The sequence below is a fragment of the Amphiura filiformis genome, chromosome 13 (assembly GCF_039555335.1).
Source record: "Amphiura filiformis chromosome 13, Afil_fr2py, whole genome shotgun sequence".
NCBI classification, from domain to species: domain Eukaryota; kingdom Metazoa; phylum Echinodermata; class Ophiuroidea; order Amphilepidida; family Amphiuridae; genus Amphiura; species Amphiura filiformis.
Genome location: NC_092640.1, coordinates 36,376,247 through 36,448,335, shown reverse-complemented (window position 1 = coordinate 36,448,335; position 72,089 = coordinate 36,376,247). Strand labels below are relative to the sequence as shown.

General features: G+C 36.4%; 4 protein-coding genes across 5 annotated transcripts; 2 read left to right on the top strand and 2 right to left on the bottom strand.

The window, feature by feature from the left end:
• Positions 1 to 3,441: 3,441 nt before the first annotated feature.
• On the bottom strand, positions 3,442 to 9,631 carry LOC140167270 (thialysine N-epsilon-acetyltransferase-like). The gene is made up of 4 exons (XM_072190605.1): positions 9,567 to 9,631; positions 8,554 to 8,739; positions 6,318 to 6,358; positions 3,442 to 4,523 (listed from the first exon to the last, which is right to left on the bottom strand). Exons 1-4 carry the CDS (start codon positions 9,616 to 9,618, stop codon positions 4,281 to 4,283), a joined length of 522 nt encoding a protein of 173 aa, XP_072046706.1. The 5' UTR covers positions 9,619 to 9,631; the 3' UTR covers positions 3,442 to 4,280.
• A 2,724-nt stretch (positions 9,632 to 12,355) lies between these two features.
• LOC140168281 (D-beta-hydroxybutyrate dehydrogenase-like) lies at positions 12,356 to 32,650 on the top strand. Its single transcript, XM_072191636.1, has 9 exons — positions 12,356 to 12,465; positions 16,710 to 16,910; positions 24,099 to 24,223; positions 25,134 to 25,256; positions 26,076 to 26,179; positions 28,481 to 28,553; positions 28,947 to 29,008; positions 29,496 to 29,543; positions 30,355 to 32,650. Exons 2-9 carry the CDS (start codon positions 16,738 to 16,740, stop codon positions 30,442 to 30,444), a joined length of 798 nt encoding a protein of 265 aa, XP_072047737.1. The 5' UTR covers positions 12,356 to 12,465; positions 16,710 to 16,737; the 3' UTR covers positions 30,445 to 32,650.
• Positions 32,651 to 37,709: 5,059 nt separating this feature from the next.
• Positions 37,710 to 43,725, bottom strand: LOC140168280 (Rieske domain-containing protein-like). Its single transcript, XM_072191635.1, is given in 4 exon segments — positions 37,710 to 37,993; positions 38,603 to 38,714; positions 38,716 to 38,783; positions 43,547 to 43,725. Coding segments are annotated over 4 exon segments (468 nt in total). The 5' UTR covers positions 43,605 to 43,725; the 3' UTR covers positions 37,710 to 37,763.
• Position 43,726: 1 nt separating this feature from the next.
• LOC140168279 (kelch-like protein 38) lies at positions 43,727 to 53,354 on the top strand. 2 transcript variants are annotated; one of them, XM_072191633.1, is made up of 4 exons: positions 43,727 to 43,832; positions 50,064 to 50,775; positions 51,307 to 51,567; positions 52,375 to 53,354. In XM_072191633.1, exons 2-4 carry the CDS (start codon positions 50,149 to 50,151, stop codon positions 53,338 to 53,340), a joined length of 1,854 nt encoding a protein of 617 aa, XP_072047734.1. In that variant the 5' UTR covers positions 43,727 to 43,832; positions 50,064 to 50,148; the 3' UTR covers positions 53,341 to 53,354. The 2 variants fall into 2 exon arrangements, with proteins under 2 accessions (XP_072047734.1, XP_072047735.1); XM_072191634.1 differs by lacking the exon at positions 43,727 to 43,832 and adding an exon at positions 43,876 to 43,959.
• Positions 53,355 to 72,089: the final 18,735 nt, after the last annotated feature.

The following is a 72,089-nucleotide window of genomic DNA, read 5'->3' as shown; positions in this document are numbered from 1 at the left end:
AAGTGCATACATGTCTGTTTCGAATCACTAAATGTGACATGTTAATGGGGTATTTCACAATCCTAGCATACACTTTTTATGAGATTTGTCAGTAGATTTATATCCACAAGCAAAAACTTAAATCTCACAACTTCAGTTGATCAGATTCCCGTGATCAGATTGTTTGTTTGCAAATAAATAAATAAATAAATAAGCATGTATGCTAGCTATTGGTAGCATTTTGATACAGGCTATGTATATTTATATATGGCCCATATACTTGCTGTGTTATTTTGGGAACAAATTTGACCATAGGCTTGTTAAACGAATTAATCGGCAAGAATTATTTTATACAGAAACTATTTTGCCAGAGGTTTCCAGTGGTATAAAATTCTGAATAGGCTGAAGTGCAAATTCGCAGCAGGATCCGCCCAATACAACAACATTCTTAATTATATTGAATTCTAAAACTACCTGTTTCAATATATTTGAGCTTACTAAGTATCTTCTCCATTATATTGCACACATGCAATACCTGAATAGGTATAGTTCCATAGACCTTCAACTTACTACATGTATCCCTCTCTTGTTGAAATTAACCCCACTGCCAAGGTCCCATTTCCCTTCCCATTTATGCAAAATTTGCCAAATCTGTCAATACTTGTGTTTTTAACTAATTGGTAATACACTTTAACCTGGGAATTATACACAGAACAAGCCGACTAACCAGAACCAAATTTATTGTCTTGTGTGTCAGAGAGAAAAGCCCCAAGACAATTTTGGCTATTTAGCTCAATTACTGATCCATAAAATTATAAGCATCACACACTGGAGACCTTCACTTTTTATAGCGGAACAGTGGCCACTAATGAACTTCCCAGCACTCACTATACCCCAATGGCCTCATCCCAAAGGCATACTTCAATAATCTCAGTTAAACAATATAGTGTCCAATTCAACCTCCAATTGCCAAGTATGAGTTTGGTATCCAAATTTTCAAAGGTCATCCAATGAACGTACAAACATATTGGGGTTGAAGAACAGTGCCCTAATAAATGAGCATGTTGTGGATCGTAATAATTAACCATGGACTGTAGAACAGGCCCAGTTCTATACCTTCAACTTTTTACTCACCCACAACTCAGCCCAAATATATATTTTTATCATCTAACAAGAATGACAGCTGCCTCAAGACTCCTTTCCTCAAAGTTCCTTTACCTAAAAATTAATTGACACTGCCTTTCAACATGAAAGGGAGGGTAACAGTTGAAGGTATGCGAAACTATACCTATGCATGATATTATTAATAATATCATATTGTTTCAGTATTCAAAGGAGCTTAGTGCGGAGGCATGCATCACATTAGTAACGCTATTTAAACAAAAATCATATTCTCATTCAAACATGTGAGCACATGAACAACTACAATAAAACACTGCATATGTTCACATCAAAATGCAGTATCACTAGAAAAAAATGATCAGTCATCAAATATATTTAATTTCAAACTTTTTCTTGAACAGTTCACCAGTAAAATAATGTCATGAATAGACTTATAGTACACGCTTATAACAGAATAAAATTGCCTTGAATATTACTCTGTCTCCTGCATTCGCATTTAATATTAGTTTCACTTTAAAGAATATTTACCCTGTCCATTCTTCTAGGTAGGTAATTCATACATATTAATATAACTGTATTCTACTTCACTATTGCCTCATATGATACATTGCCTCTTGCTTTACTCTAAAAGACTATGTTATTGTTACCTTATATAATTAAACATTTTACTGCGTCAATATACATAATATCGCCCTAGTAGATAAAAAAAAAAACAATGTCTCCAACTGTTCATTCAATCTATACCCATTCCAGCTCAAATAAATGCGATGCCTGCACATCCATCATAACAGCCACAAGGGTGCATAAATTCCACACTGACCAACTGCCTCCTACCTACAAACGTGAATTACAACCGACCTACATTCAACAACCATGTTTTCCAATCGTGCCTGAGCGCTCCCTTTTAAAGGGTTTTTTTATTTCAGTGACAGTGTTTATAGTGAGCGTATGTTTAGTTTCAGCTTTTTATTAATAGATTTGAATATACAATAGTTTAATACGTACTTTCCAAAGTCACCGTTTGCATGTATTGTGGATGATTTTGAAGCTCAGTCATCTGCTGTAGCAACTTATGTATTGCTGGAAAATCACTTCGGTCTGCAAAGCGTAAAACATACTGCAAAGCCATAAGCACGCCAATAACTATTTTATTGTGTATAAAAGTGATTTGATTTATTGACTATATATATATACCGTGCCGTGTCCCGGGTGCCGTGTTCATTTGCTGTATTAAAAGTGCGTGCGGTTATATCTTGATGCAGGTGTCGGCGTCGCCTGACAGCTTGCGCTTCAGTTTAAAAGTTGTTCATACACCGGTAAATTATGAACTGTTTAGACTTGCTACAAGCAAGTCACTTGATCATTTTAAAAAGTGTCTCCGTTGGCTAAACGTAGCTGACGTGGGACATTTGGCTCGGACTGGGAGGTCAATTGTTGATTCGCCACGCCGTTGTACTTCTTTCACTGCTTGTAAGGTATCGGCAACACTGACTGAGCGAGATGGGTTCAAATGAGGTTTTCTTGTGGGGTCAAATAGATGTGTATCATAGCAATTCGCTGTCGAAGATTATGTAATAATCGGATTAGCTACCATAGCAATAAACCTAATAAATCAACCTGGGTAATGCATGTTAAAAATATTCTTTTAATGCATGGCTATTTGGCCATGTTTGGTATCAAGGTGTTGAAAATGAATGTCTTTTTATGTACATATTATTCAAACAAAGACTTGAAGATAAAAAAGGCAAACTGGTATTCTGATGTAACATCACTTGATAAGTTACGAACTTATTGCACTTTCAAGTGTCACTTGACTCCAGAAAAATATCTTTTTGATGTAAAGCATGCCTGATATAGGCGTTTTTTTAGTTAAATTAAGGTGTTACAGTCATATTCTCAAGATTGAACCAGGTACACTCTAAATTACAGGGATTTAAATTCAAATCCACAAAACTTACTTTAAAAACTTTCAGAGATTGTAGTTAGGGACCAATCAATATAGGATTAAAATAAGTCTTTACAAAGTTTTATAAATTTCAGTCCCGCAGGGATTTACAAAATAAAACTTTCAGATTTAAAGTTTAAATCTACAAAGAGCAAATGTTAATACTTCAAAGACTTATTTTCAAATCCAAAAGATTTAATTTTTAAATCCAAGGCGGGCTGTAATTAGTGACAAAACATTTGGATTAAAAAATATGACTATCCTTAGACTTGTCCTTTAAGATTTACTTTTAAGCATATCTGGGATTTATTTCAAAATAATATAAATCTCTATGGGGATTTAAATATCGATATTAAATACAAGTCTGTGTGACTTATTATCAAGCAATACGTCTATTCACGGCAGTAATACCAAGTCAGGACTACTTATTTCATAAAGTTCAAGCAATAGTCTGCAGTGATCCTTCATGGAAATAAGCTTACACATTTATAAATTATATTATGTGTATAGGTAAGCTTTATAAGCACTACTACCTCGGCGATTGAAGATAATGTTCACATTGGCCCTTCGTGCACAACAATGTAAGCTTTTTCATGGAAGTCATAGTCACTGACATTGGCAATTACAGCATCTGGGATGCCATTCTGCAAAACAAATTCGTCCATATCACTTCATTTATTCGCTCGCCACCACACGAAATTGCAAAAGAAAGATGGCGGCTGAGCAGTCCAGGAAAACGTTTCGATTTGATCATGTGCACGCACTCGCGTTGTGATTGGTTTAATACTTATTGTTAACCAGCGTTCTTGAAAATGAGAAGCATAATGGTTTGCAGACTTAACACGGTTTGGAAATAATTTCTTCATATTTTTTGGTGTTATCTGTCGTTTACATATTCTTCCTAAAACACAAAAGTGCGAATATTTCCAAACACCTAAATTAGCTCAAAATTTAGGACATGTTACAAAACTATATTTTCTAGAATTTCAGAGAATACTTTAAATATTGGCCGGTTATTTTTCACACAGTGATGTTAACTAGGCAACTGCCTATACTTCTAACATACACTACTTGTATAGGTAACGCGTCAACTGTGAGAGCTCTGTGTATTGTGTATAGGAAAACGGACAGTAACTGCAGTATAAACTGAAACATGATTATAAACTGTCTATTTTTACCGGAATTTTGTTTCATTTTCGGATCAGTGACCATGATTGATGAATGATATAAATACTTATTGTAATTTAAAGTTTAGTCCCGCGACTTCAATATGCTTGTAAGTTTTAAGTTCATCTTCAGCTTTCTTCAAAGTATCTTGGAAGCTCCCGTCCATAAGTTCCAAAAAGTTAAGTCGATTGGAGTCCGGAACCTCAGTTGTCTGATCAACGTAGCCAAACGAAGCTTGAAACTGTCGTGCACGTAAATGTTTATGGAATACCAGGGTCTGTGCGATCGTGCAACCTTGTTCCTTAGCATGCTTGAAAGTAAAAGAAAATTCCGTGTACAATTAATGAATTAACAAGTTACACGATATACGCAGAACATGTGTGCAGAATGTGCCTCATTCGGGTTAAAGTATTTTATATTCAACTGCTTATACCTCTCTATTTAAAGTGGCAAAGGACGAGTCTAACCTGAATGTTTGAATACATGTTTTATCTTTCCCCATGTAGAGTCGATCGGCCTACAATGTTGAAAACAAAAGTGAAAAGTACACTCCGCCGGATTCGAACCGACGACCTCAAAAGCAGTACCATAATGTCATTCTGCCGTTGGCAGTTTGAGTTACGAGGAAAAATGCAAATGACCCTATCGCTCTAATCACTTGTATGAAGACCCACTGCGTCAGTAGAGAGTATTTGCCGGAACGGGTTAGGGTTAGGGCTTGGGTTAGGGCTTCCGGCAAGTATTCATTCTCGCGTATATCATATATACAAATACGGATTTGAACCTTGTGACCCCGGGCTTGTGGTAACTTAAAAAATGACACCTTTGCTCATTTTGATAATTTCCAGGACCTTGTGCCTAGAGTATGCCCGGTGTTTTCAGTGTTATAGCTACCAAAATCTGCATTTGCCAAAATTGCGGAAATGGCATTGTGGCACCAAACCGTGAATATTAATAATCTCTTGGAAGTTGAGAGCGGCCGTAGCCAGGAGTATAGTTCTGTATAATATTAGTACATGTTTAAGAGAGGTGCAGATTCTTGAAAAAAAAAAGGATCTCATAAGTTGGAGTTTTCAAAATGAAGCACTAATTGAAGCCATTTGGTACCAAAGTGACCGCCGTCTTTACCACTATACATCTAAATAAGCATATTCGCGCAAATGTTTGAGGGATCGAATTTGGGATGGGGCGAAATCCCCCACCCTATCTCCTCCTTCTGGATACGGGTCTGGTTGAGGAGTCGGCCTATCATGCATTCACCCATCATTGCAAATTAGAGCAGTATTAAAGCTTATTAAGATGCTTATCCAACATTGTATTTGAATGAATATTCATTTTGCAATAGCATTATTGAAATGAAACAGGCTGCAGATTAGCCACTTCATAAAGACGAACATATAGGCCTACCACAATACAATTATTTTCACTTCATAGCCCATAAAAACATATTTAGATTTTAATCTATAATCTAAGAAGGGAATCGACCCCCGGGGGCACTTAGCACAAGTATGTTCCCCGGAAAGACCCCCTTTTTGAATTTCGCAGCTCCGAAAGACCCCCCCCCCATATATTTGACCAAAATAGAGCTCCGAATGACCCTTGATTTTGATAATTTCAGCTCTAAAAGGTTTTTTTCATGCAATTTTCATCCAGAAATTTAAGCCAAGAAATACCCGTGATTTTGACTGTTCGCAGCTCCAAAAGTCTCCATTTTACTTGTTCGCAGCTCAAAAAGACCCCGTTTTTCCGGTACGCTGTCACGTCCTTAAGACCGGGTGGGGGAGTCTTCGAAAAAAAAATTACGGGGATGTGCCACGCAGACTTTTGGATGCTGACTTTCTCTATACCTACTTTTCGCCCCAAAAGCACCCAAATTTGCCATAATTGGGAGCATTTGTCTCCACTGAAAACCCACCATCGATGTACCAAAATTGCTGAAAAGATACCCCAAAACCGTGGCACATCCCAGTATATACCTTCAACCAGGGAGAACCCCCTCCGGGCTTAAGACCCACCACCTCAAAATTCCGGGGGAACATATACCCACCAATTTTTTTAATGTGCCCCCACCCCCCACCGGGGGGAATCAACCTGCAATACGTACCAGAAATTTTGCGTGCATTAGCGCTTTTCCAAGTTTATGACCTGCATGCAAAATAAAAAATTAAATCATTTGGTCTAATATTATTGTGGCACAAGCACAACTTTGTTCATCTAGAGAGTTAGGATTAGGTAAGGCAGACTACGGTGTACCATGAGGGACATGCAAACTTAAAATAATTTTTTACAAACTCAAATAATTTTCTACAAACTCAAATAATTTTTTACATAATTTTCTACAAACTCAAATAATTTTTTACAAACTCAAATAATTTTTGCAAACTCTAATAATTTTTGCAAACTCTAATAAGTTTTTACAAACTCAAATTATTTTGTACAAACTCAAATAATTTTTGCAAACTTAAATTAATTTCTTCAAACTGTAATAATTTTTTACACACTTAAATAATTTTTTACAAACTCAAATAATTTTTGCAAACTCTAATAATTTTTGCAAACTCTAATAATTTTTTGCAAACTCAAATAATTTTTTACAAACTTAAATAATTTTTACAAACTCAAATAATTTTGCAAACTCTAATAATTTTTGCAAACCCAAATAATTTAGTGAGAAAAGCACTAAAAATGTCCCGTCTGTCACGTCACGTCCCGTCTGTCACGTCCAGTCTGTCACGTCCCGTCTGTCACGTCCTGTGTCACAATTTTGAATAGCACGCATTTGTGTATTATAATACATATGCACTGGGGATATTCATTAATAGTCTAATATCAGCTTTGACACCTCTACTGCAATCCAGGATACAAATAAAACCCAGAAGAAATATTATGAATGTATGCTTTCATTTTCCACTATGGGTGTTAAAATTGTCCGTCTGTCACGGAAAAACATTGTTTATTTTCTATATTGTAACATATTGTTTGTTCAAAACTTCATTCCGATCTCCTATCAAGTTGGCTTCATATAAAAAAAAAGTAAAATTGTTCCCCAATATTTAGCGAAGAAATTATACCACCCACAAATCTGTCCCGTCTGTCACGATTGCCCCGTCAGTCACGTTTATGTCCCGTCTGTCACGTTCATATCTAGGCGGTCATTATCACTTTTGTTCAAATTGGAGGCAAATATTGTATATTATTGTACAATGATATTTATTTTACATATTTTTACACATTTAATATGTGAGATGTGCAATATATGAACAGACGGGACATAAACGTGACTGACGGGACATAAACGTGACTGACAGACGGGACGTGACAGACGGGACATTTTTAGTGCTTTTCTTACTAAATTATTTGGGTTTGCAAAAAATTATTCGAGTTTGCAAAAATTATTTGAGTTTGTAAAAAATTATTTAAGTTTGTAAAAAATTATTTGAGTTTGCAAAAATTATTTGAGTTTGTAAAAAATTATTTAAGTTTGAAAAAAATTATTTGAGTTTGCAAAAAATTATTAGAGTTTGCAAAAATTATTAGAGTTTGCAAAAATTATTTGAGTTTGCAGAAATTAATTTAAGTTTGCAAAAATTATTTGAGTTTGTAAAAAATTATTAGAGTTTGCAAAAATTATTAGAGTTTGCAAAAATTATTTGAGTTTGTAAAAAATTATTTGAGTTTGTAGAAAATTATTTGAGTTTGTAAAAAATTATTTTAAGTTTGCATGTCCCTCATGGTACACCGTAGCAGACCCAGCACGCACAAAAATCATGTTTTAAAGAAGTTACATCGTGTCATAAAAACATTTTTAAAACCTTTGATATGAAACATACTACAATAGCATTTGAAAAATGTGGTCCAAATGTAATTGCAAAATATCTTTTGGCAAACATTTTTTTTTCCAAAATATTCTGTCAACACTTCAAAAAAATTATGTTTTGCATCATCCCTTTGAGTAGTTTGTAAATCGTTTTGTGTTTTCTGGGGTCTGATTTAATTTTTCCCTTTCCTTCTTTTTTGAACATGGGCGGTCTTAGAGGTGCATAGCACCTGTTCGCTCCAGCTATTTTTTGATGTAACTTATGTGCAATATTATATTATTGTAATTCTGTGCCAGTGATAAAGTGCAATAAATAAATAATCATTTCATGTTCATATCCTTAAAACTTTTGAATCCATACTTTCTTCAAATGTTTTCAGCTTTGACAGCCAGTTGCCATGGCAATTACCAGGAGCATGAAAGTTATAAAATAAAATAAATAAATAAAGTAATATCATTTCTTAGCATTTGATGAGATTGGTATATTATAAAGCAATATTGTTTTTGACAATTGGGGTTTTACCTCTGTGTTCTGGCTTCACGAATAATTCAAGACCAAACACTGATCTTCCTCCATAAACGTCATAGGAAAAAGAATACATAATTAATCCTATAATTTCCATTTCTTGCTGCGAGTCTTGACGGTTTATACACTCAGCTACGATGCAGTGATACCATGGTCGAGGCCCAAAACCATCATTGATTAGCTCTAAAAACAGAATAATTATATGAAAAAATGCATTCTTAAACATTAATGCAAATCTTTGCAGTTTTGTTTTCAATATAAACAGTAAATAATAAGGCATATAGGTTAATAATTAACAGCTTAAGGCATTAATTGTCAAATCTAAACATTTTGCCTATGGAATTGGAACCACAGTCTGCAGCCAGTGGTGGCGGCGCCAAGGTGGGACGTGGGGGATGTCCCTGTCAGAGCTCCTACCCATAAAACTCGAAATTACGAAAATTTTCACGTTTTGTGCCTCACCTTTGTTTCATAACCACTAAGGTAGGCCTATATAGGACATTTTTTTGTTTTAGCTATAACCCCCTCTCCAGAAGTATTTAATGATATTTGTACTTGCTCAAGTAGCATTTTGTGCAAATTTTATTACACAATTTGTTGCCGTTCTTTTTGTAATGAGCATTTAAGTGCCTAAAATGGCCTAAAATGAGGCTATAGCGCCCTTTCTAGCCTTCTCTAATATTAATCTCCATAGACTTTACATGTAAAATAAAAAAAGAACGGCAACAAATTGTGTAATGAAATTTGCACAAAATGCTAATTGAGCATTAATCACTAATTTTTTGTTCTTTTCAGCCACATTTCAAACCGGATTGGCGCTATGCGCTGTAATGGACTGACATCCCGTAGGCCTACATTTTGCGCGAATACACCCACGGAAAAACCTTCCCGATGAGTAGGCCTGTAGCCCGCCTGTAGTATGTTTCCAACATGTTGTGTGTATACTGAGTGTATTATAGGCCTATAGTTTCAGCGGGAGTTTCAGCTTTATAGATTCATTAATTACATACTTTCAACAGTCACCGTTCGATACTGGTCTGGATACTTTTGAAGCTCAGACATTTCCAGTAGCAACTTGTGTATTGCTGGACAATCACTTCTTACTGCAAAGCGTAAAACATATGTGCGCAAAGCCATCATTTAAATCACATAGACCGAAGCTTGTGCCGCTCTGCATGAGTTCCTTCTATGCTAGGTTCGTGCGTGTTTGCTATGTGAATTTCCACAAGTCCGGTAAAAAAAACTTAGTTGAAGGTGCCATATATACCGGGTGTCCCAAAAAGAGGCTACATGTAGATTTTCGAAAATATTTCAAGTTAATGTTAACAAATTAATATTAGGCCTAATGTTCTTTTCATGACATGTCCTTTGTACATGACATATGCACCCTCTACCACAGGCCTATAATAGGCGTCAATTTAGTACCTTCCTTTATTAATTTTTGTAACCGCTTTAGCCTAGGGCCTAGAATCAATTACGAACTTACGACTTGTAGGCCTATATTCCCAGATGTGCAATATTTAATTTGTCAATATGTTTCTTTTGTGTAAGTTCAGTCATGAAAAATAAATGAGAGAAAAAGAAAAACTACTAAAGAAAAACTACAAAAACAAAGGTGTTCAAATTGCGTGATGTCGCTCTTGACACCTCTGTCATCTTGTAAGATATGGAGTTTAACAGACAATTGAACAAGAAGGGGGAATATATAGCCTAATAATATCTGAAAAAATTGCATTATTTTGTTGTATCATCGGTAAATGGCGTTCATTTTCTACATGTAGGTCTAACCACTTTATGGGACGCCTTGTATGTACCCAATTCAAGGTAAGTAGTTACTTTTTGGAATTATACAATTGTTAAATCATATCTTGTGACCCGTGCAGTAGGCCTATAGGACAAGGCCAATGTGAAATAATGGTTGAATGGTTTTACTTTTTGTAAGATCAGGTTCGTTTTTACCGGGGCACTTTTATACGCGACCAATTTTTCGAAAACCCCCCCGGAAATGGAACCTATAGGCCTAGGCCTATATATAAAAAATAAAAAATAAAAATAAATAAATAAATAAATAAATAAATAAAACATAGAGATAAAAATAATTATTAAAAAAAAAGGATGATGAAAAGCTGACATGGACCGCACTTGAACCACTAATTATGAAGTTCGAAGTGAAGGGCGCATTACACCAAATCACTGCGAGAAAGGTGCAATGGCGATGAGTCAGTTCCGGCTACTTGAGACAATGTGGTGTCCTTGGGACCATGTTCTTCGTGAGGTGGTTGGCATGTTCTGATTTAAATGAAAGATGCTAACCTATTAATGACTAAAATAGATATGAAATTATACAAATCGATTTCACAAGAAAAGTAGGCCCTGTCCAAATTACTGCTAACGGAACAAATTTTAATTCTAGTTTGGCGTTGAAATAGCGGCGTCGCTTTTCAACATTTTTTGATAAAAAACTTAGGCCTAATCTATAAAGTTCACCAAAATGGAAGCTTAACTGAAATTTCAGTCCTTAATTAAAACAGGGATGACGTAAAAAAGTGAACAATATTGTCACGCCACGTAGAAAACGCCACTTTAAAAAGTTGATTTTTACGTGCTTTTCAATGGAGAAGTTATTTGGTGGTCTACGCCCAGAACCCGAGCTTTGAACCTGACAGGTCACCATCACCAGTACAGTGTGAGTGCAGTACTAGGTCAGGCTGCTATCTTATCTTAAGGGCGCATTATACCAAATCACAAGTACCCAAAAGGTGCAAATGAGTTCCGATTCATAGAAGTATAGGCCTACATGACTAGGATATCTACTGGTGACAATGTGGTGTTCTTCATGAGGTTAGCATGTTCTGATTAAAATGAAAGATAGGCCTACTAGCTGAGTGATCACTAACCCAGATAACACACGGACGTCGGTCCGACGTCGGATATAAGGAGCTAGCAAAGTCGACCGGACGTCGGGATTCGTGTCGGGTGCTCATCGGGGTGCATCCTGCCGTCGACACGTAAAGACGTTGTTCCAACGCTGGGCCGTCGTTTTGCCTACTGTCATGCCGATTTCATGCCGATGTGTAGAAAGGGTTGTCCCGACGTGGGGCCATTTGTTTCACATAGATATTTAGCGACGGAATATCTTCTGCCGATTTCATGTCGACTTGAAAAGGACGTCGTTCCGACTTAGGGCCAATGTTTTGCCGGCTACGGACATGCTTACTTATGCCGACGAGAAAAGTACGTTGGATTGTTTTAGGGCCAACTCTTTGCCTACGCTATACTGCCGATGGTATACCAACATAAAAAGTACGTTGGTTTGACTGACACTTTTGCCAACGGTCCTGCTGATCTGATGGTATACCAACATGATGGTCCGACTTACAGGGCCATGTATTTTCCTTCGGATAGGGCCTATAGATACGAAATTTTGACCTATACAAATCGATTTCACCAAAAAAATAGACACTCTGAGAATTAATGCTAAATGGGACGTAGGGCCTACCCGGTTTAATTCTAGTTTTGGTGTTGAAATTCACTTTTCACCATTTTTTAATAAAAATTGAATTGGGCGCATTGGTATCCACTGAAAACCCACCCATCGATATACCAAAATCGCTGAAAAGGTACCCCAAAACCGTGGCACATCCCCGTATACCTTCAACCAGGAAGAACCCCCCCAGGCAGCTGCCTGGCCAGTCGGCCTTGCCCCGGGGCCTTGCCAGCACAAATTAATGTTATATAGATTTAATCAATGGATTTTCAATGGAGAAGTTATTTTGTGGTCTGCGCCCTTAATATCCAGATCAGGACGGTGATTTATTTATGGTAGGCCCCACTGTCGCCAATGTGTTTCATGTCTGGTATCGTATTAGAGAAAAGCTTCAGTTCCGTTCCCGTTGCATGTGTTTTCAGGTTTGTATTTATATCTATTTCATTTTGGTACACTACATGTATTTAATACATATAGCCATATATAAACGCTCAACGCTGTATGCATGATGAAATTGACATTCAGCCGGCACCACCACAACGGTTTTTGTATTGTGTGCTATTCATATGCACTGTTGGTATAATGGCAATACCATTGAAAAACCAGAGAGACAACACGTCCACGGTGGTATAGGCCTATCGCTACACTACAACCAGCGCCCGGAACCAGCGTCATATGTATTCGGCATATTATTATACGTACGAACTCATGTAAAATATTGACGCACAGTAGGCCTATACTTAGGGGCTGTGCAATAATTATGAGCCCATGGGGAGGGTAAAATTGGGGGCAAGAAATTTTTGCAAGCCGAAAGGGGGGGGGGGGGGGGGGGGGGGCCGGGGGGGGGGGGGGCAAGCAATTTTTGGCAAGCCGAGGGGGAGGGCAAGCGATTTTTGGCACACATTCATGGGGTAGGCTAGCTCGAGATACTCTAAAATACAGGTTTACATTTACTATCTTACATTTATCTTGCTGTATTTCAGCTAGAGCTCCAAACGACAAGCTTCCGGGTTTTTTGGAGAACAATACTGTTAGGCCGTATAAAATTAATGTTTTGGTTCTCGTCCAGAGGATTTTCATGAATTGATGAGGGAGGGAGGTGGTTTTTTTTTTTTTTTTTTTTCAATGTAAAATTAGCATTGTCAGGAGTTTTCGGTCTTCTCCAACAGTGCTAATGTGAGATTCTCTAGAATACAAAAAAAAGACTTGGAAGTGATGCTTGTTCTCTAATAAACTTATTTATATGTATGAAGATTTCATAAATCATTCCAAAGTCTAAAAAATTGAAAAATCTAAAAAAAAAAAAAAAATCTGACAAATCCCAGAAATTGAGGAGGAGGGACGAGAACCAAAATATTAATTTTACACGGCCTTAAAGATGAGGAAGAAACCCGCCTCGGAGCCCGCCCTACTCATTATTTCATTGTACTTATTGCAATTTGCCTCCACACATTACGTAATCAACACAAAGCTTTTGTGAGGATTAGTGAGTGGATAAGAAATTGACAGTGGAGGATACGAAGGACACGCCGATTGTTAGTTGTCAATCATGAATTGCCGCAACGTATTAATATTTTACTGCATGGCATTCCGCAAACACCAAGACAAATTATGCCGTATTTTTCCAAAGATCATCTCATATGAAGTAAGCTGAATGCGATCTGTACTTTTGTAACATTCCGATCGCTTTTGATCACCTATTATCGGCGAATTTGCTTGAAAACACGTGAGTTCCTGTTGTGTAAACATAATTAGCATAGACACAAATGAAATTACGATGCAATACAATGCAATTTGAATGCGCAGCAGATCTATAGGCCTAGAAATAACGTTGCCCGGTTTTATGCAGAATTAGACCCTGTCTGGGGTAGGCCTACGTTTTTAATAAAACGCTTTAAAAAGGCTTAGGAAAACAGTACGGAAACGCTTAAATATGCAAATTTTCCTGCTCGCTGCGCTCTCAACATAGGCCTAGGCCTACATCTAGACCATTGAAGGGTTGCAATTTGTGATGCAAAAAATTTGGCATATTCAAGGGGGGGCAAATAATTGTTCGCAGGCCGAGGGGGGGGGGCAAGCGATTTTTGGCGAGCCGAGGGGAGGGGGGGAAGCGATTTTTGGCGAGCCGTTTGGAAATGTTAACCCCCGGCTCATAATTATTGCACAGCCCCTTAGCAGTGGTTTGAAACTTCATTCTTCCACGCCACCGAGATTTTCAAGTTTCGAGTGAGTCCAAGATGGAAAATGGTTCCAACCAAGCTTGGCGCCCCTACCCCCACCGAGAATATTGTAGACGCCCCCCCATTCTTGCTCGCGGAGCGCGCGAAATTTTGGATAAATAAGGCCTACCACTAACTGATTTTGCTTACTAGAAGGTGAATATCGGTCTTAAATGGTCTTTCAATTGATTTTGTGCTGAAATGCGCGCGAAGCGTGCGAAAATTTTGACTTTCATCGCTTGGAAGTTGGAGGGGCGCAGAATCGATGCTGAATTGGTCAATTTGGCGCCCCCCTAAGAGTGGCGCCCGGGCCACGTTGCCCCCCTCTGCCCCCTCTGCATTTTGAAATAAATGATCCCATAGGGGTAGGGCGCAATCGTTATTTACGACAGGGGGAATGGGCATTATTAGGGGGGGGGGGCGATTTTTTTTGGGATCTTGAGGGGGGAACACGAATTTTTTTGTTGAACCAGGAGTGGGGATTGTTCAGTTTTAAATGGAGAAATTCGGGAAAACAAGGGGGGGTCCGAATTTTTTTTGTCGATATTGTTTCCAAAACGCCCATTCCCCCTGCAGTAAATAACGATCGGTCCCTTAAGGAAGGGGTATGAACGTTTGGACAGTATTTATTGTGGGACATTAGAGCACATCAGACATATCGAATTGCATTCTGAATACGAAGAATGTCCTTCTGATATCAAATAATTTTGATTTATTTTGAAATTCGCAATGTAATACACATTTTATGGCAAATCATTAAAAATTGATATTTTGATATTTAACAGTACTTGAAGTAAACTTTATAAATCTGATGATTTATACTTAAAGTGTATGTAGGTGGGATGAAAAGCCGACGATCAATTGAAAATTTTGACCTTTCGTATTGAAGATATGGATTTTGTTTCCCAAAACACCAACAAAAAAAGCTTTTGGGGACAAAATCCATATCTTCAATATAAAAGGTCAAAATTTTCAATTGATCGTCGGCTTTTTCCTCCCAGCTACATACACTTTAAGAATATATCATTAGATTTATAAAATTTATTTCGAGGACTGTTAGGCCTATATATCAAAAATTTGAAAAATACCAACAAATTTTAATAATTTGTCTAGTTTGTATTATATCGTGAATTTCAAAAAATGAAAATTATTTGATATCAGAAAGACATGCTTCGTATTCAGAGTGCAATTCGATACGTCTGAGGTGCTCTCATGTCCCACAAAAAATACTGTCGAAACGCCATAAACGCTCATTCTAGCTCCCTTAAGGCCTATACATGGGTCAAAAATTGAAAGTGTTCAAATATCACTTCAAAGTATATAAAATTATTCGTCTAGGCCCAAGGATCACAGATAATGTACTTTTCTCTCAATACGATCTATAATTCAGAAGTTATGGGTCGCAACAGGTCGCTAGAATTGATATGTAGGCCTAGACCTATAGGGGCCTAATAGGGGTCAGCGGCGTACACAAGGTGGTCGCGTTCCTCCCACTTTTGTCAGGATTGACGTCTATGAATTAGGTCTATTAGGTCTATTATATTTAGGGTCAGTAGGCCTTAGGCCTATACGTATAAAACAAAGTCAGTCGACGGGGGAAATGCCGGTGGGAAATGCACCCAAGCGTTCCTCCCACTTTTGTCAGGATTGACGTCTATGAATTAGGTCTATTAGGTCTATTATATTTAGGGTCAGTAGGCCTTAGGCCTATACGTATAAAACAAAGTCAGTCGACGGGGGAAATGCCGGTGGGAAATGCACCCAAGCGGGGGAATCAGCTATAGGCCAGCTACTGCGAGCGAAGCAAGCAGAAGATTTTAGAGGAGCTGCTAGTAGTAGGGGAATCGAGACTACCCGTGCCCCCCTCCCCGACGCCACTGGTAGGGGCTATAATATATAGGCCTATCTCTGTCTGCAGTGTCTTGTATAATTATTAATGCGGTGTGACAAAACCAGACTAAGGCTAATTAGGCCATTAGCATCAATCCGCCTTGAAATTTGGAGGGCGGGGGGGGCATTCGGCCTGACTGAAAAGAACCAAAATGGGTCCTTTTGCAAAAAGGTAGCACGGGGACGTCCCCCAGGATTGACGTCTATGAATTAGGCCTATTATATTTAGGGTCAGTAGGCCTTAGGCCTAAAACAAAGGCGACGATTTTGATTTATTTAGCCACTTGGAGAAAAATAAAGTCCCGAGCGACTTGTGATTAACTTGGAAAGCCCTTTCAGCCGGCACCGTGACACAATTTTAATTTTGTTGCCTATAGGCCATTAGGCCTAATGCAAGTAAGACTATTTTCCTAGCGGGGTAGGTCTACTTGTTATATGCGATGGGATTGATACAAGTTGAAATGCATTATTAGTGAACCTCTCTTCCCCTTTTGACTGTTCTATTTAGTAAAAAGCCCGGAATTGCTGACATACATTTTACTCCGATTTTACTTCAGATAAAAACAAATAATAAAGTCAGCAGACATGGCCGCCAACGCCGTGTCAAGAGTTGCGTTGATTACTGGTTCTACAAGAGAGCGGGGTATTGGTCTCGGTGTGGCAAAATGCCTGGCAAAAAGAGGGACAGCGATAGTTCTACATGGAACTAGAGATGCTAAAACAGAAGAGGTGCAGAAACACGTGACAGAATTGTCAAAGTAAGTGAAACGTTTTTGTGATAAACTATAGTGTTTGGGCAAAGAGCTTTCGCTCCTTTAAAATTTTGACCTCTTCGTCGTTTTCATGACACATGAATTCATGTCTTTAGTCTGAAATGAAAACGGCGATCATTTACGATGTGATATTGTAGGCCTACTGTTACTCACTGCTGATATCTGCTGTCACTAAATACCAAAATAGACAGTATAGGCCTTTGAGGGCATCCGCGTCCGTCTAGTCGGAAGGTCGTGGGCTCAAAACCCACGCCGGTACATTCCCTTGCTTTTTTCAAGCTGGGTTGTGTGCTGGTCGGGATTTGGGTTTATTTGTTGTCTTGTTTATGTAACACGTTGGTAAACTGTTCTCTCTTTTTTATATTAGACTCACTTACACGACAAGACCGGAACTTGCATCTGGTATTGTTGACATAAAATTGTGTAATACCGTAAAGATTCGCCTACTGTCTGTTCAATTAGCTTAGATTCTTGAATTTTTAAGATATTTGAAAAAATAAAAACTTGTGGCCAAAGTCATCAAAGAAAAGTGTTAGCACAGCCTTAGACCTAACGTGATTTATAGGCCTACTTTTCAAATTCCAAAGTTCAATTTAAAACCCCATTTCTTTTCAATTTTGCCTCATTTTAGGCAGTTACTTGGGTCCACCGAAAGGGTTCGCAACCTTTTTACAAATCGAGTGGGACGGTCCATTCTCAACTTAGGGCATAGACCCTATCCAATTTAGCAAAACAATCTGTCCACCAATCTGTCCACCAATCTGTCCTGCCATTTCAATTGTTATATCGTTCCGGTTATTGGATAAGGTCTATGCCCTAAGTTGAGAATTTTTGTTACACGAAATTATATGGCGCGATTACGTTTTATGCATAACATTATTCTGAGCATTATTTTTTCCTAAATAATGACATTAAAATTATGGATTTCGTTCTTATTTCAACTGGTTTACAATGTAAATTGAGTTTTGTTTAACTTCCCAAGAATATCAGCATTCGCTTGACAATTTCAGATACAGTGACTTTACAAGAATTGTTTTCTGTAACCTGATTGTTTTAAATAATATTTTCTTGTACAAAAGAAGTTCTTTTGTTTCACAGTTTTTTCAGTTTGTATTCAACAAACAAGTACAAAACGAAATAACAAATTGAAAATAATGTGTAGTTTTATGCCTATAGGCCTACACCTTCTCAGACCCATTCGCACAATAAATAAATAAATAAATAAATAAATAAATAAATAAATAAATAAATAAATAAATACGCAAGGAATGTAAGCTGGGCCTATTTTAGAAACCTTAGTTCATAAATAATAATAAACGTAATGTTTCAACAGTAGGGTTTCAACACAAATTAGGCTTACTGGCAAATATTTTGCTGGACAATACTTCCTGATGCGGATGGTCGAATAAATACTATCTCTGCGCATTGTGGCATTCGTCCCCATTGCTCTAAATGGATTGATTAAAAAAGTTTATGGTACCCGACGTTCTACGGCTTTTTATGAAAATATCGCGGGAAAAGACCAAAATTGAAAAGAAATGGGGTTTTAAATTGAACTTTAGAATTTGAAAAGTATAAATCACGTTAGGTCTAAGGCTGTGCTAACAATTTTCTTTGATAACTTTGACCACAATTTTCTATTTTTTCAAATATCAGTAGTAGTAAATACGCCTTTAGGGACCATTTCAAGGTCACACGATTCACGAGGTCAAAGGTCAACTTATGTCAAAGGTCAACCGGAAGTGCCGCCATTTTGAAAAGGTCAACCGGAAATACCGCCATTTTGAAAAGGTCAACCGGAAATACCGCCATTTTGAAAAGGTCAACCGGAAATACCACCATTTTGAAAATTAAAAAAATTTTTAAAAAGTCAAAAAAAAAATTTCAAAAAAATTTTCAAAAAAATGTTCAAAAAAATGTTCAAAAAAAAAATTTCAAAAAAAAATTTCAAAAAAAAAAAATTTCCAAAAAAAAAATTACAAAAAAAAAAAAAAAAATTAAACAAAAAAATTCAAAAAAAAAAAATTCAAAAAATTTTACCAAAAAAAATAAAAAATTTCAAAAAATTTCAAAAAAAAAAAAATCAAAACAATTTGGGAAAAAAATCATGAGGACGTGGCTAATTGCCACAGATGAATATGAATGAGCGAATGTAAATAAGGGACGTTAATATTTAGGGATGTTAATATTTAGGGGACGGTGAAAGGAGTCAATGAGCAGGGAAATGAGCAAATGAGCATGGAAATGAGCAAATGAGCAGCGAAATGAGCGAATGAGCAGTGAAATGAGCAGATGAGCATTGAAATGAGCAAATGAGCAGGGAAATGAGCATGGAAATGAGCAAATGAGCAGTGAAATGAGCAAATGAGCAGTGAAATGAGCAAATGAGCAGTGAAATGTGCAAATGAGCAGTGAAATGAGTCAATGAGCAGGGAAATGAGCATGGAAAGGAGTCAATGAGCATGAAAAATGAAATAAACAAACGTAAGATTCTATCTTCTTTTAAAACTTTTATTAGCAACTTCCAGAAAAGAGCGGTCGATTAACGCGCTTTAATCATCGCTTTCCATCTCGTCATCCTCTTCGTCCTGTTGGAAAAGCCCGGTGAATTGAGATCGATGTTTAGCCAACGTTATTTTCACCGCTTTGCCTACGTCCATGCCTTTATCTGTCTTCTCTTCTAGGTCGATCACGATATCCTGATGAGTTTCGTCACATATCAAATGGACGTTAAGTGCCAAAAATATCCCGTAGCAGTCAAAAAAATCTCGTTTAACGGCCCATACAGTCTTCATATTAGCCTTTTCCCTGGCCAGGTCTTCAGCCATACCTTCGTTGACGTACTTTTCGTATTTTTGGGTCCTCATCTCGCGAGTAGCAACTCTGGCCCGTTTAAGCCATTCTCGATACGTGACATTATCCTCCAACTCCACGTCGCTATCTTCTCCGGATGTCGCGCTTCCCCGCTCGGAATCATCCGTCTCCGAATTTTCGTGTTCGGAATCGTCCGTCTCGGAGCGTTCCTCCTCTTCGCCGTGCATCATTTTCACGTGTCTCCTCAAGTTGAATGATCGATCGAAATGTTTGTCGCACGCGTGACAAGAGTGGGGTTTGAACGCTGAAATAGAAGCCATGCATGCGTCGACTCCTCGAGAGTTGATCTCCAAATGACAAGAACGAGGTGAAACCGACCTTTTTATAACCTGCTCTTTGACACATTTCGCTGCTCATTTGCTCATTTCACTGCTCTTTGACTCATTTCGCTGCTCATTTGCTCATTTCACTGCTCATTTGCTCATTTCACTGCTCATTTGCTCATTTCACTGCTCATTTGCTCATTTCACTGCTCATTTGCTCATTTCACTGCTCATTCGCTCATTTCACTGCTCATTTGCTCATTTTACGTGCTCATTGACTCATTTCCCTGCTCATTTGCTCATTTCCCTGCTCATTTGCTCATTTCGCTGCTCATTGACCCATTTCCTTGCTCATTCGCTCATTTGCTGCTCATTCGCTCATTGCACTGCTCACTTGTTCGTCAAAGGTCACGCGGTCCTGTCAGGGTCAAAGGTCAACCGGAAATACAGCCATTTTGAAAAAGGTCAACCGGAAATGCCCCTCATTAATATTCAGATATGCTAATTAGCCACGCCCCCTCATTAATATTTATATACAGCCTGTCTCAAAAAAAGTTGTGCAAGTGAAAAGCGCCCTCTTTGGCAATTAGAAAATACCGTTGTGACACAATGCTTACATCAACGTCACGGGCGCAGTCTTAGCTCTCAAATGCCGTTAGTTCTGTTCAATTTGCTTGTTCCAATTTCGAGATATGTTTATTTAACAACGAAAGGGTAAAATCACAATTGTGCCACTTTTACTAGGGAAGAGAGCTGTACATGTAAATCAATGATAGCTGATGTTGATGCGTCTAATGCACTCCCCCTTTCGGGGCGCATGCATTAGACGCATCAACATCAGCACGCGGGCATTATTTTGTCTAATATCTCTCCCAACAAGTAATACGCTTTCATTAACCTATAACATGTATAAGTGCACAAGATTTGTTTGTCTTTTAACATGTCTTAAACAGTATTTACCATGATAAAATCATTGACACGCTCATGCAGAACAGCAGAATGTGAAATCCATTTTTACAGCAGAATGTAAAATATTTATTTATCTTTTAATCTCTTTTAAGTGGAAAAAGAGAATCATCATTCCTGCATCATGATAAAACAGTCAAAACAGTCAAAAATTTGGTGTGTTGTGTAATTGATACATTCTTTTGATTTCACGAAGGAACTCTTGATAAACTTGATGCTATCACTGTTACATGTAAAGCCATCTTCCCTAGTAAAAAGTGGCACAATTGTGATTTTACCCTTTCGTCTTTAACTAAACATATCTCGAGATTAAAACAAGCAAATTGAACAGAACAAACGGCATTTGAGAGCTAAGACTACACCCTGGACGTTGATGTAAACATTATTTCACAACGGTATTTTCTAATTGCCAGAGAGGGCGCTTTTCACATGCACAATTTTTTTTGAGACAGGCTGTATGCATGAGCTAGCTCGCGAATATACATGAGCTCATGCATATATAAATATTAATGAGGGGGCGGGGCTAATTAGCATATCTGAATATTAATGAGGGGCATTTCCGGTTGACCTTTTTCAAAATGGCTGTATTTCCGGTTGACCTTTGACCCTGACAGGACCGCGTGACCTTTGACGAACAAGTGAGCAGTGCAATGAGCGAATGAGCAGCAAAATGAGCGAATGAGCAAGGAAATGGGTCAATGAGCAGCGAAATGAGCAAATGAGCAGGGAAATGAGCAAATGAGCAGGGAAATGAGTCAATGAGCACGTAAAATGAGCAGTGAAATGAGCGAATGAGCAGTGAAATGAGCAAATGAGCAGTGAAATGAGCAAATGAGCAGTGAAATGAGCAAATGAGCAGTGAAATGAGCAAATGAGCAGTGAAATGAGCAGCGAAATGAGTCAAAGAGCAGTGAAATGAGCAAATGAGCAGCGAAATGTGTCAAAGAGCAGGTTATAAAAAGGTCGGTTTCACCTCGTTCTTGTCATTTGGAGATCAACTCTCGAGGAGTCGACGCATGCATGGCTTCTATTTCAGCGTTCAAACCCCACTCTTGTCACGCTATGCGACAAACATTTCGATCGATCATTCAACTTGAGGAGACACGTGAAAATGATGCACGGCGAAGAGGAGGAACGCCCGAGACGGACGATTCCGAACACGAAAATTCGGAGACGGATGATTCCGAAGGGAAGCGCGACATCCGGAGAAGATAGCGACGTGGAGTTGGAGGATAATGTCACGATCGAGAATGGCTTAAACGGGCCAGAGTTGCTACTCGCGAGATGAGGACCCAAAAATACGAAAAGTACGTCAACGATGGTATGGCTGAAGACCTGGCCAGGGAAAAGGCTAATATGAAGACTGTATGGGCCGTTAAACGAGATTTTTTGACTGCTACGGGATATTTTTGGCACTTAACGTCCATTTGATATGTGACGAAACTCATCAGGATATCGTGATCGACCTAGAAGAGAAGACAGATAAAGGCATGGACGTAGGCAAAGCGGTGAAAATAACGTTGGCTAAACATCGATCTCAATTCACCGGGCTTTTCCAACAGGACGAAGAGGATGACGAGATGGAAAGCGATGATTAAAGCGCGTTAATCGACCGCTCTTTTCTGGAAGTTGCTAATAAAAGTTTTAAAAGAAGATAGAATCTTACGTTTGTTTATTTCATTTTTCATGCTCATTGACTCCTTTCCATGCTCATTTCCCTGCTCATTGACTCATTTCACTGCTCATTTGCACATTTCACTGCTCATTTGCTCATTTCACTGCTCATTTGCTCATTTCACTGCTCATATGCTCATTTCCCTGCTCATTTGCTCATTTCAATGCTCATCTGCTCATTTCACTGCTCATTCGCTCATTTCGCTGCTCATTTGCTCATTTCCATGCTCATTTGCTCATTTCCCTGCTCATTGACTCCTTTCACCGTCCCTAAATATTAACATCCCTAAATATTAACGTCCCTTATTTACATTCGCTCATTCATATTCATCTGTGGCAATTAGCCACGTCCTCATGATTTTTTTCCCAAATTGTTTTGATTTTTTTTTTTTTTGAAATTTTTTTTGAAATTTTTATTTTTTTTGGTAAAATTTTTTTTTTTTTTTTTTTTTTTGAATTTTTTTTGAAAATTTTTTGAAAATTTTTTTGAAATTTTTTTTGAAAATTTTTTTTGAAATTTTTTTTTTGAAATTTTTTTTTTTTTTTGAAAATTTTTTTGAAAATTTTTTTGAAATTTTTTTTTTTTGAAATTTTTTTTTGAAATTTTTTTTTTTTTTTTGAAATTTTTTTGAAATTTTTTTGAAATTTTTTTTTTTGAATTTTTTTTAAAATTTTTTTTTTATTTTTTAAATGTTGGTATTTTCGGTTGACCTTTTCAAAATGGCGGTATTTCCGGTTGACCTTTTCAAAATGGCGGTATTTCCGGTTGACCTTTTCAAAATGGCGGCACTTCCGGTTGACCTTTGACATAAGTTGACCTTTGACCTCGTGAATCGTGTGACCTTGAAATGGTCCCTAAAGGCGTATTTACTACTAATATCTTAAAAATTCAAGAATCTAAGCTAATTGAACAGACAGTAATGGCGCACTTGAGCTCCTTTGCCTTGGGGTAAATTTCATGTGCAAATAGAGAGCTCCCTCCTCTGAAACCTCAACAAGAACTAAAGTTCCGTGCCCTTAATATTTGCTTGGTGGGAGTTTTACGGGAGGGCACTTTTAGGTTGTGTCTAAAATTCCACTTAGGCCTATGTCAAGGGAACCCATAGCGCCATTTGGCGTATCTTTACGGTATGTTTGCAAATGCAAATGCCATGCAGTTTGTCGGATTTTTAGCAAGCTCGTCCGAAAATAGATCCTTCATGTTATTATTTTGTGTAAGCTAATCCTAACCCGAAGCCTAACCCTAAACTAACCCTAACCGTAACCTTAATTTCGTTAATTACATGAAGGAGTAACCAGCTTTGAGATGTACAAAAGTAATTATTTTGTTATGTTCATATTTGGCGAGATTGTATGATAATGCATGATGCAGCATCATCAACTTTTATTTCCTTAGACAGTTCAATGTAGCCGTTCACTACACCCAAGCTGATTTGAGTACAACAGATGGAGCTAGTAGTTTATGTCAACAAGTGGACCAGATATATCCGGATGGAATTGATATATTAGTTAACAATGCAGGTAAAGTGCTGCTTATACTTAGGCCTATAAGTTATTGCAAAATTATTTTTGAAACACACTTTCTTCTGATTCTACAATAAAAATGTTCTTCATCGTTGGTGAGCATTGTTTAGAGGAGCATTTTTTTTTAAATTCTAGCATCCTCTTTTTATGGTATGTTTGAGTAGATATCCACGAAATAAAGTTTATTTTCCAAATTTAAGTTGATTCCCATTTTGCGTTTGCGAGTTATTAGGCCTATGTATGTTACATTGGTCCATAGGCCACTGTGCTGTATCTCGTAAATACAAATTTGACGATACTTTCGTTAACCCTAACCCCACCCGTGGTTTTTGGCTATCGGAAGGAAAGAAGGAACGAAAAGGAGAGAAGATGAAGAAGAAAGTCACTTGGCACCCCTGGATTCGAACCTCGGACCCCTCGCATGCCACGCAGAAGATCCCCAGCATGTAGCTACACAGGGGACGTTGGCCCGGCCAACGATTCCCTGGGTATATATGACTTGGTCTGATTGCGTCATCAAGTCCCGTGGAATGCATGCACGCAGAGTGGTTTTAATAGTGAGCTTTAGTGAGTCCTAGTTGGGTTAGGGTTAAGGAGGCATATAGGAAAAACATGCATGGTCAGAATGAATCTGCAAGAATTTTTTTTTTTTTTTAGAAAAGTGGGGGATGGGACTATGAATGACAAAATGCCCCTTTAAAAAAATCTTGACAAATCTATAGGCCCGCAGTCTTGTCAAAGTTGAAATTATTATATTAGCCTTTTTGGTAAAGAAATATTGTGTTAATAGAATATACACGTTAGCTTAAAGATTTTAATAATTATTGGAACTTCGGAATTATGTTAGAATTGACACGTTAGCCTATACATTTTAATAATTGAACTTTGAAATGCTTTTTTTTTTCAGGAAATCAACATATATCACTTGTTGAGGATTTTCCTCTTGACAAATGGGATACTTTGATTACGACTATGCTTACTACGCCATTTATGTTAACTAAACATTTTGTACCTGCCATGAAAAAGAAAGGTAATAATAAAGATGATAACTTTTTATCGGAAATCCACACGCATACTTAGACGCGGGCACATAACACAAATATATAGGCTACATATTATACAAATAATCATCCAACACCCCCACCCATCTACCCCAACCTACCCCTTACACAGATATAACCACATAAATAAACACACACCCCTACTCACAAACATTCAACAACTGTGACACACCCACCCCTCCACAATCAATGCAGATCAAGTTATTCCACCAAATCTAGTATTTTACAAAGACATGCAACGGGTAAGCCTATACTATAGGCCTACATTGTGTGCAAATTGTCGTCATCGAGTACTAAAATGTGGTAAATACGTACATTCGAGGAGTAGGCCTACTACGTTGTGGGAGTAAAAATATATTCATTCACATTTTGCCCGTAATACAACAGTTTACTAAGGACACAGTTTGAAGTGTGCGGAGGTATTAGGATCACGAGTGCCCCACCCCCATACACCTAAATTGTTGATGCTGGATGTTGTTATTAATTGTCATGACTGTAGGCCTATGCTTTAAAATGTTTGACCAAATTTTAATACTAGGACAACCATAAAAAATTGATAATAACCATAGGCCCATATGTATATTAACGAGTTGCTCGGACAAGAACTTTGTTCAGTTTTGTTCTTTCTTAGTTACAATTATGTGTAACACATGCTTATTATCAGGTTTTTACGGTATATTGTATGTGAGCCTAGGCCTACCTATAAATGTACAACATTAAAATTAATATAATAATACATGTATATGAAGCTAGTAATAATTTTGTGTTTTATTGCATTCCATTTATAGGTTGGGGTCGGATCATCAACATTTCATCCCGTCTAGGTATGAATGCTGTCAAATTCAAATCAGCATACTGTTCTGCTAAACATGGTATGCTTGGTTTAACAAAGGTAAGAACTTAGTTAAGGGCTCTGGTAACAATGTTTGCACAGTATTTTTTGTGGGACATGAGAGCACATCAGACATAGCAAATTGTATTCTTATTACGAGGTATATACTTCTGATATCAAATAATTTTGATTTTTTTTTAAATTGGCGATATAGCCCCTAATACAAATTTTATAGCAAATTATTAAAAATTGATGTTGTTTTTTTTAAATTAATGAAATGTACTGAAAGTGTATGTAGCTGGAAGGAAAAGCCGACGATCATTTGAAAAGTTTGACATTTCGTTTTGAAGATACAATTTTTTCCCCAAAAGACCTCAATTTTCTAGATCTTTAATACGAAAGATCAAAATTTTCTAGTAATCGTCGGCTTTTCCTCCCAGCTACACACGCTTTAAGTAAATATACCATTAGCTTTATAATTTTTATTGCGAGGACTGTTTTAACAAAAACTGTCAAAAATGTAAATTTTTAATAATTTGTCATAAAATTTAATTTGTATTAGGCCTATATCGCAAATTTCAACAAATCCAAATTATTTAATATCAAAAGGAAATTCTTTCAGAATGTATGTGCTCTCATGTCTCACAATAAGTATTGTGCAAACGTTCATACCAGAGCCTAAATACACTATGACCCAAAATGATAGTATCCTCTTCGATTGCATAGATCAAAACATTCATTCAACAATCAGAGCACACGGTTGTGGAGTATGAGTTTTTGCCGGGAGTTTTTGTACCCATACAAAAGGTTAAAGAACTGTGTCCTGATAGATTAGCATATGTTTGAGATCGTATGATTATTAGGCTAATGAAAGTTGATTCCTTGTTTCCCGTTACCCTACTCCGCTCAAAAACAATTGCCGACCAAATATTTCATTATTTTGACTAAAATGTTAATTTCTAACAAACTTCAGCATACAAATAAATAATTATGGTTTTAAAATATCATAAATCTCTTTCTGTTGATTTTCAGGGATTTTCTTTGCAGTAGGAGCATGGTATATGGATAATAATGAATTAATAATGAATACTATTACCTACTCAATTCTCTGTCCCGCACTTTTTGATCTGCTCTGATCTCATCCCGTAAAAAACTTTTGATATTTTAGTTGTACAATCACCTTCATGTGGTTGTAAACTACAAACTGTGATTTATCAAATGTATATGGGTAGTTATTGGTTTACACCTGTGACAGATGAAATAATGAAATGGTATAAAATAATGAATAATGAAATGGTCACCTACACAGTCATGAAAAATTATGTAATGGGAAACAAGGAATCGACTTTCATTGACCTTATGCATTCCAAAGTTCGATATATGCGTTAGTATAAGAATGTTAGTGCAGCTAAAACACATAATGAGACATGTATCATGAACAAGTATATTGGAAAAATTATCAAAGCTGAGTATAATTGAAGCACAAAACGAATTTTTGATTTTCCTGCAAAAAACCCAAACATATTTATCAACTATTGTTGTAATACTTAAATAGTCATGAGAGTAGAATTTTTTTTTCAAATACTTTTGGAATTTGATTACAAAACAAAAAGCCAAAAAAAAAAATAAATAAATAAAATAAAAATAAAAAAAAAATTAAAAAAACCAAAAAAACAAAAAACAAGCAAAACAACAACAAAACAAAACAAAAACAAAGGTAATACCTTAAAATCTTGTTTACAAGCATATAGAGTGCTTTTGATGAAAGCTAAATTATTCCAGGCGCCATCCATCGACAAAATTATAACATTATGGAGTTTGAGCAAATACATTACTGATACAAACATACAAACAAGTATTTACTGTAAGACCAATTTATTGTATTGGCATATTAAAGGAGGATTTCGTGATCCTAACATCCTCTTTTTATGACATTTTGCAATAGATATCCACGAAAAAAGCTTATTTCCAAAATTTCAGTTGATTCCGATTTTGCGTTTACGAGTTATGCATGATTATGTGTATTACACTGCTCCATAGACAATGTGTTGTAATTTCGTTCTGGTGCACCAGAACGAAATTCAAATTTGGCGATATTTTGCTGAACGAATTAATCTGCAAGAAATATTTGGTACATAAACATTATGTAGCCAGAGGTATCCAGTGGTGTAAAAATCTCAACTTTTTTGGGAAAAGTGGGGGATGAGGCTGTGGATCACGAAATGCCCCTTTAACAGATGTTTCTTATTAATTTAGATTTCATCAAAAACACTCTATGCTTGTAGACGAGGTTTTACAGTACTATATTTTAAAAACGACTTTGTATTTCAATATTACTATGACCTTTTACTGTTTAATTAGGTTGTCGGATTAGAGACGGCAGGAACAGGGGTTACATGTAATGCCATATGCCCAGGATGGGTCGCTACAGACAGTAAGTATCTTCCGTAAAATAAGTCGTAGATGCATATAATGTAAGTATCACAGGGGTGTGAGAGGCCTCAGACATAAAACCAGGAAAATTACTATAAAAAAAGCTGAAAAATAGCGCAAAATCAGGGTAAAAACGTCAAATATGGGCTCAAAATAAAAGAAAACATGTAAATTTTGGCAATAAATAAAGAGGAAATCAGCTGGAAAGAGGAACTCTAACACACCTGGTATCAAAATGAGGAAATCTGTACTTTCGTCTATAAAGATGCTTTAGCGAATAACGTATGGTATTAATTAATTAATTGATATTTTTAAGGTAAGGTAATTAAGGTTAGAGTTTTAGTACACATAATATTATAACAGTAATACCAGAATTTTGTCACTTGTTTTTCAGTCTATTGGATGCAGGTAGATAAAAGAATGAAAGAAAAAGGCATCAGCAAGGAGGCTGCAGAGGTAAGTTTTACTAAACTATAAAAATGAAAAACTTGGCATCATATGGACCCTGATGGATAGCATGGAAAAAGACCAGAAAGAGGAGGAGAATAAGATCAGTACAGAGCAAACAGAATTTAGAGAATTACCCCAAATGGTCGTTTGATAGAGTGAAGCAGCAAATAAAAGACAAACAACCAAAACCGAGTCAGAAAAAGAAGGAAGACACACCATCCAAAGGTATACCCTACATTGAATCCTTGTTGAAGAAAATTTAAAGAATTTTCAGGAAAGATAACATCTCCCCAGCCATGAGACCTACCAACACGCCTAAAAGTCTGCTGGTCCACCCAAAGGACAATAAAGACATTGAGCAGACCAGTGACAGTACTTCTTTGTAAAGGAAGTGACACGTCTTTTGTTGGGGGATACTGAAAGACACTTCGGGAGCTATATTATTATTTTATCATGTTTATTGTATTCACTTTCCGTTTTATTTTTCTTACAGGCTGAAATCATGAATAATCCTTCCAAAGAACTAGTCACTCCAGAACAGGTAATAAAACAATGAATCCACCCCCAACACACACACACCCACATGTATTTCTTGGCAAACTCCGCGGACATGTTTATTCTGATTTTCTGCACCTAACTGGACTCATTTTACATAAATGATTGTTTTTGATTTTAACCTATCAACCAGGGACTTATTTTTATATCAACAATAGATGATCCACTCTCAAAATCATTTTGGCCGTTTGCAGTCAATTGCACATCTCACTTGCTAAACGGGAATGGTCCCCGGTTGCAGTATTAAACGTCCACGGTTAATGTATATACTTGAAAGTTTCACAAAAGCGTCTACGTTTACCGCAAACACTACTCGCACAAATAAAGATGATAAACAAGGCTTATGGTGTACCCTGGTGATGTACCACGCAAGGATACTTAAGGGTAGACTAGGTATTGTTGGTCGAAGCAGCCAAATTATCAATTTTCATTATCTAAATCAATATATTATTGAAAAATAACACTTCGATGTTTTACAAAAGTTCATTATACAAATCATATACTTCGAAAAGTTGCTTAATTTATTGTTGTTAATGAGTTATGTACGTTTTACAAAAGTGTTGTTTGTTTCAGCTCTCTTTACAACATAACTCAAGAACTACAGAACCTATACAAGTATCTCTGTGCTATTTAAATTCTTCTATATACTCACTATGAAATGATCAATGCAATTTTTGCTAAAGCTCACTACCTTTCGTAAGATGCTGTGAACTACCAAATCGCAACAGTTTAAAATAGTTGCTAACCTTAAGAAATTGTTATATACGATTTTTTGTCTTCTTTTTCTCGTCTCTCAGATTGGCGAAACAGTAAACTTTTTATGTTCACCGGCTGCTGACAATATCACCAGCACATCGATACCCATCGACGGGGGCTTGTCTGCCTGATTTGATACAATATTAGCCATTACCCTTCAGCAAATTAAAAAAGATGACAATGTTAACTGATCGATGCTGACGATAGAAATACGCATCTTCTATATCAAAAGCATAAATCTTCTATATCAAAAGCATTTACTGTACTGAAATACAAACAATTTTTTATCATTGTTTATGGGAAAATCATTCTGGTGTGTCATTTATTTTTTCATAATGCTATAACTAAAGCTACTTGAGGGAAACATAAGATTTTTTTATTATCATTATCAAATAAATTTAAAATGTAAATTGGCCTATAAATAGGCATGTCCACTAAAAATTGAAGTACTTTTAAATTGATTCAGACCTAACTTATTGGCTGGGAATTGATGAAAGAAACATTTTGGCGTTTAAATAATCTTAATCGGACGTTTCATTCCAGAGATATGGCCTTTTGAGTGTTACGGTTTTATATAGGGCTGCTAGAACATGTTAAAAAGTTAAAGTCCAAAAAGGATTACTAACAGAAAGTGCAATTTTAAGGTACTTTTTCTTAATGTATTTATTAACTAGCGTTATCTGGAACATTATATTTGCTTATAACAACATGAAAATAAGATCATCCTGAAAATTTAATCGATTTTGTTGACACACAACAAAAAAAATATAAGACCTCAAAACCCATGGTTTGTTTGGTGAAACCGCAAGCATGATCATAGATGGCCGCCATGGAAAATATCTCCATAGAGGAGATGAACAATAAGTGCATTATTTCAAATGAATGGCGGTAGTCTTAAACATTGTTCAATCTTTTACGGTCAGCACATTTTATCTTCAAAAATTATTATATTTCATCATGGCATAAGTTTGGTAATATTAATCACTACCAATTTTGAGAAATTTGCTCCAACTCAAAGGTTATCTTTAATACATTGAGCAATACACTGTGTGTGCATGGAAGCCATGATCCCAGGGCCATGATGGATAGCATATGAAATGGACATGGTAGTGAGAAGTGCATGATTTGAGATGGGCCGCGGTAGGCTTAAACATTCTTAAATTTCTTAACATCCTGTACATTTTGTCTTCAAAAATAGTTACATTTTATGACTATGTAAGTTTGCTTGTCTGATTCACTCCAAATTCGGAAATAATTGCGTTTGAACACGTGATGCACGGAATGGTGTCACTTCAACCTGTTGTAGTTCTCATCTCATTAAATTTTTCATTAAAAAAAGTTGATCTCTGCATGGAGGAAGGTCCTCTCTATTTACTGACCAATCAGGAAAAAGTTTGGTTAATGTTTTCCGTGGAATCAGGAATTTCTTGAAACACCCTGATATAGGCCTACATTTGGATCAAAAACAAGTATGTACGCCATTTAACAGGCCTGGGATTTCTTGTATCGATCAGTTTCTCCATAGACAATACGTGTGTGAGTGCACGCACACAGTAAATGAAAAATCGTTCTAGTGGAAACTGTATGGACAGTGGACATCCCTACTATAAAGATTTGGAAATCGCCGAGTACAGCAAGGTTGTCTTTGGGTTCGAACCACAACATCGCCCGGACGTCATTGCATATTTGGACAAGCTTAGGTGCTTTACATTTAGGTAGCATAATGTAGGGGCTCCCACAGGTGGGAAACATGATTCAGTTTCGAACTGACATTAAGGCCTATCATTAAAAACAATGTTTGCAAATTTTGAGTTAATAGTACTCCAGCAGTTTTGATATGAGAAGCAAATCAACATATTGGTTGCGATTTTTGAAATTATTGTATGTCGTTGTTGATGATATATTATATTGTTATCATAGGTGCCTTCGTTGAAGTTGGTTCTAATACATGTATAAAGACAAATGGAAAACTAAAAATGCACATGACTATGAGTTTGTATATGGATTGCAGTTTACCGTATTTATTTGATTGTAATCAAATCTCAAACATACTTCACATCATCAGTATTCACAGCAACAGAAATACCTACAATCTGAGTGCACACATAATTGGAGTAAAATATCAACTTTCTGGTGTAAAGAACCAATACTCTGATTATAAATCGCCAACATTCCCCTTGGATCAATTGGCCAATCCAGGTGCTTTTTGTCATTCCTTATTGAAAGTTGGGGATGAGGCGACTCTTTCATTGTTCACTACTTTTGAACATTCATTATAGCACATATTGCGAGATTTTTTGATTTACCAAAGGCAAGAAAATGACAGGTCTATATACTATAGCTTATTTAGAATATTGACCTCTTATGGTAAAAGTAGGAAAAGACTAACATTCCATGTTTCCAATAAAATGACAAAAATTATGAATAATTTTGGCTATTAAATTGTGGCATTAAAAAGGTGACACATGCGAGAAACCCACGATTAACTTTCATTAGGCTATTTAATAATCCAGTTGAAATTTATACACCTCTGTGGGAAGACATAATCTCGCACACATAGGGGGGTAGATTTCAAATGGAGTCATCACCTATTCTGGTAACTCCATCTGAGATTCACATTCCATCTGTGAAAGATTAAGGTCATGTCTTCCGTAGGGGGGGTATGGATTTCAACTGGAATAGCACATTTGCCTTACAGTAATACCAGTGTAGGTAGAATTTTAGTGTAATTGACAACTGAAATTTACATTACTATCACACATGATGGAATGAACAAAAGGAATCTTTTTGACTATTTTACAACCAAAAGTGCAGTGCTTGAATTAATAATAAAGCTTTCATAGTATTCAAATATCCAGTTGTACATATTAACCTATCTTTCACCAGCCTCATTTGCTGCCCATTTTTGCGTTTTTCTCAAAAAATTATAGCGCATTGGTGACAGGTAAGATATTTATATTATAGGGGCAAAGACTACAACTACTGCACTGAAAATTCAGCAACTCAAGGAAAGTAGTTATTGATTTATTGATCAAATATTGGTTTTCCCTCATTTTTGACTGTAACTCCACAACTGCTGTCTGTGCTGAAATAAAATTTCCAGTGCAGTAGTTGTAGTCCTTGCCCCTATAATATACATATCTTACTTGTCACCAATGCGCTATAATTTTTGAGAAAAATGCAAAAATAGGCACAAAATTGGGCAGGGGTGTAGTACCCCTTAAAAGTCTCACTATGAATTTTAAAATCCTTGCTCAACTTTATCCTGGCCAATATTTTAAAAACTCCGAACAACCAATAAATGTAAATGGATAGTGCTCAATCCATCTAATTTGACATCAATATACTAATGTAGCCTTACATGTACAAAAAATACATTCAAATTAAAACAGGTCTAAAGGTCTGACACCATGTGCATGTCATCCCTGCATATTAAATTAAGTACGGTACCGTATATATATACTTGGTACATAATCATAGGAAATTACCTACCAATTATACCACATGTTGCCAATTTCAGGATTGTTTGTGTCATTTGAACAGGTTGTCTAAGCAATTGAATGTCAGACAGAAATAATATTTTCACATACATTATTCAAATTTGGAAAAAATAAATAAAAACAATAAGTGAACATGCAAACTCCTTCTCTTAAAGAACAAGAGGCAGTATAGTAAAAATGAACCATATGGAACCTGTAATAAGTAAGTTTGGTTGGGGTTAACTTTTGCATGCAGGACAAACTGTGGAAGGTCACTTTCAGAATTGCTTGTCTTTGGAAAAAGAGAATTTTGATTGAAAGAAAATCAATTTCAGACCGATTTATAACATGAGAGTACAACTTCTAAACACTTATCCTAACTTGCCAAAGTTAACCAATTTTTATAATGTAACCTACTACTAAAATTACAGGTATAGTTTTTCTTTCTCATTTCAGCAATCATCGCAAAAACAATATAAATATCTTATTTACATAATTTACATAATTTCATATAACATGATGGTGCTAAATTCTACTATTAAACGTATTGTACATAATTATAAAAGGTAAAAATCACAACATATACAGCTAAGAATGAAATAAAAATAAAAACAGTTTTAAAGTTCAGAGCAACTAAAACACAACACAAAAAGAAAAGAAAAAAAGTCTGCACTCCATCGACCCGTCATAAATCTAAACCTGATCATGCGTAACAATTTGATTGATGCAGTTGTATGTAGAATCTTGATACCACATTTGCTACCAATTGACAAAGATTGATACTAATATTTGAAATTTGGTGCATTTTCCAAAGTTGCAAATAAAAATGATAAAACAAAATTGCAAGGCATGGGGAGCTTGATTGCCATTACTAGGCCAGTCGATTATCCTAAATGCCTGTACAGGGAGTGTTTAAATTGTTAATTTGAGATGCATAATTATTTTAATGAAACCAAATTTCATTTATTGGTATATACATGTATTACATTTGTCAATTTAGAGCTGTTGGTGGCAGATGTGGTATCAAATTGGGAGCTAACAAGTTTATGCACACAACCGTATCAATCAAATTGTCATAAAATTTTAGAATTACAAAATGTATGAAGGGTATTTTGTATTTGAAATATGACAATAAAATACATGAATGAATGAAGGGTCATTGGAGTGAGGACTTTCTTTTGTGATGTGTTATTAAAATATTGATAAAAAAAATTACAAGAAAACACATTTGAGTACCTACAAGTACCCAGCAAACACAAAACGTTTTACAGAAAACACAATGTCAGGTTATAACTAAGGGTCTAGACTCTACGGACGAATAATGATGAAGGGTATAAAACATTTGAATAATGTTGCAACAACTTTTTTGAAATCATGCAAAACATTTCTAACATAAAATTGTAAATTCATAACATAAAATTGTAAATTCATAATTTTGAAAAAACATTTTGCAAAAATGTTTGCAAAAATATTCTACAATAACATTTTGACAACATTTATAAAATGTTAAGGGAAGGGGTATGAACGTTTGGACAGTATTTATTGTAGGACATTAGAGCACATCAGACATATCGAATTGCATTCTGAATACGAAGAATGTCCTTCTGATATCAAATAATTTTGATTTTTGAAATTCGCAATGTAATACACATTTTATGGCAAATCATTAAAATTGATATTTTTGATATTTAACAGTACTTAAAGTAAACTTTATAAATCTGATGACTTATACTTAAAGTGTATGTAGGTGGGATGAAAAGCCGACGATCAATTGAAAATTTTGACCTTTCTTATTGGAGATATGGATTTTTTTTTTTTGGAAAAAAATCCATATCTTCAATATAAAAGGTCAAAATTTTCAATTGATCGTCGGCTTTTCCTCCCAGCTACATACACTTTAAGAATATATCATTAGATTTATAAAATTTATTTCGAGGACTGTTATATCAAAAATTTGAAAAATATCAAATTTTAATAATTTCTCATAAAATTTGTATTATATCATGAATTTCAAAAAATGAAAATTATTTGATATCAGAAAGACATGCTTCGTATTCAGAATGCAATTCGATACGTCTGAGGTGTTCTCATGTCCCACAAAAAAATACTGTCGAAACGCCATAAACGCTCATTCTAGATCCCTCAAGTTGTTGCAGCGTTTTCTCATAAAAAGTTTTTTAAATGTTTTCATGACTTGATGTTTATTTGATCTAATTTGGGGAATTTTTCATAACATGTATGAGGGTATGTGTCTCAAGTTTATGTAATTTCTTTGGACATTCTAAATTTTTTGGTATCAAACATTACATAGGTTCTTGTAAATTCTGTATCACTTTGAAATTTCTCGGATTTTGCCAGTTCATTAGCATAATTATGTTATTTTATATGATGTTATTTTATATGATAAACATAAAATGACATTTTAGGCCCTATTTTACTACATTTTACAGTATTACTTGGAATAAAATATCACCAAAAATTGAATAAAAATAACTACAATGTATATTGTACGTGGAATGTAATTGCATTACTTTAGCTTTAATAAAGCAAGCTTATGAATTAGGCAAGGCATTAAAATTATACTAAAATACAGTAGCATTATTCAGTTTATCACTTGAAAATACATACAATAACCTTAACACAATTTGTTCACCTTGAAATTGAAATGTTTTCATGATATACATGTAAGGCTGAAGGCAATTTATACAGACAACATCTTACAAATTTACTGATAAAGCAATGAAGTTTATTCCAACTCTAAAATGGAATATATCCCACTTTTATCACTAATACTGAATGGTTCATAATGCACAGTTTAAGAAAAATAAAGTATAAAAATATTGTAGTAAAGTTTTAAAAATCGAAACGAGAGTTCGAGTGAACTGACACAAATTAGAACCACTGAAGTCGAACCAGCGCACTTAAGATTTCTGGTCTGATTATCCAACTGCGCCACACAGAACTGTGTGACTATTGCTATTGAATCTCTCATGATCTCAGCAGCCAAACACAATATTTTGTATATTTGGCTGCCGTATTTAAAAAAGTAACTGAAGCTATTCATTAACTAGCAGTTAAAACACAGATCAAATGTAGACAGAAAATCAAACAATACCACTGAAATAGGCAAGCACTTTATAATTGTGTCATGCACACTGAATCTGATTCACTATTTAAAACGAGCACAATTTATAAATTACATTCATATGAACATTTGGGCTATTCCAGTTGAAATCCATACACCCAGTATATATGTGGAAGACATGACCTATACGGAGTATGAATTTCAAATGGGGTTGTACAATGTATCTGCATGAGTGACTCTATTTGAAATTCACACTCCCTGTGTAGAAGTTTAAGGTCATGTCTTCCAAAGTGTATGGATCAATTACAGCAGCCCAATTTACGTTAATCAAACTTGATTCTCCTAAACTTTTTCAAAATAGAAACTATTATATCACTCATACATAAATTCTAGAAGTTCATTGGTTGATTACAATTTGCCATTTTTACCATCACCACTCCGTGTGATAGTCTTTACCATCATGTGCTTTGTCAGAGTGCGCCTGCGCCAAGCCGGCGCTGACTCTTGGACTCGCCGATTTAGTTATGGGGTGGACCCCAAAATGTGAAGTATATCACCGCAAAACATGGTGTTATGTTGATGAATAAATGTATTTCCTACCTTTTTTTGATTAAATAGTATTTTAGTAATAGAATTTATGCATGAGTGATATAAAACAAATATTAACCGTCTTAAATTCGTGTAATGGTCGAAATATAATCACTCGGTGAAAGATGTATTGTTCCATTCCACTCGCCGTTCGGCCCGTGAAATGGAACAATCCATCTTTCACCTCGTGATTATATTTCACCATCACACTCATAGACAGTTAATATTTGTATACTATCACATTTCAGTTTGAAAAAGCAGTTAGAAATTTTGGAAAAGAATTTTTGGAAAAGAAATGTCAAAACTTGATATCATCGCTGAAGAATCTTTCACTAAAATGATCAAAAGCAATAGAAATGTTACCATCATCATCGACTTTTGTGCTGTACACTTGTGTTATAATCCTCTTCCCTCTTGGTTCTCGGACACGTCCAGTAGATAGTTCTATGCACCAGCTATGCCATGGACATCGCACACAGAGAGATAGGTCTGGTAACACCTCAATGTCACCCATATGCAGTGGACCACCTGAAATGATATGGAATTCATACTTAACATGAACAATTGAATTTCTGTACTTATGAAATTGAAAAAAAAAATCAAAACCACAAACACTTATACATACTGTGCAGTAGTAGTGACATATGTGACTGTCCTGCTACAAATGGGTGGTAATTGCATTTTTACTTTTTGAAATATTGGACAGGCAAATTCTCCTCAAAATAAGCTAATACAATGATGTCCCACTTGCTTGTTTGCAAGATAATAAAAAATCAGTAATAGAAGTTTAAATCTTTAATTTTCTGTAAATTGTTTTTTGAGAACTTTAATGAACCATAGATCAAAACAAGCTCTGCCGACATTACAGCCAATTCTTGGTGGATATGTGGTGACAACATTAACATACCAGTCCATTTGTGGTGGATATGTCAACATTTTCAAATGATAGATTTTGAGCAAACTTGGAAATCAATCAGCATTCATGGTTATAAAAAGAGCACAATTCAACTACACATCTTACCATGGTTATACACCAATCTGTATACTGGAACTTCTTTTAATTCAGCATAATATCCATTCTTTTACTTGAGGATGGAAATGACATAAGTGGATTAAAAAGCACACCCTTACACTTACCCATATGAGGGCATTTTTCCTTCACAGCATACACCACACTGCCAAAGCGAAATAATGCTAGCTTTTCATCATTGATGTGGGCAAGTGAGCCACTAGGAGTGCTGTTGGTGCGGGCGCAGGTTACGACCGGTGACTCGGTGCAATTTACCCTTTTGTTCATTAACTGACCAGTCATAGAGATCTACAGAAAAAAGTCACTAAAAGAATTGAGTTAAATGTGCTAAATACATGTAGACAAGGTATTGGTATTTAAAATTGGTACACTAACTGTATCTTACTGACTGATCTTAAGGCCCTTTACAATTAATTCTTAGTTTCCTGTTTCCCACGCGCGTCCGAAGTAGAGAATTGCAAAATATTTAATTATTTTATTTTTATTTTGGATTTTCTCTTTTAAAATAACTTTTAATGACTTCCATTTGCTACTTTCTGACTTTGCTTATATCATCTATAATGATGAATAAACAAGTAACATAACTGTAGGCCCCCTACCATTGCATATGTATAAAATCAAACATACGGTACCGTACCGGTAGTTGTAAAATAATTAAATGCATGTTCCTAGTCAAAACAGGTTGATGAAGGATGCGGCCACTTGTTTTAAAAAAAAGAAAATAATAGATAATTAATAATTTAATTAAAAGTTGCCTCATCCCTTGTTTTCAACCATGAAACAGGAAACTAAGAATCAATTGTGAAGGACCTAAGCCTAGAACAACAAAGGGGTGGGGGTTCTCCAAGATTTTTTATCCGTCATAAAAAACACAGGGTGTTTACGCCCAAACAGCCTCATTTGCACTCATTTTAGTGATAAAACTTTTACCCCAGCACCTTACCCAGGGGTAGGGCCTGCCATCAGAAATGACAAGGGGTGGGGATTGGTGAGGCCCACCATATTTTTATTTTGCTGTTGTAAAATTATTCCAAGAGCTACCGGTACTGAATATTTACTTATCAAATTAGGGAGCTTGAAACAGTCATTTCCTTATTTATTTACGAGAAATATGCAATATATCGCGGTTGGATTACAGTTACATGTATCATGGCTATTGTCGTGTTGAAAGCTCTGTCATTCCATTGGAATTCCTACTGTACAGTAGGCCTACGCAACAGGTACGTTCTAGCTTGGCAAAAATACCGGTAATGAATATAATGAATAAAAAAAGGAAGTAAATAATTATAAGTTTAGAAAGGCTTTTAATTTAAAATAGCATCATTAATTATGATTTTTAGATACGCGACTAGCAGGGGCGCCAGGTTCTTAAAGTAAGAATATTAAATGTAAAATATAATATTATAACTAAGTTTGCACTGAAGTGTCATCTCAGTTTTGGTGCGCCGATGTGGATCATGTGTTAATGAATTTTTATTTATTCTGGATAAATAAGGCCAAATAAAAAAATAAACATGTTTCACGTCCCCTCCCGCTTCCTTTATTTGAGGTTTCTTCAATTTTATTTTTATTTTTTGAAATTCAGATATAACTTTTCAAAAAATATGTCTTGGAAGTAGAGATGTTTCTATAGCCTTGCTAATATACAAGAAACACTTTCATAAGGTTTTGTGATAGTTGGGGCATATCTCTCAGAACAACAAATAAAAAGAGGCCTCCTCCTTTTTCTAGGCATTATTGTATACGCTAAAACAGCTCTAATTATGGGTATTTACACCGATTTTGCCATAAAAAATAAAAAATAAAAAGCCCCCTCTTCCTCCTTTTTTTCAAAAACCCGGACGTGAAACATGTTTTTTATTTTACTTGGCCTAATGGTATTAATTACAATTACAAGCATAAAAGTTTAGACAAGAAGTACAAGAAGCTGTGTAAAAAAATATCATGACAAACATGCAACTAAACACCTCAAAAGAAATAAGTCCCCCTCTGAACATGTCGTCAAAACATCGTAATGTTTAATTTTGTACCAACAAAACTAACTTTGAAATAATTATATGACTGTTTACTAAGTGCTGTGTAAAATGAGAGATTTCCATGACTTCAGGACTGAATGAGCCTAAATTGAAGGCAAAACTGCCCATTTCAACAGTCACAAAGTAGGCCTATGCTTGTCACAAAAGTTGATTCATGGCTTGTTACTAATGAAAAACCCCGTGTGTTTGAGTGCAGTTTAAAATCCTCACCAAGTGAACATTTACTGTAATGTGTATCAATTCTTGATCATTCAGCCATGCAAATCCCCGTGGTGCAGAGTTCAGCACAGTGAGTTGTAAGATGGTCAGTTCCATTCCTTGTCCCAATATGCCTTGCAGTTATGCACATATCAAATGCAACCCCGGCCCCTGGGGACCCGGGGATGGTCCGGGACTTGACATCATGTGACCCGGGATTGACTCAAAATGTGTCCCGGGGTGAGTCAGGTGTTGGCCGGGACTTGACGTTGGCCAAACCCCCGGGAAATCGGGCCGGGACTTTACCAGGGCGAGGGCCGGGATTATGTCGTAACTTACCCGGGTTTTCCAACCAGTAAAATGGGCCGTGAACATGCCCGTGGGTTGCTAGTAAGGATGCCCGCATTTACGGACCGGGGAATCCTATCACTTGGCCGTACTTGAGCCGTGGATGTTTATTAATAATCCACATTAATGTTACTGTTCATTTAAATCCATTCCAAAAACAAATCTTGGCTGTTCTTTCCAAATTTTGCAGTAGGCCATGTATCTGCTATTTAGCGGGGCTCTAAAGTTAGCACGCTTAACCAGACCACACTGGCTTCTTGACATGCATGTGCAAACGAGAGCCTGCTTTTTATGTTATTTTTAAAAGTTTTAACCAATTCACGAGAGGAAAGTTTTAAATTATTAGGCCTACCCTAAAAACAAAACTGACCGTGATAATAAAAGAATCCATGATACTTTTGTGACATCTGCGATCAAATGCTACATGGCCATACTACTTAATAGAGGACTATACTATAGGTAGTGTATACACATGTCCTTTATAAATTCTCGAGCTGTATTTTTCTTCTTTAAAAAAAAATTTATTGGTGTATGATATAAAAATTGAATTCAATGTCTTGTGTTAATATACAGATTTTCAAAACTACATTATATTTTCATGATGGAGCGTTTAACAATATTAAAATCATAAATCTTTGAAAGGGTGTTTTAAACAATATCCAAAATCGCAACCTCGTGAAACAAAATATTAATAACTTGTGCGCCAAAAGTTTGATAGATGGTCATCATTGATTTTAAACAAGATACAGGGTATGCCTATATTTGGATGGGGTATGGGCCTTTACAGAATAGCCTAATTATAATTGAAGTAATGTTGCATTTTGGATTGATATCAAAAAAATTCATATATAGGCCTATAATATTATGTGCTTAAAATGTTTATGCAAAGATCGAACATTCGCCACTCCCGTATCCTGGACAGACTGTAAATGTAGTGATCTGTTTCTTTCATATCTTTGATGTTTTAATCATATAGAACTACATGTCGGCCCTATATCAATACGGTATTCCTGGTTTATTCCCTGCATTTTCCGACCCGCCATTCCTAATTTTGTTAAATAGTGCAATTTGATATGTAGGGTCTACTTAATGCAGTGTATTTTAATGTATTGGTCATTTGTTGATGTTTTAAGTTTGACCCCTGGGCCAAACTGAAAAACGGTGTTTACACTGAGTTTTGTAACCCAGGCAAAAGAAGTTTTAATAAATAAATAAATAAAATATTTAAAACAAGCATGCATAATTATCAAATATAGTGATAGCACACAGGATCCCCTCTTGTCCCGCTCCTCTGTCACTGTAAAGCATTAAAAATACGAAATGACTAAGTTGGAAAGTCGGGTGACTGGGGTCCGACATTGATATGCAAAGTAAAATTCCTTCGACGGTGTGCTCGTCCGAAAAAGGGTCGCTAGGCATAATAGACGGTTAGTCAGTCCGAAAGTGGAAATTTCACTTCTGAATGTTAGACACACTCTTAACTTCAATAATTATAGTCCGAATCTGAAACATGGATCTAGTTTCCTTCTAACTAACTATACGTGTGTTCATAATCGGCATATGGGTAAACTGTGCACGTTGAAGCCGTGCATTGATACTCAAACAGTAAAGCAAGTAGGCCTACACCTAATATATTATATCTTTTATTTTTAGATGTTCCGCAACAAGGTGAGTAACTGACGACGATTTGCAATGGAACACACATGTAGGCCTATATTTGAAGCGTGTGAATCCACCAGCATCATATCCAGAGCTCGGCAGTCCATTGAAGACATACCTGCCAAATTTTGAGCCCGCATGACCAGTGTGATGACAAGATTGCCGCGATATTAAAACCATATTAAGATCCAGGACTATATCCGATGCTCAGGGCCGGGAACTTGGGCGAGGAATACCCGGGTTTGCATCGGTTTGCATCGGATATTTGCCCGGGGGCCGGGAGTGGCTGAGAGTTTTGCCCGGTGGGTCCGGGACTGGCCAGGTGTTTACCGGGACTTGAACTTTAAAACCCAAAATCCACGGCCCACGACCCGGCCATCCCCGGGTCCCCAGGGGCCGGGATTGCATTTGATATGTGCATTAACAAGCATAGGCCTACTTTGTGACTTTTGGAAAGGGCACTTTTTGTCTTCAATTTAGGCTCACTGAAGTCATGGAAATCTCTCATTTTCACACAGCACTTAGTAAACAGTCATATAATTATTTCAAAGTTAGTTTTGTTGGTACAAAACGAAACCTTACGATGTTATGACGACATGTTCAGAGGGGGACTTATTTCTTTTGAGGTGTTTATTTAAGCTACAAGAGCCTTGTATTTTTTAGTGCAACGTTGCACTAGCTTTTTGTATACACTTCATCCCATACCGTTGTGCAGAGCTACTACGGTATGGGTTCCTCGTAGTACTAAACTGTAACATGTAAAGGGAAAAAACATGAATTGAAAGGAAAAAAATGGCTTATTTGACTTACCATCAAATTTGATAGTATCTACACGAAAGAGAAGTTTGGAATCACTGTCTTCTGACATATGAAATCGATATAATAATACATCGGATGTGTAAAGAAATACAACTAACGCCAAAAATCGGTCACCATGATCAACAAAATCACAAAATTCAAACAAACGCTGCGCTTTGGATCATAATGGGCGACAAGCTGTATTTACCTAATAAAGGTCGAGGTCAGCAGAGGTCAAATAAATAAATCAGAAATCATGACAAGAAAAATTCCACGGACCACGAAGTGAGCTGGCAAAGTAAGACATTTTGCATGTTTGTTTCTGTATATCTGCCCATAATTTGTTTAACGATCGATGCGATCACGATGGGGATGAAATCATGAAGTCAAGCTCGAATTCAAAATTCACATTCACTATGATTCAGGTAATATAATAACTCATCTTCTTCTTCTTTGACGTTACTCCGCAACGCTCCAAAGCATGAAAGGCAAAGTCCAAGAGTTGGAACCACACGCAGAGGAATAGGTTGTGCGCATAAGATGTTATTAGATGCTTTTCCTTTCCTGCTTGTAGTGCGTTGACAGTGCTTCTTTAAAAGTTTCTGTGTTTGTTATGTATCCTGTATCCTGTATCCTGTATCCTGTATGGGAGATCCCGCCTTTTGTTCAGGCGCACCGCTGATATAGCGTAAAAAGTTACATGTAGAACAACAATTAACAATTGTCACTGGTTTCACCACAGTTCACCGACCACCACCATTAAACATTCAATTGTTAGGCTCACTGCACACCTCCAGGCAAGGGAAAGTTCAGGTGAGGAGCAATAATGCATATGCAACGGAGGAGTATGAGTTTACATGTATGAATACTATGATCATATTGAGCATCTGATTAGGGTCATGCAAAAATGTGAGTTTGTGAGAGCCCTTGCAAGGGGCATGCATTAATGTGGATGCCTAACTGCAATACAACATGTATGTCATTGGGATTATGCAAAAAAGCACAATAGTACAAACACTGGCACACTTTATGTTGATGAGGTTTTCCGGTAGTATGTTCCAGTCCGCGATTGACCGCGGAAAAAATGTGTTTTTGTAGCAGTCTTTCTTAGCATGATATCTTTGAAATGCTTTACTATTGTGGTGACGGGTGGGGCGTGTAACTGGCCACAATAACTTTTGCGCCGGTATGGCAACCTGACCATTCTGGGTCTTGTGTAACATGGCCATCCTTGAGATCTTTCTTCTGGTTTGAAGTGGTTCCCATTCAAGACGCTCGATCATGTCTGTGACGCTACTTCGCGTTAATTATAGTCCCTGCACACTAAGCGGGCAGCCTTTCGCTGAACACTTTCCACTTTCTTTATGTCTTCTTTGGTGTAGGGGTCCCACACTGTAGCTGAAAATTCCAGGTGTGGTCTGATGAGAGTTTTGTAGGCTGTAGACTTAAGCTTGGTTGGACAGGGATGCAAGTTTCTACGCACCATACCTAGGACTTGTTTGGCCTTTGAGGTAACATGGGCAATGTGATTCCCCCACTTGAGATCATTTGATAAGTGAACCCCTAAATATGTATGTGATTTGACTTCAGCTAATGTTGAGTGGCCTAATTTGTATGTAATTGTTTCTGGTTTCCGTGCCTGAGTGAAATTTACAGCAAAACATTTGTCCAATAACATGACAATTGACATGAATATTGACTGATATGAAAAAATGGCATGGCTTATTATAGATTGCGGAACTCAGTCCTCAATGATAGTCAGTCATTTATCTTTTGGTCGTTATATGACTATCATTTGAGGACTGAGTTGTTATAATATATTTTCCGAGGAGCAATTTCAGACAATAGCTGGGGATTAGTGGGGCAGAGGTTATCTATTGAATCTGTTCATGACCACTAAAGCATAGTCAAGTCTGCCAAGGACACTCGGCACAAATTGAAAGACCATGTCAACTCTCGACAAAAGAATGCATGCATGTCAGGTCATACGACACCAATTTGGTGTTTGTTATGACACCAATTTGGTGTTTGTTATGCTCCTCGAAATTTCTATGTCTGGGCTTATTATACATGTAATTCATATTGCAGTTGCACGAGATTTGCTGGAGAAGTCTAGCCAAGAAGTTGCTCACTGATAGCTTCACATTCTAGGCTAGAGACCATTGCATTTAAAAATCTAGTCGGATTTGCTGTTCAAAGCATGACACCGTGTTACGTGTAAAGCTGAGCCCCGGCAAAAAAACGCAATCTCTGTTTTCTCGCTGCAATTCTCGCTATTGAGTTATTATCTCGCTTTTAGTTACAAACAATACAATGAAAACAAGGTGTTTAATGCCGTAAAAACTTCTGAAAATCATTGAGTTCCATGCCGTGTTAAATGCACTCACCAGTGGCAGTGCAGTGTAGTACAGGGAACCCATACCATAGTAGCTCTGCACAACGGTATGGGACGAAGTGTATACAAAAAGCTAGTGCAACGCAATTGCATGATTTCAATTAGAGTTTGTACTAAAAAATACAAGGCTCCTCTAGCTTAAATAGTTGCATGTTTGTCATGAAATTAATTACACAGCTTCTTGTAATTGTACTTCTTACCTAAAGTCTTATGCTTGAAATTTTAATAAATACTCCATAACTTATCCAGAATAAATTAAAATTCATTAGCACATGATCCAAGTCGGCACACCAAAACTGAGGTGGCACTTCAGTGCAAACTTAGATAGGGCATCACCAATAACGAAAATGTCATACCGATAAATGATGTGTCTGTTTGCCCGCTTTTTTTAAGTTTGCCTTGCGTAACTAAGTGCAGTGCAGGCGCGTATCCAGGAATTCGTAGACCGGGGGACGCAAATGATGGTTTTGTTCCTTTGCGGCCACCCCGGAGCGCCTTGCGCGATGCAGGGGTTGTCTCAGGTGCCCCCCTGAGAAGTTAGAAACTTTTGGAAGCTAGAGTTGACGTGATCCGGGAACCCGTTTTGTTGGAGTATTGTACCAGAACCAGAGTTCTCGAGCAACACGAGATAGAAAAATATTGCACGAGTCGAAGATGAGTGCATTTATATTTTTCTATCGAGTGCAATATTAATATTCTTATATCACATGAAAATAAGCCATTCAACATTATTATTATTAACAGGCTTTTGCTATGCGGTAAAATGAAAATTTAAGTTTACCTAGCCACCGGGCCTAACCAATTGATGTGTATTGTAATTGTAAGCTCACCGTTTGACTTGCTCAAGAAGTCTAGGCAAGAATTTGCTCACCGATAGCTTTAATTCACATTCTAGGCTAGAGACCATTGCATTCAAAATCTAGTCGGATCAAAGCATGACACCGTGTAAAGCAATGGAAGTTCAGAAGTAAACACAGCCGATCACAAATCAGGCGATTGCATCAAAAATGTTGCTAAAATTACACTTCAGCAACATTTTAGACTATCCAAAATACTTAAAAATAGGCACATCTTGCTCAAAAGATACAGTTGATTCATCGAAATAACTTTCATCCAGATTTCAACATTAACAGAATTTAAATAGGGGTCGGTTATAGAGGGGTAAAAAAAAGGGTGATGTGTCAGATTTTTTAGGGCTGAAGCTTATTTGATACAGGATGATCTCCTGAGCATTTTGACTAGAGACTGACCGATCAGATTGGTAGCTTCCGTATCGGACCGATTATTAGCTTATCGGTAGTGATCTGCATCGGCCAATTTTTCCTTCATCCGCCGATGTAATGCACCGATCACCCAATATCATGAAAGTAATTGCTGAAGCTTAACAAGTATTCATTTATTGGTATTTCTTTGAATTAAACTAGTTAAATCAATCGAAATTTAGCAAAAGAACAAGCTTTGTAGGCGATAATCCTATAATCATCCAGTGATTCAGGCACGCAGCTGAGATAATCAGGTAATTCCCTGCATGCACATGTACGTACGCCGGACGGCCAACAGATGAATATGTGCAATATAGTTAGGGACCGCTCATTATTTCTCCCTTAATCCTCCAATATTTTTTCCAGGGGGTGGTTCATACAATCACCCCCCCCCCCCAATGTTGAGGCCTGTAGGCCTATGCGGGTTTCTGACCAAATTAACCTTATATTTGGCCATTTTAGTCTCAAAATTGCTAATTTTTGTGTGCTTCGCGCAAATTTATTCCACTTTTGCTCCACATTGCATCAGTTTAGCTTCAAAATGGCACAATTTTCATGTACTTTACGTGCATTTGTACAAGCGGAACAGTCTTTTGTTTTGCAAAACTTTGCAAAACTTTCCCTCGCTTGGACATGGTGGATATTACCTTAGACACTTTTCTCTACAAAATAAAGTAATAAAAATGAAAATCTAAGTTTGGGCACATAGGATTTTGACCTCCCCAAAAATGGAAAAAATATGATTTTTCCCACTTTGCCAGGGCGCTGTTCATGAAGTAAATGACTGATGTTCATAAAAATATGTAGATGTGACATTTTAAACAATAACATTCATAAATATTAAAATGATGAATTTTGTCAGAAAGTGTGATTTTAGGGGGGGGGGTCAAACTTGCATTCTGGCAAACGGCTTGCATAATATTGCGCAATTTCAGTGACGTGGCAATTCAACATGCATGTGCGCAATGTATTTTTTTTCATTTTCATGAAATTAACTACTAAATTGATACATATTGCCATTTCTAAGTCTCATGCTAATAGTGATAGGCTGTATAAGGGTGTAGTTGCAAACAGCTTAGGGTACCAGCTTATTTGATGCAGCTTGTTGTTCTGAGTAATTTGACACCAATTTCATTGAAATCTGCCAAAAATTGAGACAGTGCCGGCCAAATAACTGACACACACAAGGGGGGCAGATTTGTCCCTTATTTTCTAGTTTTAAGGAATTTTATCACATTAAGGATTATGTAATGCATTTTTGGTATCTACTTACATTAGTTTTAGGTCCAGGAAGGTCATTTATGCACTTTGTGTCAAATGAAATCTTTTAGTGTCCTTAAAATTAACGGTTTTGGGTAAAATTAGGCCGTGAGGGCGCTTTTACCTTTAGCAACCCATTTCATAACCATTTTTGATTTTTAAGTTAATCATACTAGAGATAATCATCAATCATCGATATTCTGAAATTTTCAGCCATTTATCACATTTGGTGTGGCCGTGGCACTAATTTTTAATACAGGGGTAACCTGCCCATAGTAATATACAGGGGTCAAGGAACTTTGTATCATATGTAAGTCAATGGAAGCGTCGCTACACATATTCAAATGGGTACCACGCACAAGTGAAATAAGGTTGAGAGTTCAAATTTGGACAGAAGATGTTATTTATCAGTAACTTTGATTTGATAATAAGAAATGATAAAATTTTAGTAGGGGGATACGTAACAGCTATTAGGCTGAACAGCGCCCTCACATCCTAAATTGGCTCTTAAACGTGCATCAAAACATACGATTTGTGTAAAAATTGCATAAATATATCCAGGGGACCCAAAATCATGTAAATAAACATTAGAATCCAACAAACAGCAAAGAAAATGCCCATAATTGTCAAAATAGTGAAAAATAGGGGGGGTCCCAAGAAATCCCCCTTATGCGTTGTTTTTTGGCCGACACTGTCTCATTTTTCAACCGATTTTTTTTTAAAAGGTGTCAAAATGCTCAGGAGGATTAGCTGCTTCAATTCAGCTGGTACCCTAAGCTTTTTGAAACATCACCCTTTTTTTTGGGCTGTACAGCCTATCACTAATGCTAATATGATTTACTTAGCCAATTTGACCCATTTAAAACTTCCATAATTATTTCAAAAGTCAGATTTAATGGTAAAAAAGACTCCCCACCCCAATTTTTGATCGGCCACCACGGGAAAACGATAAAGCTAGGTATCTAAAACTTGCTGGTTTTTCTAATAGGTATAGGTAGGCCTATAACATTTGAGTGAAATTTAAAGAAATTCTGAGAGGTTATTGCGGGAGCCATCTGTTGAATTGACAATTTGGTATAAATTGGCACTTGTGTAGTTTATTCAAATGTGCTTTATCTTACTTTTAAAAGAAAACGTGAAGAAAACAGTTTCAAGGGAAAGTCTTACTTTTTTTATTCACAACATAAAAATATTGTCATCCACGTTGGGTGTCAAAATTAAATGACTGTTTGGGCCTAGTCCGAATAATCAGACCCAGAACAAAATATTAATTTCTGACATGATCGTGTACTGGGTCTGAACTGTTTCCATATGAAATCTTGATGGCAAATTGGACAATAGAAGCACATGGTTCTACGTGACAGCTTTTTAATCCCTATTCAGGTTACGTGAATCACGCTATTGTGGACCATCCTTCTGATACTTGAGTGTTTGGACAAGCGGAACGGTTTTTTGTCTACCTCTCTGTTTGTAAACAAACCAGGAAGTCGAAATCGTCCTCCTCGCCGAATACGAAAGTCAGCGTAATAGTACAGCACTGGTTTGGGCCTACCTTAAAAGTTTTATTGTTATTTGCTGATCGTGTTTCATTCTGTTGTTGCTGTTTTTTCAGATATCAAGAGTCGAGTACCAATATATATGTACAATGTACATTGTAGCTGAAAACTCAACAGAATACACATGAAGACCAGCTAGCTATGGCTGCATCAAGTACACGCAATGACCACATAGCAGAAAATGAGGCAAGTCACTTACATCATCTTGGCACAGGACTCTACCGCCTCCAAAAAGAAGATGTATTTTGCGACGTCACCATCACCATCGTTAACAGACATTTCCGTGCTCATAAGTCTGTGTTAACGGCAGGTAGTGATTATTTTAGAGCGATGTTCCGTGGTGGATTTCAAGAACAACGTTCAACCGATGTCATCATTCCCGGGGATGCAAACATCTTTGAGTGTCTTTTAGAGTATATCTACACCGGAAAGCTACAAATTGGTTCAAGGAAAGTCATAGACATTCTGGATCTTGCCAATTATCTCCAAATTCCTCATGCCATCGCAAAATGTGCAACTCTTCTTATTCAGCGTTTGCAAGAAAGCAATAAGAAACTGTTGATACCGTTTGAAGAAGTGGCACGGATATGGTCCATATCCAATGAAATCTGTCATGGCACTTTGACGACAACAGCCGATGTTTATGTGACATTATATTACTGCGAGTATTGCAAGATGCCCGAGTTTTTTGAACATATGCCAAGTGACTTTCTCTCAAGTATATTAGATAAAGGAGAAGATCTTGCAGTTGCAGCTTCTGAAGAAAAGGTATGTGTGTACATGCAGAAGGACTGAGGGAGAGAATGGCCTTGGGGTACTTGCCTTTAGTGCATGAGGTCCCGGGTTCAGTTGCGGGCGGCGGTGGAGATTTGCTGGGAAAAAATATCTGAAATTAATTGGCAATCTCTGTAGATTAAAATTCAGACTTCCACTCTCACCATGGTTCATATATAGAACTGGTAAATGAGTCATGAAAGTACTCGGTGTGCAGAAAGCCACATCTTGCTGCCAGTTTCGAAAAGAGTAGGGTGTTAACCCCTGACTGTTCCCAGCCTGTCCCTGTGTTGAAATGGACCCCAATGGAAATACATGTAAGCTTCAATAGAGGCTATCTTGGGTATATACAGGGTTGTCCAAACCTGAACAAATCAAATCAAAATACATGATAATGCATGTATGCCCATCATATGAACATAGAATTTAAGAACAAGTTACTTTATGTGCTACATGTAGGTGTATTCCATTTCATATGGTAATATTATATAATTAAAGATTTCTCATTTTATTTTCTCACATTAGCTATTCATCTCGACGATAAAATGGCTGAAGTATGACTGGCCTCATCGCAAATCCCTGGCATACAAACTGCTTCAAAAGATCCGCCTTGGCATCGTTCCAATCATCAGCCTGACCACCTGGCTTGACGACGAGATTCAAGAGATACCAGAGTGCAAGATGCTCATGGATTTTGTGCTGGGTTTGCATTCTACCAAGGAGATTTCAAAGGTTCCCTTGGCATATAGTCATCCTAGCCTGTTTTCTCCCAGGAGTACCATCAGAGTAAGTATACATTTAGTCAGTCACTCAATAAATCAACCAACCAATCAATCACACAACTAATCACTCACGCACCCCTACTTGTTCTGTGTGACAACCGGTGGACACACAACACACAGTTTACGTCTTTAACTGACAAACTAGAAAATAAAATGACAGATTTTTGAGATGCTTTTTCTGTCAAGCGTGGTCAGATAGAATGGTTGCAACCACTCATCTGCTTTAATATATATACTCATTCACATTCACCCCTTTAAATGCTCAGTCCATCACACTCACTCAATAAATTAATTGAATTATCAATCACCCAAGCACTCACTCACACAAGTACTCAAAACCACTCACTCCCTCTCTCATTCACTCTCACTCAATCACCCCCACCCAATTCACACACATTCATTCACCCCCCCCCACCCCACCACACTCATTCACACACTCACCTTACACACACACTTACATTGTAACTGCTTACTCATCAATCAGTCAATCAATGTTCATATGCTTTGATTAGCTTGTATATGTATGTATGTATATATAATTTTTAGTCAACTTAATATGATATCAATAATACATGATTTTCACTAGGAGACATTCTCCAGTGGTGAAAAATCTGTTACTGGTTAAAAAAAAATCTGTGTTAGATTAAAGATTGTCCCTCTCTCAGGTGATACTCATTTTAATATTTTACATATAAACCATAACAGTTCATTTCATGTACAGATACTTACATGATTGCTCATAATTTGAACAGACCCCTGGGAGTCATGTTTATCGTCCTTTGCACAATTCAATTTTCTTTATATTTTCTAGGCCCTGATTGCTGTTGGTGGTGACACAGACAAAGAAGATTTTGTGCGATATTTTGACAGCAAATCTGGCCTCTGGAAAGATCTGCCCAAGTTCTGCATACTCCCAGAAATGAACGTAACTCTTTGCCTACCAGGTATGTTATCGGTGCATGGTAATCTCTATTTAGCAGGTGGGAAGATTTGCACAGAGAATGACCACATGTACACGAGCAACAAGTTCTTTGTATTCCAAGTCATGGATAACAAATGGACTGAACTGCGGTCAATGAATGTGAACAGAGATTACTGTAGTCTTGTGAATTTAGGTAACTATATCTATGCTATAGGTGGTACGGAGAAGAGGCCGGATGAATTTTTCAGCACACCTATCAAGAGTGCTGAAAGGTATGATATGGAGGTTGGTAAATGGGAGATGCTACCAGATATGCCAGAGGAGTGCTTCACACCATCTGTTGTGACATTTAATGGAAGAATCCTAGTATATGGACCTCTAAGAATGGAACCACATAACGGTGAGCCGTCTCTGTATACACTGATGATGTTTAACCCAGAGAACAATCTGTGGGCATCTCTGTGGAGTTGCCAAACAATGTCCGGTTTTATACCATCGCTTCTCACCGTTCATGAAGACACTTGTTACGAGGTAAGGTACGAGGATGATGGTCGACGAGGGAACCACAAACCGAAAGTGAGGGAGCTTAGGCTGAGTAGCGATAAGGAAACAGCATCTGTGGATTTTGGAGAGCATCACAGTCAGGAACTGACGTCTCATTATCACCAATTTTGTATCAATAACCGCCTATTTGTGGTAGTGTCTTTGTTCGATTATATTCATGATACGGGGATCACATTGTCTGTAGATAGCGCAAACTCACCCCTACACAAAAACTGGAGTCGGGCTAAAGATATAGGTGGGTTCGATAAGAGTGTGGTGTCATTTTCATTCGATAAACTTGCTCTAGAATAAGCAAGCTACTTTAAGTATGCATATTTCAACAAAACCTGTAGGCAAAGAGCTAGTAGCATTTTATATCTGAAGGTCATGGGGTACAGTGCCCCTGATTGCTTTAATTACATGATATCAGATAATCATAATGAGTAGCCAATGAAAATAAAGTTTTTAGACCTCTTCAGCCCTACTAAATATTTTCACCATATCTTCAGTCTTAATGATTATTCTTCAGCCCTACTAACTATTATTCAGCCCTACTGACTTCTTCAGCCCTACAAACTATTCTACAGCCCTACCCAGCCCTATACCGACTATAATTCTTCAGTCCTACAATCTTATTCTACAGCCCTTAGCTACTAACTATTATTCAGCCCCACTGACTATTCTTCAGCCCCACTGACTATTTTTACCAGGTTTAATAGATAACATATGCTTCATGAAACCCAGTCAGGGTTTAGACAGACCACATTTTTCTACAGTCATTTTTCTTAAATCTGTTCCACATAATTTGAGAGGCAATCACCATTTATATATAATTTGTTTCAATTTGTATTTTAAATATGTGCAATATTATAATTTTTTTATTATTTTGTATGTGTGCATTGATGTGTTTCGGGAGTGGGTGTGCACTGCAAGAAATGCCTAGGGTAAGGTCGGTGAATTCTTATATGGAGTGTGTGAGGTGAAAGTGGTTGAAAAATGGAGTGAAAGTGGTTGTGTGAAGCGATAGACAGAGTGAAAGTGGGTGTGTATGCGAGATTGCATATTAATTGGTATTAGTTTGGTGCTCTTTTCATTTTATTGTTTTATATCTAGTAATTATTATGCATGTAATATAGTGCAATATAAGGTCGCAATTATTTTTTCCTTTTCTGTCATTTTATAAGTGTTTTTAATATGCTAATATTCTTGTACTTTGACTTAAGGTGGTACTGCACCCCTTGATAAATTTGTGACTATTTTTGCATTTTTCCCAAAAAATAATAACACCCTGGCCTAACAAAAGGTATGTATAGGGGCAAGGAATCCAGTTACTACACTTGAATTTCAGTTACTCAAGACAAGCAGTACATTATTTATGGTAAGTAAAGAGGTACCACTAGAATGTACATCATTTCTTAACATATGTAATGAACCACTTGTCTTGAATCACTGAAATTTCAGTGAAGTAATTGGACTCTCTTATGCCTATAATATACATAACTTTTGTTACCAGTGTGTAGTTATTTTTGAGAAAAATGCATAATTGGTCACTAAATTTATCAGGGAGTGTACATGTAGTACCACCCTAAGGGCCACAAAATGAAATAAAATAGAAACTATATGTATAAAGGTGTACACAATCTTGCCCCATAATACTTATGTAACACTAACAAGTTAGAAATGCAAACACCAATTGTGAAATATGTACCTGTTATTTGAATTTCAATTCTTGCCATAAGTGTCAAAAATATCAAGTATTGTTATATTGTTTTAACCTACATGTATAGCCCTCTGTGTTATCATTCAAAATAACTTATAGATCTAGTACGTGTTAAGGACCGTTGATGTCAGGATTTAACAAAAAGTGTTTTAGTATGTGTGCCTGGGGGGGTAAACTGGGAGAGTTTGAACTTGATATAGCTAGCCCAAATCATAATGCTATGGGAAATTCACCATAATTATTGGTTTGTCATGTATAAAGATCAAAATAGTGTACATGTATGTACCTCTGGTTGTATAAGTGCTTTATAATTAAAAGTATTTCAAATGAATGTAATCTCTTACTCAACATGATGAATGGCCACATTCCCATACTCAACCATATGACAACATGGTTGCTTATCAGATGCATACTGAATGCAGCATACACATGCATCTAAAATGGCACACTGTTCATTCTTCGATCTAACATTTTTTATGATTGGCATTTACAAATCGTCACTGGACAGGAAAAACCTCACAATATGTAATTCCAAAGGTCAAATGCAAAACCTTTACTTACAAGTAATAAGGGGGCCCCAATTACAAAACCTCAAGTGTAATGATTTCGCCATTTTGTGTGAAACACAAAAAACGGTTAATAATTAACGGGATTTACATTTTACATAGAACATTCTGTTGCTCTTTTGGTTATTTACAAACACTTATGCACTTTACAGTTAAAAGGGACGAACCAGAAGGTGTGTTGGGACATTTTCTTCAAGTTGACACACAAAAATAGAATTTGAGCAAAATTGCACATGAGGTTTTGTAATTGGGGCTCACTTTTTACAGATAAGGTTTTGCATTTGACCTTTGGAATTACATATGAGGTTTTTTCCCGCCTAGCCATGAAATGTTTATTTAAGAATGAGCATTGAATAAATTACACATGTTTGCACATATGGTTGTGCTTTTAAGGTGATATAACGCATATATGAATATATGCTCTAACACAAAAATGACGTTTTTGAAAAAAGTTTTTCAGGTGAATTTCTGTGTAGACAGTGTTAGAAATATTAAGAAATATTAAGAAATTTTAAAGTGTTTTATACTTTTCCATATTTGAATTTATAATGGTAAATGTACTTCTGTCTCAAAGTATCATGATTATGTAATAGTAATATATGCAGATATGAATATATGTTCATACAACTTATCATCGCATTTGAGTTAATGTGGTGATAAAGTTTTAAAAATGTCACCTCAGATGATCTTGATGTTTACTTCACAACAATAATAGTATTAATATTGATTTATTACATGTTCATTTATTGAATTCCGCTTTTTTGACCATTAGTGCAGTGTTTTTATTGCGAAGCCCATTATTTTTATCAAAAGTACTATCCATATCAAAATGATGCCCCTTTTTTCCTGATACATGTGTCTCTTTTCACATAATAGCTAAGAATAAATACCAGACTCATCTCAAGTGGAGGTCACTTCAAATCATCCCTATAAAGTCACATGGTGGTTGTCACATCATGGTTTCGGAATACCTAAACTAGAGTGGCAAGTTTTCCGTGATTTAAAACACTGAATTCCGTGATTTTCCGTGCGTGGTTTTAAATACTAAATTCCGTGATTTAATTTCAATTCTGTAATCAGCTTCGGGGTAAAAAGAAGTTACTTGCATTACCTTCTTACATGTAGTTGTTTTAAGCCTGATATCTTTGAAGACGGACTTCATTTTCATTATTTCAATCTAACATCTCATTATTTTTTCTTCATTTTTATTTTTCTCAGAAAAAAACATGTTTTCCGCGAATTACCGTGTTTTCTGTTTTTTTCTTAAATTCCGCGAATTTGGCAATTTTTCCGTGACACAGAAAACTTGCCACTCTAACCTAAACCATGTGACTTGGGGATGATTTGAAGTAACCTCCACTTGAAGGTATTTATTCCTAGTTATGGCCGTATAAAATTAATATTTTGGTTCTCGTCCAGAGGATTTTCATGAATTGATGAGGGAGGGAGGTGTTTTTTTTTTTTTTTTTTCAGTATAAAATCAGCATTGTCTGTAGTTTTCGGTCTTTTCCAACAGTGCTCGAGGAAACGATGAGGCACTTTTATTTTTTTTTTCAAATGTGAGATTCTGAGGTATAAACCCCCTAGAGTACCACAAAAAGACTTGGAAGTGGTCCTTGTTCTCTAATAAACTTATTTATATGTATGAAAAATTCATAAATCATTCCAAAGTCTAAAATAATTGAAAAATCTAAAAAAAAAAATCTGACAAATCCCAGAAATTGAGGAGGAGGGACGAGAACCAAAACATTAATTTTATACGGCCTATAGTGTGTAAAAAGACACATGTAGCTGGCAACAAGTCCATCCTTTGTTATATATGTACACATATAAATAGAGACTTTGCAAGAGGCTATTTTTTTAAAGATGGATCCAACAATTGAAGAAACAATTTTTGTTTTAATATCTGAAAAGGAAATGTTTGGTGAACATAATTGCAAACTTTTTGTAACATCATTTGAAAAGGTTTTGGATTTTCGAAACATTAGCGAAGATGCTTTATAAACCTTTATTTAAATTCAACATATAAACGTTGCCTGCTCATGGAACCCTAGCTTTTGCAGCCATTTGAAAATGAGTCTAGCTTTGGTCATTTTAATGAAGAATTTGTACTTATTTTTTGTTTGCAAAAATTAATGTGAAAAGTGTAAAAAATACATAGTTCAATATGCTGCGCAGTATTTTGTTATATTTTTAAGTTTCTTAAGTTATCTATTTTTTAAGCTGTAAATGTGACATAATTGTATAAACTGGCAATTGTTGAAGTATTTTATATATTGTAACATAAATACAAAATAATTTATTGTTTATTTTAACTTTTGTAATAATGTACATGTATGCTCGGTTGAAAAATCTGTGACAAATCTGTCATCCAACACAGATGTTTCACAGATTTTTCAATCGGTCAGATTTTTCATGGAAAATATCTCCTAGTGAATGAGCTCTGTAAGTGTGTCCTGCCTTTCAGAGAGGATAAAATAGTGAATATTCTCAGTCATCCAGTCGTTAAAATCACAAGGTTTTGAATTAAATCAAATACTGTAAGTTCCAGTATTTGATTTAATTCAAAACCTTGTGTTTCAGAGAGGATATTAAGCCATTGGTTCCTTGTACAGAGAGCCATACAGGTACCTGTACAATACATGTAGCTCACAGTCAGTATCAAAATATCCCAATCCATGCTGGTGACTTGCTTAATGTTGACCATCTTGGCATGTGATGTGTGCCATGGTTGCTCACATGGAGGATGTGATCTGATTCTGATATCCAATAGCACTTTGAGATCAGGAGTCACATGCTCTGTGCATCATGGACACTCCTTTGGCACTGGAATGCCTAGAAATGAGCATCCTGAAGCATCAAAATTTGAGATCTGCACAACATGGAATGGAAGACACATACTATAATTAAAGACAGAGATAAAAACAATTTATCGCGCCTGATGTCACTGTCAATTACGATCCTTGATTGGTTTACACAGGTTAATCAGCGCAGAAAGGAAGACCGATCTATCTGGTGCTGATCGGAGAAAAGGAATAGCAGCAAATGGCGAAAAATTTAGACTTTAACAAGGCAAAAGCAGCTTTTCTAGGCATTGTGGACATTGTGCCTTCACCAAAAAAAGTTTCCTACTATAAAGACCTCACTTTTGAGATGGTTTGCATGTCCAAAGGTGCAAAATTAACAATACGGCGCCCGCTTATAAATCCGCGTTCAGCAAGTCATCATCACGACACTTTGTAAACAAACCGTGCTCGAGTTTGATTGACAGGTGACGTCAGACGCGATAAATTGTCTATCTTTGTCTTTCATTATACAAGATTCATATTGGGTTGCCCTGCACAGCTACACTGTCACCAAGGTACCTGTCTTGTACACATAGATGAGTACCTACAAAGTACCAATGCTGCTACTACACAGTAATCCCAATTTACTAGCAATGTATACTAATTCCATATTTTCCATCTTGTAAGCACTTATTTGAATTAAATTTGATTGCTTCTTGTCTAAAATGCAGCAAACACAAAACTGGATTAAAATTTTAGAAAACATGTTTCCAAAAATGAACATAACAATACATTTTAAATCAAAAGATTAGGATAACATGGGTGACAAGGCTACCACTTACCATCAAAAACATCTCAGGCCTAGAATTTAACTGGGGTTATGAGCAAAATTTTTGATGGAACAAAATGGTGGATGAGTGTTTTCTAAGTTGTGGACCTTGACCAAAATGCAGATGTTAAGTAGAATTTGGGAAAGTGAGGAAAGTTGAAGTTGGAACATTTCTCATCAAATTTTGTGGCTATTTTTGATGCTTGTGGAACCAAAATGTTCACTTTTTCACCAAATTTCAGATAGGTCAAAAGTGTAATTTTCTGAATCCTTTTATTATGTCCAGAGAAATATTTTGGAATTGGTTTCCACCATATGTGAGAAATTTGAATTTTGACAGTTGAATTCTGGGATGGTACAAATTATTGCAATTGGCTATGTTTGTTCTATAAGCTAACCACAAGGTGTGTGTATGACAATTCTGTTGTATGAATTCATTTCTTTGGGGTTAATTGTGACCAAAAACAAACAAAACTATTAACATATTCCACAGGTCAATGATATGATGCATCTAATGATGCTATGCATTTATATTGATGCTATAGGGTCCACAACTTAAAGTTCCCCTAAATGCTTTTTGAAAGAAATTTAAAAAATATTTGACGAAATGCAAACATGTAAAAGGGTATGGGTAGCCTTATTTGTTTTATGGACCAAACATATGGTCGCGCGTTTTAAGGTCGCCTCCTTTCGTGTTACATGGTGATTTTACCTTTACAAATTCATATTTGCTGAAGTATACCCCCTATGGTAGTAAAAGTATACATTTTCTGAAAGGAAATTGCCCAAGGAATCCAAATATGCACTCAGAATTGACACTAGATGTAAGATAAAAAGGTAACATTGACTGAAATGTGAATTTTTATATATTTTTAGTCATTCAATGTTTTTTACAATAACATTTTCTGTGGTAACCCTATAGCAAAAATAATGCTATTTTCTTGCAGAGCACACTTAGGCCCATACAACAATATCAAATTGCATGGGGTTCATGATTCACCCAAAATAAATATTTCCATCCCAATTTGGTGCAAATTTATAATCGGAAATTTAATCTTTTCACAGATTCCATGTATGTAAGTGTCTTTAGTTGCCCATTATCACCCCAAAAACCTATCTATTTATATCAGACTAACTAAACACATTCCAACATGCTTTTGTGGCAGGAAGAATCACTGAAACAAGTCATCATAATTTACTTAAAAAACATTAACATACCTGATAAACAACTTATGTTTACCGAGTAATTAAATATGTCGATGGGAATGCATCTTAAAGATAGTACATGAAATTTATCTATGTCCCATGAAAACAGGCTGATTCTTTCAAACATACATACACAAATATTAGGATTTTAACTTCATAGACTGTAAAAGTATTTAAAGAGTGCAATTGCACACATTTACATCCACATAGTCCATGCAGGTTGTGTCCGATAGCATGTTTTGATACCAAAATATGATACACAGTCTTTAGGTATGACAGCATCAATTGGCTTTAGGATTGGCTTTGTAGTGATCTGGATTGCCTGAATGTTGTGCAGATTGTACATTTTAGTAGTATCCATTGATGACCTTAGTTCCTGGAGGATACTGATCTTGATGTCCAAATTCATCTTCATTTTGATGGATTTTCCGATTTATTGGATGCAAAAAGGTCTTTAGCATCATGCTGACATTAATTGACTTAAAATAAACAAAAATGTGCACTCTTAATTACTGGAAGGTATATAGGCCCAACAGTTAACATTATTTGGCTTTTTAAAATAAAATAAATCAATGGACATGAAATATTATTTTAAAAATAATTATTTTCCTACCGATTTGCAAGTTTATAATTGTCACAAAATCACCTATGTTATTATTATTTTCTTTATTATCACCTGGTTTGTCCATACTATACATGTACATTCATTTACCTACTTGTCAATCATAAAACAATAAAGTAGAATATGTTAGCTTTGTTTTGGTACCAAATTTATAGCCATACACAAAGATTTGACAAAAATATAATCGTTTCTGCAAAAATTGTACTAAAAATGTCAATTTCCCATATAGTTTGTACAGGCGGGCGCCGGCGCCGCCTCCGCCTCCACCCCTGTACTTCAAGCTACAAAAAGGTATATCTTCACCTATGGATGGACTATGGCAATGCCACTTTGCAGGAATATGGCATAATAACACAGCTTTCAAATGAGACCACATGCATTGATCTAGCTTTTGTAATTATGAAAATATATGAGATTAACTGCAGCTTGATACCAAAAAGCGTAACATCTCCACCCTTTTTGGGTGGCGAGTTTAAAACGTGTGACCATATATGGACCATAATGTATAACATCACACATCATTGTGTTCAGTCACAATGGTTCATTATGTAAAAAAATCCCATTTTAAACAGTGTTAAATGTTGCATTTGAGTCCATAGCAGTCAACTCTCAAACAATACAGTAAATTAGGTCTATTCACGTGTTTGTTAAAGAAAACCTGACTGATATGGACTCATGAGCAACTTTTAAAACAGCCTCATTTCTTACACAATTGGCCATTGTCACTGAACACAAATTGGTGCACATGTGTAGAACAAATAGGGCTACATACCTTTTTACATGTACATGTATGGTTATTTATTAGTAGATATCAGTATAAATGTAATAGACATTACAAAACAATCTAGTAATAATTTATGAGGTTCAATATTATGTTTTTACCAACTTGATGTATTTACAAACGGTTATTTACTCAAACTGTTATCACGTAATATGAAATAAATCGTGTTGAAAACTGGAAATTTGGTTGACAGTTGATGGTTTTTGTTTCGCCTTAACTTGCATGTTCATTAATGAATATGCAGTCACTATTTCTGTCTGTATATGTAGGTATCAAATATGCACATTTTATTTGATTCAGTTGACTGGTTGCGAAGATATGAGCAATTACATAATGCAATCATCAATGTAATTCGTTCCAAACTTGATCAACAGGCATTTTTTTTTAATACTCCTCACCCCTTCCTAAAGTTTGTGCATCTCATCAAATTTAGTCCTTACCTATTTTATAATCCGACGGTGTTAAGTTATGGTTTTTACTGAAGCTGTAAATAAAACTTTTGATTTGCCTTCACAATGATACACAGTGGTCGAATTGTAAGAAACTTAACATGGATTCCTGATAGCTATAACATTAACAGCTTTAATTCGTTATGCAATATGTTAAAAATTAAAAAAAACCCAAGAGAGACATGATTAAGTGATGAGCTGTATAGCTTCTAATTTTTGATACTGTACTATATTATGTTTTGCTATAAGTGTTTGTTTTAGGTTAGCAGTTCTGCATTCATTCTTAAGATGAACCATGTTAACAGTTCTGCATCCATTGTTCATGACAATATTTGAAGCAACATTTTGTCTGAGAAAACTTTGCTTTTTTCAATTTAATAGAAACTTTCCAGCTTTCTTTATGTCGTGCAGTATGTTATATTTTAACTTTCCAAAGAAAATTTGAGCCAAGAAAAGTGCTTTCATGCAGCTTTAAGTGTAATTTTTGATATACATACATTCAAGAACAAAGCAAATGATGTCTGGTGTTAGCAGATGAATGCTCAATGCAGACACTGAAATACGATGGTGAGAAGTTTAAAATTTATGCGTTCTTTAACCGGATGCAACATTATGTTGAAGATTTACATTTTGCACAACCATTTCTTGGAAATATTCCAAAAACATGAATGTGTGGGAAAACTTTTAACATTTTAGCCAGCTGAAATTGATTTCCTGCGTGGAAGAAGGGCCAAACTCCATGTTTTTGAGATATTAGAAAAAACTTAATATTTGGAAAAGTTTTATAGACAGAATGTTTTCATCTTCAGGGGACCTTTAACACATACAATGACATACAGTATTACATTCATTCAGAATTATATATGATGTTTCCATGGCAACAGTACACAGGTCTTGATACGAGCTGGAGTTGGGCCCTTCTTCCACCAATATACTGCAAGTGCCAATTCCGTAAGCAGATATGTTATAAATAGCTACAGAAATTTGAGTAATTATCCATTAATTGCAGAAATAGAAGCATGTAATATGGTAGCATGAAAGTTTATTGTAGTGTAAAGCAGATTTCATGGATGAACAAAATTCCTCTTTAACCCAATATGCGGAAGAAGGGCCCAACTCCATGGAGCCTTTCTTCCATGAAACCTGTGATTAAGTGTAAGTGGAAGACTATTTAGAGAGTGGATTTTAGCTCATTTCACACACAAGGCTTTAAAATGCTGAGTCTAACTCATTTTTGTAAAAAAATTGGAGTTGGGCCCTTCTTCCACTTAGGTATTCAATTCTTTATGCAATAGGTACCGAGCATAATTTTTAATATCGTGCAGTATTTTCACATTCTGAACAAAACTTATTTTTAATTAAGTTTTGTTCAAATGTGAACAAAATATTTAAAATATTTTGCAAGAAACAGATTGTTGAAAAAAAAAACGAGAAGGATTTCACATTACAAAATATAAAGTCCATTGACATGCATGTTAACCACTAGAGTACATTGTGCTGAATGATATTTCTTTCAAACTTGGAATGAAATGAATTGATGCATGCATTTACATGTATTCTTTCATCGGAACCAGTCACCGATTCAAGTTAAAATAGCTTATAAGATCCAAATAAGATAAGGGCTACACACTCCTTTTTAAATGTTTGGATTGTAATACACATGTACCTGTTTTCTCAACTTATGTCCAAAGTCGTTCACCCGATTTTTTTTTCTGGGACACCCTGAATATCTACAAAATATAAGTAGACTAAATTTAAGTGACCATGAAATACCATTTTGTCATTTTAGTTGGCTTAAATTCTAACATAAAGAAAAAAAATATTGAAAATTATATAAATAAGCAAAATAGCTGGTTCACTCCAACAAAACCTGCTTTTTAGCAGAGAAATGACAAGAGCAGATAAGAACTGAAATTAAATTTAATGCTTTTCTTTAAAATGTTCAAGACATTTATGCAGAAATTCATGTGTATTAGAAATAAAATGCTAATTAGAAACGTTTTTAAACATGGGCTGCTGTGGAAATATCATTTGTTAATTGAACTCCAAGGAGACTAATTTTAAAATAGCAATTGACAAAAAGTGATTAGGTGTCTTTATTTTTAGCTTTCAGCTCTGAGACATTTCAAATTAAAATTGGATGCTGTTATTAACCACTCCTCCCTACGCCATACATAAATGATCCCATCCACATTTCCCTAATATGAAATTATTTAAAAAAAGTAAATTGAGTTCGGCAGAGGTGGTGCTCGAACCCACGCCGCTATAATGGATAGAGTATACTTCCAGCGCCTTAAACCGCTTGTCTACCTGACTTATTGGTAGCCATCTTGAAATTTGAATAATACAATCGCAACTTCAACATACCAGGTGACATGCAAAGACAGAAAACGTACAATGTTTTATCTGCTTTAAACATTAATGTGTATTATAGCGCAAAATTGTTGATAATTGCGTGTTCTACATACAGAAATACGACAATACATGGGCCTATATACAATAATACAATGCAATATCGATTTTGACTCGCCGGACTGCACATGGCTATATAGTGCCAATGAATTTTCTTGTATAGACGTTCTGGGTTTTTGACCATTTATATACAAAGTGATCTACATAGAACCCCAACATTTATTTCAGAAAATGAAAGCTTAGATTACCATAAAAATGAAACAGTAATCTTTGGCGGGGTTCTATGTAATTTTTACACATATGTTCACAATCTTTTCAGTCTTCATTTTCACTAAATTTTGGCGTATATAAAATTGAAATAAAAGTCTCTGTCTCCTAAACGACATACTGTACCAAAATTGGGTATCACAAATCGTTGTATATGATGTGCAGTTAATAATTATTCACATATTCTTTTATACATGGTTGATTCAGTTTTTACATTCAAAAAATATTTCATTGAAAACCCGCCCACTCGGCTATTTCAAAAAAGGTTCCTTAGCGTGTGCAATAAATTGGCATTAAAATTATTTTTTACGCATTTAAAAACACTTGGCCTATGGCGTATGCTGCTGTATATTGGTTATTAACTTTTAAAGTTAAAAATGCATTTTTATTACTGACCATCTTGCTGCTTGGTTGCACACTTTCAGTTACAATCTGTTAGCATAATCATTACACCTGCATATCAATATCAATCTCGTAGGAGGGATACACACATTTAATATTCATGTAAATGTTGTACGATTTTTTACCGTTTGTAGTGTATCATATCTTTTTTTGGTTCTGAGGTCACCTACAAAAATCTGAAAAGGGTATCGATTTACATTTACCTTCCTTTTAGATGACATTCCAATATATAATCATGCTGAGTTTGCAGAAGTGACCGTTTACCGAACCAAAGTTGTAAGAGCGGGGGTAGAACTTATTGAATGGCCCTCGTAGACTTAGGTAATACACCATACCGAGAAACGAATTTGAAACACACAAAATTATTATGATTTATTTTTAGCTGTGGTTTTAGCCAATAATGCAAGGGAACGACGGTATTATAATTACAATTCTTCAACATAACACCAGTTTATAGGCGTATTTGTGTGTGAAATTATTTACATTGTAAGTTTAGCGACACGTTCAGTCCTTTAGTAAGTTGTGCTGCTTCAACATCAGACGGTTCTGACATGAGACATGTTTAGAATAACACTTCTATGTGGTCAATGTCGTGACCTAAGCCACATAATCAATTTGTTCAACTTGTTCCTGTAAAACTCTTTGACACTCTTCTGCGTAGCTCCGTAAAACAACGGATCCAAAAGTGGGTTTAACTGCGATACCAGTGACACTATAGCAAAACTGATTCCTCCCCCGGCGCCAGACTGTTCTTCGATGTTGTCTGAGAACATTCGTGCAAAGATAAATGCACAGAAGGGAAACATACTGATTCCAGTTGCCGCAACGAGGGCAAAAAGAGTGACTGCGGGCTTAATATATCGATTTCTCATGCGTAACTCTTCTGGACTCTCCTCATTTTGATAATTGTGTTGGCTGGAATTCTGTGCGCTTGTCACACTTATGGTGCTGATATTAGAAGGTGCTTCGGTAGATGCCACCTGTCTGTTCTGCTTGATGCGACGACGAAGAAGACAGAAGAACACGGCACTAAGGATACCAATGAGCACCACAGGAGGCATGTTAACCCTATAAAATACACCAGTGCAAACCATTTCAACCTTCTTGTCGGGTTTTGGCAAACAATGTTAAAGTTAATACTCGCAGCATCAGGTTCGGTTACTCTTGCGTATTTCCAGAGACCAAGATCTGTCAAAACCGCTCCAAGACCAACAGCATAGCAACCACAAATTGCCACCTTTACGCGGAAAACAGTAAGACGTTTTAAATACCGTGGGTAAGGCAGTGAGATAAGCATAAGCCTGTCTACGCTGATGGCTAAAAGGAGCAGGTTACCGACGATGTAAAGTTCGGTAAAACCACTCGTTAAGAGACAACCGATTTCTCCATAAGGATACCTATTATGAAAAAAGTATGGGATTGCTAGGAACACGCACTCATAGATCCCGTACAGAAGGTCGGTCACGGAGAGAGCAAGAATAAATATATTTCCGGGTTTACGTTGCATGCCACGAACTTTTAAAAACGCAACGATTATGAAGCCATTTAGTATGATCGTGAGAAGCCCAATGACAAAAGAAGTTACCGAAAATGTGACACGGTTTGTAGCATTTATCGTTGCTTTTTCTGTTTCCGACATGGCTTGTGAGCTCTTGTAATGACATGCAGAAATATTATCGTTGACTCCTTATCTAAATACCGATGTATCCGGCTTGCTCTCTCTGAATGTGTAAGCACTTTTCTCCTGATTATATTCTTAAGGCGTAACGCCCTTGTTCGATTGTAAACTTTGCTCATGTGCGATAAGTGTTTTCAAATTCTTATGCGATATTAAAACAAGTCTGAAGAAATTTTATTATGCAGTTTTGACATATTCGGTGATCTTAAACAAGTTAGAATTTACTAATCTTAGATAGAAAACGTAATTGAACCTTGATTTAATAGCGAGCTTGTGAATGGAGTTGTTATCTACGATAAACAACCATGCTGTCTTGTTAATAAGAAGTAATATTTAATCGCTAAGTTTTCGAATAATTGTAAAATGTTATGATAACTAATAATATTGCTGTAATTCTAAAGCAAAATGTCGAGGATGCCTTGAATTTGATTATAGCTATTGCCGTGACTGTATGAACTTATAAGGCTATGAATTGACCATGATTAAGTCATATTTTGAAAGGAGACCCATGAGAATTAATTGTAGTTATATTCATTCATGGCTTTTAATTTCAAACATTTACTAAATAAGAATGTTTACTATTTTCATTCATTCATCATTTCTTAGTGTAATTCATCAAAAGCACCTAGAGATTGAATTATTCACGTTGTGAACTTTCAGTGCTTTCATTGAGTGACCCGGGGGTATTCAAGGTTGGTTTAGATAGGCGTGTGTCGCTGAGAATTTAAAAGTGGACCCATCAGTATACCAATTTTTAAAGAAATTTGGACCACCAAAATTCAAAATTTTCGCCTAAATTTAACACAAATTGTGTTAATTTTTACAGTTTTCCCCAAAATGTGGGTAAGTTTCAAAAATTTAGGCTACAGTAATGGAAAAAGAGCTATTTTTCCAACCAAATTCAGAAAGTTTTGAAAAAAACCCGGACCCATTCATTAACCATAATTGCCCTAGAAAAAGGGGTAATTGATGTACCAAAAGGCCGAAATTCCTACCCATGTTTGCGGCACGTCATCGTATGGTCATTTTGTACTGAGTACCCCACCCCCATGCCAACACACCCCACACCGTAAAGACACAGCTTATTATTGCTCTGAGCTTGTTGTCTTTAGTAGCAAGTAAATGTGACGACACCCTCCCAGTTGTCCGATAAAATAATTTATTCCTTAAAAAATCGCAACTTACCAAATAAGGGTTAGAATGAAAGCCACTTTTGGGGGATAGGGGTAATTACTGTATCGTACCCTTTTCAAGGTCGAGCCGACGGCGACTAAACTGCCTGTCACACCACAGATCCGGGAAATAAATCAGTTTTCTTGGAGGAAATCAATGGTGTGGAGGGTAGCTGGATACCCTGGTGAAATTAAAAATAAGACTCACCTACAAAGGTCGTATGAGCTCACAGGGGAGCCATGGACATCCAGCACCTCCTTCGACTGGCCAGCAAAAAGGTCGAAGTAGCAAAGATGGCGTACGAACTACAAAAGTGGTCACCGGCAATTTCTGCATTATGGCAGGCGGAGGATCCTGTTTTTTAGGACAACGGCTGGCAGAACCTTGTCATATATATGACATTGCTGGAAAGTAAGTAAGTAATGTAAAGTCTCACCAACATTCATCTCTGGCAAGCATGGTGACTGGTGAGTATGCCACAACCTCCATATAATTATGCGGCACAACTAAGGACAAGGCCCTCGGTCTGCAGCAGCTTTCAAGCCACCAACCACGGGGGCGGTAGGAAAGGTGAGAGAGCAGAGGGTGCTAAGAGTCTCAAAGATACAGCAAACCTTGGAAGCAGGCAGAAGCTACAAAAAGACAAAACAAGCATTAACACTTGGGAGATCACAGCTGCAAGCCCTCAACATTGAAAGTAACCAAGTGGGGCTGAAGATCAACATGAGCAGGACAAAAAGAATGTTCAACAAAATTTGTCATCAAAAAGCAATTCTACATTCACCAAACAGCACTAGAAGAAGTAAAAGAATATTTGTACTTGGGTCAAGTTGTCAAAATGAGCTACAACCACTTTGACAAAGTTAGAAGAATAAGAGCAGGATGGAGTGCTTTTGGAAACTTAAATGAGGTGATTAAGAGCAATATGGCATTATGTCTTAAAAAGAAAGCCTACAACCAGTGTGTCCTCCCAGCCATGACGTATGGCTCAGAAACTTGGGCCATGACTAAGAGAATGGAGCGGAACGTGAGAGTGACTCAACAAAGTATGGAAAGGAGCATTCTAGGGATGACAAAAAGAGACAGAAAAACAAATGAGTGGATCAGAAGCATGACACGGGTCACCGATGCCATCCAGACCATTTGCAGACTGTGAAAGAAAAGAAGTGGTCTTGGGCTGGTCACCTAGTTAGGACATCAGATGGACGATGGACCAAACTGGTTACAGAATGGATACCTAGAAATTATACCAGGCACCCAGGAAGGCAGAAAGTTAGATGGAGTGATGGAATTACACAATTTCTTGATGTAACCTGGATGAGAAAGACGTGGAATAAATCAGAGTGGCGTCACCTTGGGGAGAGGCCTTCGCCCTGCAGTGGGTCGACGATGGATTAGGATGCTGCTACTGCTGCTGCTACTGCTGCTGCTGATGACGATGATGATATAATGATGATGATGATGATGATGATGATGATGATGATGATGATGATGATGCAACTCATCACATCTGACCGTTTCCTTTTATAGCCAACAGTTCACTCAACAACATCTGTGACCAACTCATAACGCCCTCACGGTTCCTGCTACCTATAAAAGGAAGTGGTCATAATCTATGTGATGAGTTGCCAGTCTGATGAAACCACTATAGTGTAGTGGTGAAACGTCACTAAAAATGTGAGTAGTCAACATCATTTTTCACTAGAATTGTCCAAAATGAACCATGTTTACAGTTGAATCCAACAAAATCCATCGAAATGAACTTGTTCAAAGAGGTGTTTAATATGGTTTAAGCTCTTTTAAACTATTGCAAAATATCGCGTTGTCATAAATTCAATTGTTGACATAATTGTGTTTGTTTTTTATAATAAGGAAACGGTTTACTGTCGCGAAGACGCTGTCACTATGTGACGACGCTGTCGTCCTTTCTTGTTGTGAAGAGGGGGGTTTCTTCTCCCATTGAATATTACTGCTCACTTTTAGTGTCCTGGTCGCCTCAAACATGTCAAATGTAATGGTTGGTAGCTTTACGTGGCGGGGTGATTCGGTATTCAAGCTTAAAATGGTTACCCGATCTCTCAATTTGGTGGCCAATATTGGGCTATTCCAGAAAATAAGTGCACACCCCCTATAGAGGAGTGAATTTAAAATGAGAGAAAAACTCGGATTTCCAAGCTTATCTCTCTACGAAAGTCTGGATTTCCGGCCACAAATAATCAAAGAAAAACCGGATATCCATATTCTTCATTAGAAAGTGAAAATAAGCCGGAAATTTTATCCACTTTCATGCTGAAGTTGCGGAATTTCAACTACATATTGCACCGATGGGTATAGAGGAGTGGCATTAAATACGAGGAAAAATTCCGGATTTTTTAGTGACAAGTGGGTAAAAGCCCGGATTTCCAAGGGGTATAGAGAGTGACATCAAATATGTTGAAAAAATCCGGATTTTTTTAGTGCAAGTGTGAAAAAGTCCGGATTTCCAAGGGGTATAGAGGAGTGACATGAAATATGTTGAAAAAGTCCGGATTTTTTTGTGACAAGTGTCAAAAGTCCGGATTTCCAAGGGGTATAGAGGAGTGACATCAAATATGTTGAAAAGTCCGGATTTTTAGTGACAAGTGTCAAAAGTCCGGATTTCAAGGGAATAGAGGAGTGGCGTTGGATACGATGAAAATGTCCTGATTTTTAGCGACAAGTAGGACATGTTCAGATTTCCAAGTGGTATATTTAAATAGAAAAAATATTTTGGGGTGATAGACATTCTAATTGTGATAAAAGCAACAATGGGGAGGGGGGCTTGAATACAGTATTTGTATTACTTTAGCTACCATAGACGTAGATCCCGGGGGATTTATCACCCCCCCCCCCCATATTTTGCCGGGGGATGGTCCATACAATCATCATCCTCCCAATGTTGACGCCTGATAATGAGTTTATGACCAAATTAACCCCATATTTGCTCATTTTAGCCCCAAAAGTGCAAATTTTCGCGCGTTTCGCACACATTTATTCTACTTTACACCATATTTCATCAGTTTAGCTTCAAAATAGTAAAAATTGTACCACAAACTTATTCTGTCGCCAAAAGGTGCTGGATTGACTATACTTGAAGAATTTGTTTCCAACTACACCCCCCTCCCATGTCAAAAAGAAATCGAAACGCCACTGTTAGCTACACTACAGCCTAGGCCTACATGGTTGATTTTTTACTGGTTTAAAAGTTTAGGACTTTATACCTATAATTTATCTTTATTTTTACATTAAATAAATTCCATTTTATTTTAACATGATTGTGAATTTAATAAATGTATGGGTTGTTTTTATTAAAGTTATGGGCTACTACTACTAAAATACTATTGAAAGCTTTTTGAAATTCATAAACTGCATGATTTTTGAATCACACTTTAGATCTGTAATACATTGACAGGGTTTTTGGCTGTATCTGATCTGGTGTTTAGCTGTTTAATGTTTTGCAAATGGGAGCAGTTGTTTTGCAATGTTTAACCCTGAGCCAACCACTATTTGACCTCTGAAGCTCTTTGATACTGTAGCTGGAAATGTAATTTTTTAAGGTTGGGCCCTACTAGATAGAGTACTAGAGTATTTGCACTGATGCAAAGTACAATGTACATAAATAATGTACTTTCTATGATATAGGGCCTATTTTAATGAAATGAACACTGTCCATGACATTATGCTTTTGGCATTTTGCATTAATATTTTTATTTATTTACTCCAGTCCTAATAATGTTATATGAATTTGTTTGGAATAATTTCCATGAGGAAGTTTTTTGCAAACAGGGATTTTATAGAAGTTTCAGAGGGAAGTTCTCATTGCTTGAACATCGGCAAGTTTATTTTGCATAACAGAAATGGCATACAACTGCATATTTTAATACAAAATGGGATTTGGCTTTGCAGACTGAAAAGGATGAGGGAGTTATTCATCCCTATATGAGATACTATTGAGCCAAAATGATCTCATCTCCTATGGCAAAGTTCAATTACCTCCATTCAATAGAATATAGCTCAAAGTTGACCTCCAATTAGAGAGTATGGAATTTTTTACCCAACAGACTCAAAGGTCATTCTATGGGTATACAAATATATTGGATTTAAAGTACTGTGTACTGGAAGATGTTATTATGTTATGTGACTTGTGGTATA

Coding starts and splice junctions, on each gene's coding strand:
- LOC140167270 (XM_072190605.1), bottom strand. CDS start 9,618: ATGTCTGAGCTTCAAAAGTATCCAGACCAGTATCGAACGGTGACTGTT. Junction 8,740..9,566: donor TCGAACGGTGACTGTTGAAA/GTATGTAATTAA, acceptor TTCTGTTTTTAG/AGCTAATCAATGATGGTTTT. Junction 4,524..6,317: donor TAATGCACGCAAAATTTCTG/GTACGTATTGCA, acceptor TTTACTTTCAAG/CATGCTAAGGAACAAGGTTG.
- LOC140168281 (XM_072191636.1), top strand. CDS start 16,738: ATGGCCGCCAACGCCGTGTCAAGAGTTGCGTTGATTACTGGTTCTACA. Junction 25,257..26,075: donor ACCTGCCATGAAAAAGAAAG/GTAATAATAAAG, acceptor TTCCATTTATAG/GTTGGGGTCGGATCATCAAC. Junction 29,009..29,495: donor TCAGCAAGGAGGCTGCAGAG/GTAAGTTTTACT, acceptor TTTTTCTTACAG/GCTGAAATCATGAATAATCC.
- LOC140168279 (XM_072191633.1), top strand. CDS start 50,149: ATGGCTGCATCAAGTACACGCAATGACCACATAGCAGAAAATGAGGCA. Junction 50,776..51,306: donor TTGCAGCTTCTGAAGAAAAG/GTATGTGTGTAC, acceptor TTCTCACATTAG/CTATTCATCTCGACGATAAA. Junction 51,568..52,374: donor CTCCCAGGAGTACCATCAGA/GTAAGTATACAT, acceptor TATATTTTCTAG/GCCCTGATTGCTGTTGGTGG.